At 41.9% G+C, this 72,089-nt stretch overlaps 1 long non-coding RNA gene across 1 annotated transcript; it reads right to left on the bottom strand.

The window, feature by feature from the left end:
- Positions 1-50,188: 50,188 nt before the first annotated feature.
- LOC138837175 (uncharacterized) lies at positions 50,189-60,618 on the bottom strand. The gene is made up of 3 exons (XR_011375215.1): positions 60,533-60,618; positions 59,357-59,441; positions 50,189-50,277 (listed from the first exon to the last, which is right to left on the bottom strand). It is a non-coding gene; the product is annotated as an uncharacterized lncRNA (long non-coding RNA).
- Between the last annotated feature and the right edge of the window lie 11,471 nt (positions 60,619-72,089).

Genomic DNA, 72,089 nt, shown 5'->3' on the forward strand with positions numbered 1-72,089 from the left:
GACAGGGAAGGACGATATATGTGCTGTACAATTGCGCTGAGAGGTGTCAGATTCTTAGTAGAGACTCTATGAGTCCCCAGAGAGGCCCCCTTTCCCAAAGCACCCAGCTTGGGCATAGTGCTTCCGTTTCCCGGTAAAGACTTTAGGCCTCATGGAAGAATAGCAGAGCCCAATTTTTCTCCTTGGGGAATCAAGAATGCTATCAGAGCCAAGTTTTAAATATTTGAACATCAAGAGGCCATTTTTGGAATCACAAAGTGTATGAATTAAAAGATATTCCCTTCCGTTCAGCTAGAGGTGGTCAAGGAACAGGAGACCTGAGGAATCATGGAGATAAACTGGGATCTGTGGAAGGACATAGCCTCGATGGACTTTGGTTGTATATGGACCACACCCGTGGATGGACCCTGCCTGGGATGACTGCCTTCCCACAAGAACAAAAATTCGGTAAGATTAGATATGAGCCTTCACACTAGAATATTTGTATTGGTTCACCCAGGGCATTAGAATTGCACACAGAGGCAGTGTTGAGGATTCATGCTGCCTTTGGGTGACAAGTGTATGATGGGGAGGAGATGGGCAAATCTGGCCGTTTCTCTGTGTACACTGGGTCAGGCGGCTGAACCTGCAGAGTAGACTGATGAGAATAGCAGCAAGAGGAGGGCTGGGGCTCCTGGTGGGTCAGTGGTACTGCTCAGGGGTATTTGAGGAGCAATGCTATTCTCAAACAATGAGATGGATTTGTGGCGAGAGAAGCAATAAGGGTCCAAATAGGCAAAGGATGCATAACTGGTTTAAGACAGGGTTGATACTGATGCTGAAAGAGAGCTGAGGAGGAATGTAAGGAATGCTGAACTCCTCATGGAACAATGTACAGTGGAGAGGGTGGGTGGGGAGGGAAGTACTATTAATTTCCATGATTTCTCAATGCTTTTTAATTGTCTTTTTGTTGGTTGTGTGCATGCATTTGGGAATGTGCTGGCTTGAACTCTGTTCTTTTCTTATTCTCAGTCTCCTTTTCCCTCTGTGGCCTTTCCTTGGGCCCTCCTCCCCTCTACTGTCTCTAATCTCTCCTTTCTTACACCCTCATTCTTCTTCTCCTCTTCTCCTCCCTCTAATCATTCTCTTCTCCCTATCTCATTCCTTCTCATTCAATCCTTTCTCTTGAATTTGTCTCTTTGTCTCTCTGTGTTTAGGTATGTATGCATGTCCCTCTCTTTTTCTCTCTGTCTGTTTTCCTTCTCCCCCTCAGGCCCCCTCTTTCCCTTTTTCTCTTGAGTGTGGGCGTGTTTCTGGCTGATGTTTTACCAGTGGAGTCACTCTTCTAGGACTGATTTTCTACTGAGTTGGACATGGAGTCTGCTCAGGCTGGCTTTATCTACAGTCTTCTCAGTGTCAGTGTGTACAGTAGTTAGGATTATACAGGTGAGCCTCCAGCACCTAGACTTTGTGAATCTGGTACAGCACAGATTGGTTTCTCTGTTATTACAAAAGGAATTTGTGTACTTGTATGAGGGACAACTTAGAAAATTTTGGGAAAGGAAAGGGTGTTGGGTGGGGCTGCATGTGGAGAATGGAGAGGTAGAGAATTACGTTTCCACAGTACAAGGGTTTCAGCACTGAGAGATGTCAGATTCTTAGGAGAGACACTTTGAGTCGCCAAAGATGCTTCCAGTTGACACCCCCTTCCCCAGAGCACCAGGCTTTGGGCATGGTGCTTCCTTTTCCCTGGCAGTTCCCAGGGGAAGCCTCTAGGTCTCATGGAAGAAGAGTAGGGCCTGATTATTGTCCTAGGGCACATGGTGTGTAGGAAGCTGAATTTCAAATATTGCCACACTATAAACCTCCAGAGCCCATTTTTTGAACCAAAAAATGTAGGAATTACAATATTTTCCTTCCTATCAACTAGAGGTGGAGAAACTTTTGAATGAGTAAAAGACCTAAGAAAGCATGAAAATATAGGAATATGTGGATGGAGATGAGTACAAGCGGACATGAGCAGAAATTTAGTAAGATTGGATATGAACCTCCACCAATGTGATATTCATTCAGAAGGGCATTAGATTAGTGTACTTCACTGAGGAAGTACACTCAAGCATGGAGAATGAGAATACTCAAACTTACAAAAGTAGTACATAGTATATATGAAAAGGAAGATTAAGGCAGAAAGAATCAGGATGAGTGTTGGAAATAATCTGTGTTTTTTTGTGTGTTTGCAGATGTGTGTTGTGTGTACATGTGCACAAAGTTGTATTTTTGAGTATCAGAGTAGACCTCTTTGGCAAGGGGGTTTTGGGGAAGGATAGGGGACTGAGCAGCTGGGTGTGGGGAAAAGCATTCTAGGCAGTTGGAATAGCAGTGGCCCCCAGCTGGCACAGTGCAAATGCCAGTGTGGTTGCAGCAAGGAAGCCTGTCCTCTGTGGGGAGAGACAGGATCAGAGAAGGCACAGGAGCCTCTTGGCAGCACAGGCTCTGCACTACACCAAAGGAAGCTGTGAGCAGAGTGGTGACCCACCATGCTTCAACATTGTCCTGTGGTTCTCCTGTCTACTCTAAAGCCACATTTCTTAGTCTTCAAATATGAAAGGGTGTGTGTGATATTGGTGTTTCTCATGAAATTGAGTGTCCTCCAGTTCCATCCATAGTCTCTGAGTATTGGTTTCTTTTTTTTTTTTTTTTTTTGGTTCCTTTCTGGTGCTTGAATTAGGGCCAGTAAAAGGTCCCTGAGCATTTAGCTCAAGGCTGGAGCTTTACCAGTTTGAGGCACAGCTCCATTTCTGGTTTTCTGAGGGATATTTGAAGTAAGAGTCTCATGGACTTTCCTGCCTGGGCTGGCTTTGAATGATGATTCTTAGATTTCAGCTTTCTGAGTAGCTAGGATTACAGGCGTGAGCCACCGATGCCTGGCTCATGATATAGTTTTGATAGTGAAAATATCCTATCCAGAAGTCAAGATTGCCTGCTCTGGTTCTGGCTCTGCAGTCTTCTTCAATCTTGAAAATTTTTCAAGATTTTTATTGACTGTTTTCAAGATTATATGCCACTTCCACTTAGTCTTGTCTGAAGTTTTATCATGATTTGACTTGGGTCTTGCAGGACTATCGTGAAGTGACACTGTGTGCCTCCCACTGCATCCCACCAGGTGGCTGGGGACATCAGTTTGTCTTGGGAGTGTAGTAGGTAATTTTGATCACTTGAAGATGGCCAAATTTGCCCGTTTTTCTACTGAAAAAATTCTCCTCTCCCTTTGTAACTGAGTGATGTGTGGGAAAACACATAAGGCTGTGGAAATATCCCATTCCTCACATCATTGACAGTTTGCTTATGTATTTACATATGTATTCACGTTTGAACTTGCTAAGGGATTCCTATTGAATGCATTGGGTTGTAATTCCACTCCTGTCATGGTTTTGATGGTTCCAGACTTGGCCAGTGCGAGCCCCTTCTAACAGACTTTTATTAGTGCTTTTATTTCATTTTAATTTTATTTTTTTGCCAATCCTGGGGCTTGAACTCAGGGCCTGGTCACTGTCCCTGAGCTTATTTGCTTAAGGCTAGCACTTTACCTCTTGAGCCACAGTGCCACTTCCAGCTTTTTCTCTTTATGTGGCACTGCAGAACCCAGGGCTTCATGGATGCTAGGCAAGCACTCTACCCCTAAGCCCTCATTAGTGCTTTTGTTCTTCACTCATACACAAGATCAATGTTTATTTAGTACCTTCCATGCTCTAGTCTTTGAATCAACTATTATCCAGGAGCTGTGGCTGGATGGCATTTAGAAACCAACATCTGAGTATTAGGTATGTTCTTTGCTTTTGAGATATTATTGTTCCTAGGCCCTTTTGGAGAAGAGAACTGGAAAATACATAAAACGAATATACAAAATACATGTATTCATGTATATTGGTGTGCATTGATATATACAAGCCCATACATGTATATTTACACATATACACATTTAAATTTATATTAATTTCTTTTAGTAGTAAAGAAATGTAAAATCAGAACCTCTTGCTTGCTTTGCTTGGGTCCTAGTAATTGAGCCCCCCTTTAAGCCCTGCTTTTTGCTGGTTAGTTTGGAGGTGAAATCTAATAAACTTTCCTGCCTGGACTAGTCTCAAACTTCAGTGTTCAAGCTCTTAGCCTCCTGAGTGTCTCAACTTCTGATTTGTACACCAATCTATGTATATATATCCATTTATATATACTCAAAATCATGAGTTCACACTGACACCTCCAACTGCAATCTCACCCCAAATATTCTTCCAGTTTTTTTTCCTTTTCCATATTTGTAACTACCAAGAAACCTATTACCCTTGATAGGATGACTTACTGAGTAATTCATTCTGTTTGTAAACAATCTCCTGTGATTGCCTGTGATGTAAATGTATTTGGCCTTTTTCTATGGTTCCTGACATAGAAATCCAAAAACACTCATGCTTTCCTGAGTAACAGGGGTGGTAGTAGGTCTTTTGCTCTACTATTTGGTCATTGACCCTGGTTCCTCAATCAGAGCTCCTAAGACCTTAGTAATTTCCTGAGTTATAGTAGCATCTGACCCAGAACTATGAAATCCTTTGGAATTTCCTGTCACAAGAGCATGTTCTAAGAGGTGCAACCCTTGATGTACACCTGGATAGCCTCAGGATGGAAGATGATCTTTTTATGATGGACTGGTAGTGCAAACATGTAATCCCAGTATTTAGAAGGCAAATGCAGAAGGCTCTTGAGTTCAAGGCAAGCCTGGGCTACAGTCAAACCATCTTTTAAAAAACAAGCTTTTATAGGTACATTATTTGGGGATTAGCTCTTAACTTTGTTTTTTGGTTTCATGAAATTTTGTCATGTCTGTAAAATTTATACTTGCCAAGAGATTCAAACTGCCTGATCAACCCATTCTCTCTATTGCTCTGTATCTGTCTGTCTCTGTCTCTGTCTCTCTGTCTCTGTGTCTGACTGTCTGTCTGTCTCTCCCCTTCTCTCCCTGTCTCTGGTCGATGTCCTCATGGTTACCACATGGTTGCCAAGGTAGCAGTAGCAGCATCCTCCCATGTGCCCAGTGGCCTTGGCAATGGTCCGCTAGGCTACATGGAAGAGTAGTAGTCCCCCAAGCTCTCACAGAGACTTGATTCTTGTGACTATTTACCAGTCCTTTACACACTAGTTCACTCATTTCAGGAGGCATGACTAGTGCTATGAGCCCAGCATGCCTGGCATAGTCCCCGTGTAGCACACTCAGGCCAAGTGCCTGGTGCTACAGGATTCTGCAGCCGAGCTTCTGGTCAAAGTACATCTGACACTGAGCTGGCCTTCCCAGGCTGAAAGGAAAATGGAAAAGTAGCCTGAAGGTGTCTTTACCTTCAGAGGTGGTAGGGGTTGCAGCTTGATCATATGGTGACTTCACCTGACAACAATTCACCTTTGTCCTTGAGGTGGTTTTGTTCCAAATGCTACAGCAGGTAATCACCTTACCTTTCATGTAGGTTTCCTGTATGTTTATATACTTATTTGTTGTATTTACATTTGAGCTGAAGCCCATAGATCTGAGGGTCAGGAGGCATCCTGGACTCTGCTCCTCCTACTGTGGCCTCTAGATGACTGGGTCCAACTCCTGAGCACACCAGTTACACTGGCTGGGTTGGAGCATAAGGGCAAGTCTTCATTGGGAAAGAAATGAGACCTGTCTCCATGTACCATGACAGTGGTTTCTGCTCCACTTTCCTCCATTTCAATGCAGTTTCTTCTGTGTGTGTTTTCTCTATAATCCTTTACTCATCACTATCCCAACATAAAGCCATCATCCAGGAGAACCCGATTTCTCATTTATTTGCTCACATTGGTAAAAGATAAAACACATATTTGAAAGACCCTAATGCATACACCCTGAAGTCGTAATTGCAACTTCCTCTGTTAGCCCAATTTTTCTCCTCAGGTAAACAGAGTGTTGTGAGTGCTGAGTTTCACATATGAGACCACTGTGAACATGTAGAGCCTATTTTTGGAATCACAAAGTATATTAATTAAAATATGTTCTCTTCCTTTCAGTGAGAGCTGGAGAAACCTCTGAAGGAGCAGGAGACCTGAGAGAACACGGAGGTATAGTGGTGCCTGTGGATGGACCTGGCCTCTGTGGACTTGATCTGAGGATGGACCCTGCCTGGGATGACTACTTCTGGACATGAGTGGAGATTCAGTAAGATTGGATGTGACTCTCCACCACTGTCTTATTTGCGTTGGTTCATCCAGGAAGTGCTGAAGGCTGATGCTGTCTTGGGTGACAAGTGTGTGATGGGGAGGAGTTGGGCACAGCTGGACTTTGCTCTGTATACATTGGGGTTAGGAGGCTGAGCCTGCAGAGCTAACTGATGAGATTTGTAGCAAGAGGAGGACTGGGTCTCCTGGTGGACAAGTGCAGTTCAGGGTTATTTGGGGAGCAGATCTCCCCTCAAAGAATGAGGTGGGATTATGGTGATAGAAGCAGTGAGGGCTAAAGAGGGTAAAGGATAGGCACCTGGTGAATGACAGGGTTGACACTAATGCTGAAGGAGAACTGAGAGGTGGAATGTCATGAAGGGAGCTGAGAAATCCTGAATTCCTCGTGGTCCAGTGTTCAGTGAAGAGGGTACGTGGGGAGGGAAGTACTGTTAAATTCCATGATGTTTCCATGCCTTTTATTTTTTTCCTTTTGTTTATTTGTTGTGTGTATATGTTTGTGAGTGTTTGCTCGTACCAAGTCTTTATCTCTGTGCTTTTTTTCTTAATTCTCTCTCTGCTTCCTTTTCCATCACTTTCCTCTTTCACCTTTCCCTGTCTTTCCCCCTCTCTACTATCTCTTCCCTCCTCTTCTTCTACCTCATACAGTCTCTTAGTCTACTTTTCCTTCCCCTCATCTTCTTCCTCTCATCTCCCTTTTCTCTTACCTCTCTCTCTCTCTTCCTGTTCTTGAATCTGTCTCTAACTCTGTCCATTTCTCTGTCTTTCATCTCTCTGTCTCAGTCTTTCTTTTTCTTTCTCTCCTTCTTTCAATTTGCATGTTCATGCCTGGTGCTCTACCACACCTCCAGGTCTGCATTTTTCTAGTTAATTGATGATGGAGTCTTCCTTGACTGGCTGTCGCTGCAATCCAGGTAGCTTCTAGGATAGTTAGGATTACATAGCCTCCAGCATCAGGCAGTGCACTTGACTTTGCTAATCTCTTGTGGCACAGGTTTGTTTCTCTGTTGTTATGAAAGGTATTTGTGTACTTATCTGAAGGACAGCTGTGTCAGTGACACATTAAAATGGGTGTGGAAGGAAGGTGGTGTTAGTCTGCTGTGCAGAATGGACATGGAGAGAAGGACATGTATAGTGCAAGTGTATCAAGACCCTTAGAATATCAGAACATGTGCACACTCAAGGACATGTGCACTCCCATTTCCTAGTGAAAGAGCAAGCAGGTCCCTTTGCATGATTGATTAACAGCTTCCTTCTCTCTTTACCAAGATGTCTCAGAAGCACACAAGCAGATGGCTGCTCAGGAATTCCTCTGGGAATCAGCCTCCTTCAAACCCAACCTGATGTGCACGTCGAGACGGAATTAGGAAGGAAAATGTGCTCTTTTCTTCCTTCAAGTTCAGCTCTCAATGCAGAGCTAGATGTGTCAAATGATCTCCTCAGAGTGAGGCAGAGACTGCCAGGAGACAAGGCCTTGCTGCCCCAAAAGCTGCAGTTGAGGCTCAGAGTGAGGGAGTGGGCTTCAATTCACATCTGTGGGTTTGGCTTAAGAGGTTAGTGTCTTGTAGTCCTAGTGCAGTAGAGAGTGTGCCTCTTCGCTGCTGTGATTTCAGTGTTGAGTTGCATTGTGGAGATGGGGGAGAGGGGCAGTATGCCAAGGAGGAGGCAAGTCATTTTATGATTCCATGCCAGTCTTGTCTTAAGGGGCAAGATGAGCTCACTGTCCAAAACTCAGGTCTACCTTTGACTTTTCAATGGATAGTCTGATGCACACGCATGCTAGAACACTCCTAAACCTTTGTGGAACAGTTGGAGTGCATTTGGCTCAGTAGGTGAAGGAGATAGGACCAAAAGTTGCCCCAGAGAATGAGGCTCCCACAGCTTAGCTAGAATATCACACAGATCATTACATAGGCTTCTAACCAGCATGATGGGACCAGGGCTGGAGGAAAGACTTGGAAGAACTGAAGAGGGAGGAGCCAGTGTGGGATGGAAAAGCTTCCCAGAGGAGGAGCAGGTGAGCTGGTGTGTGCACACCATCTCCATGTGTGAGATTGAGGTGCACAAGGCGTCAGGCAAAGGGCATGGAAACACAGGTGAGGAGACCACAAGGCAAGGGTGAGAAGGGCTGTGGAAGGGAGTCATAAGAAAGCAGTGGGAAAGAGCTTTGACCATGTGCAACAGGACAATTGTCAAATAACTGTGTGAGGGAATGGGTAGGCCTTCATTCAATGGACATTTGCTGAGTGACCACAGGGTGAGAGACATCATGCTGAAGACTGACACAATGCTGAGAACAGCACAAAAATATCTCTCCTTGTGAGTTTACACTCAAGCATGGAGAAAGACTTTACCCAGATTTACATAAGTAATAAAGAGAATACATCAGAAGGAAGATGTAAGGCAGAAAGGATGAGTGGTGGGAATATTCTGTGTGTGTCTGCACCCATGTGTGTGTGTGCATGCATGTCCACAAGGTTGTATTTTTGAGCAGGGTATCATAGAGTAGATCTCTTTGGTGGGTGGGAGTGGGGGAGGATGGGGGATGAGCAGCTGGGTGTCTGGGGAAGAGCATTCCAGGCAGTAGAATAACAGTGGCCCCCAGCCTGGCACAGGTTATCCTGGGCTGCTGCAGAACAGTACAAATGCCAGTATGGCTGCAGCGAGGAAGCCTGTGCTCAGTGGTAAGAGACAGGATCAGAGAAGGCACAGGAGCCTCAGGCTCTGCCCTTCACTGAAGGAGGACTATGAGCAATGCTTCAGCAGTGTCCTATGGTTTTTCTGTCTGCTCTAAAGCCACATTTCTTAATCTTCAAATATAAAAGGGTGTGTCTGATATTGGTGTTTCTGTACCTGCATTATTTTTTTTTCTTTTTTTATTGTCAGTTGTGGGGCTTGAACTCTGAGCCTGGTCACTGTCCTTGCACTCTTCAGCTCATGGCAAGCACTCTACTGCTTGAACTACAATGCCACTTATTGTTTTATAGTAGTTTATTGGAGATAAGAGTCTCAAGGGCTTTCCTGCCTGGCTGGCTTTGAACCGTGATCCTCAGATCTCAGCCTCCTAAGTAGCTAGGATTATAGGTGTGAGCTACCAGCACCCGGCTTTGCATTATTTCTTGAAGTTTAGTGTTCTACTGTGCAATTTATATTGTTGAAATTGTTTTCTTTTTATTTGTTTGAACATGGGTCTAGGGCACTGTCTCACTATCACTCTACCATTTTGAACCATAGATCTGCTTCTGGTTTTCTGGAGGTTAATTGGAGAAAAGAATCTCATGGACATTTCTTCCCAGGCTGACTTTGAACTTTGATCTTCAGATCTCAGCTTCCTGAATTGATAGGATTACAGGTGTGAACCTGATTTTATTTTATTTATTTATTTATTTTTTACTTAAGGCTGAATAACATTCCACTGAATGTATACGCTTTCTTTTTATTGGTCCAATGATGTACACTTGATTGATTCCCTATCTTTATTGTGAGTGGTGCTACCATAAATGGAAGTACATGCAGACAAAAAGAAACAAATAACAACAACAACAAAAAAAAAAAGTATTCCTTCACTGGAGTCTGATGGCTCATGGAATCTTGCCTTGGTAGGAACTTTCATGAGAGTCTTTTCTCTAGTTAATGACCAAATACCTGGGAGTTGAGCTGTGGCTTAAAGTAGTTGAGCATTAACCTTGAGCTAAAGAGCTCAGGGACAGCATCATGGCCTCAAGTTCAAGCCCCACACCACCACCACCAAAATCACTAAAAATATATTTGTGAAACCGTCTGGGAAGGTGGCTCAGTGGTAGAGTGCTTGCTTGCATGCATGAGGCCCTGGGTTCAATTCCTCAGCACCACATAAGCAGGGGGAAAAAAAGGAAAAAAAAGAAAAATAAAGCCAGAAGTGGCACTGTGGCTCAAGTTGTAGAGCACTAGCCTTGAGCTGAAGAGCTGAGGGACAGTGCTGAGGCCCAGAGTTCAGGCCCACGACTGGAACCAACCCCCCCCTCCAAAAAAAAATTTGTGAAAATCAAACCTCACACAACTTACCCATTTTGTTGTTTGGTTTGGAAATAATATAAATGATTTCAGATTGACTACATTTAAATTCCAAAGCAAGTGACCAACCCTTCAACAGAAAGGCAGGGGTGGGGGCTGAGGGGTGGTCTTCACCCACCCTGACTCCAAAGACCCTAAAATGAGCCAAGACACGACTAGAAAGATCTACAGTCAAAGAAACGTACATGTGAGGGCTGGGAAGTTGGCTCAGTGGTAGAGCGCATGCCTGAGGCCCTGGGTTCGATTCCTCAGCACCACATAAGCAAAAAAAAAAAAAAAGAAAAAAAAAAAAAGAAATGTACATGTGTTGTCGGGAGAGAGGCCTAAGGACCTAGAAGAAAGTTCTAGCTGGGCACCTGTGACTCTAGTCTCCATTTTCTATTTGAAGCCTCTGGTACCTTCTATGTACAGATGATTTTGCCAATCTGAAAGTCATTTGTAAACTGACTTCCCACTACAGGTTGTTATGTCAGTGTCAGCCCTATTGAACTGAACCCAATTCTCAGCATCACTGTTTAAAGAAAGAACAAGAACACAACTTGTTTTCCATACAATACTTAGAAAGCAATCTTGTTCCCCAGTTATAAGCACCATAAAGATATCTCCAAGGAATAAGAGCACACAAAGTCTGTCAGATGACATTGTACAGACTGAACTCAGCCCTAGCTTGAGCGAGCATGCACTGCCCTCTGCTGGTCAGAGATAGGCAACAACTGACTCTTGGGAGACCTGAGACAGGGACTTTTGGTGAGCCCAGGGCTTTTGGTGTGAGTGATGGTGCTGCTTTATAAAGCTCTTTTCTCCCTGTTCACCCAGCAATTGCAGGGACTAGGTTTGCTCTGTTTGAGAAAGCAAAAATTTCAAAACTTACTTTCTTCCCTTTGAGACATCGGCAATCTCTCCTGTTCCCATCTATTTTATTTACTTATCCTAAGCACATACGTTTATTCAGCAAATATTTTCTGATTGCTACTAGTAATGTGCAAACTCTTTCTGGTTACTAGGAATGTCTGTAGGAAAGATAAACATAATCTTTGTTTTGGTGTTTATTTTAGGGGCCCAGCGAACATGAGTGTTAGTAATTATGGGCAAAGTTTACCAGTGGCAAGCAAGGGTGCCAGGTTCACATTTACTCCTCCTTGTAGAGCTGAAACATGAAAGAAGTGATATTTTTCCCACAAGGCCATTCTTGCATTTTGGGGGCTTTTTTGTTTGTTTTGTCGATCGTGGGGTTTGAATTCAGGGCCTGGGCATAGTCCCTGAGCCTTTTTTTTCAGGGTATCCCTCTACTACTTTGAGCTACATCCCTGCTTCCACTTTCCTTGTTCTTCTTTACAAATAAAGAGTCTCAGGAATTTCTGCCCAGGCAAGCTTTGAACCATGATCCTCAGAGATCAGCCCCCTGAGTAGCTAGGATTATAGAGATGAACTGCAACTCCAGGCTTCCCTTGTTATTTAAAATAGAATCTCCTAAATTGCAGAAGACTTTCAACTGAAGTTGATTCAAAGTCCACTAGATGGCAGGATTGCCTACTTTAATACCAAAGGCAAGCAGAGTCACAGATTCTTCTTTACAACTCAATACAGAGCCTCAGCTCTTCTGACAACTCTGGGATGTCCATTTGACTTTTTTTTAAAAAAGTCAATGATCAATCATTAAGAGTCAAGATACAGTGCTATCGAATTACATCTAAACTTACAAAGAAAAATTGCTGTGGAGGCAAAAAGTAGTAAGTAGGGAAATACAAGGTTAGTATTTCTATTTCTTTTTTTTTATTGTGAAAATACCGTACAGAGGGGTTACAATTACATGAGCAAGGTAAAGGTTAGTAGTTATAACCTTGTCTCTAATCCTCTATTTTCCATTCTTCATGGTTTTCTGGTGAATTCTGACGTGAATCACAAGTTTCTTCTCCTCACAATCCTTTATTTAGCTGGAGGACAGATTGCTAAGAGTGACAAGATGCAGGTGTAGAGGATTCCTTTGAGTTGGAAACAAAACTTAGTCTAAAGCTCTGGCTTGAAAAAGAACTGGGAGCCAATGGCTCATTCTGTAATCCTAGCTACTCACGAGGCTGAGATCTGAGAATCACTATTTGAAGCCAGCTCAGGCAGCAAAAATCCATGAGACTCTATTTCCAGCAAACCACCAGAGAAGTGGACCTATGGCTCAAAGTGGTAGAGAGCTGGCCTTGAGCAAAAGAGCTCTGGGACAGACTCCAGGTTCTGAGTTCAAGTTCATGACTAATAACAAACAAAAAGAAGGGGAGTGTGTTTTATCACCATGGTTGTATTGGTCAGCTTTGCTTTAATACAGTAACATACTTGAAGCAATTAGCTTATAACTGAAAAGTTTCCTTAGCTACCCACAGTTTGTGGGTTCTAGTCCAATGTCAAGTATTCTCTTGCTTTGAGCCTCTGGCAAAGATTGCATATCCTGATAGGAACATGTGTCAGAGAAGATGCTCAGATGACAGGCAGAATAGGGGAGCAGGAAGCTCTTGACCTGAAGACCTCCCCATAAAGACTCAACTCTTAAAGGGCCCCTAATATCTCCAGTACTGGTGTTTTAGAGATGAAATCCTTAGCACATTCAATACCCAAACTATAGCAGTGACTTTGTCAGGGTGAGACCTTGAGAATTTTAACATCTTTGAGACACAACATCTCCAAGGCAAAGTTATAAAACTAGGAGACTGTAATATCCAGTGATTATGAGAACTAAATAATATCATAATATCATAAGGAAATCCTGCTAAAATATAATTTGAGGCAGGCACTGGTGGATCACACCTGTAATTTTATACTTACTCAGGAGGCTGAAATCTAAGGATCCAGGTTCAAAGCCAGGCCGGGCACGAAAGTCCGAGAAACTCTTATCTCCATTGCACCACTAGAAAACCAGAAGTGGTGCTGTAGCTCAAGTGGTAGAGCACTAGCCTTGAGCTGAAGAGCTGAGGGACAGTGCTCAGGCCCAGAGTTCAAGCCCCATGACCAACAACAACAACAACAAAAGAATGGATCCGGGAGCCTTATCGCATCTCCATCCTGCCTGTACCTGTCCCTTATGTATAGGGTCTTAGCTTCTCCCTCTGAGGCATGGCCTGGTCCAGTTGGTGGGTATAGGGTTAGATAGGGTATAGGGAGTGCTGTAGGGAGTCTCCTTGGTTTCTCTGTCTCTATTGAGTCATTACTGCATTGTGAGATTTGCATGCATCATCTTGCTGGGTCATTCTCCTCAGGCATCTTGTTGAATCATCTCTCTCCCATATTGGAGCTGGTCCTTGCTGTTATCCTTTACCTAGCCAGGGAGGCCTAACTCCTTCATGAAGGAATATGGAGGGAAGCTCAGACACAAAGCTACCTAAGAGAAAAATCTCCTCTTAAGTAGCTACCATATTAGGAAACAAAGGGACAGAGAGAGAGGCAGATTTGCCACAACTCCCCAATGTCTCTTCAAACTAACAGCAGTAAACATTGGTGGAAAAATGAGTCTTCATCCCATCTTTCTACCTCTAAAATATGCATATTTCTTCATCAGTCTTTCTCTTACTCTCTCTTATTCTTATCTTCACTCCAACCTCCATTCGTCCATGGCCTTTTAGCCCCAATTGCCTCTACCATGCCTCTAATTTTCTTCTTTCCTTCCATCCATCCCTCAAGCTTGCTCGTGATTCCCAAAGGTAGGGCTTGGAGATATTCAAGACCTTGAGAAATAGAGAGGTTGATGACTCCTATGTTGAATGAGAAAGAGGGGGAGTAAATAAACCTAAATGCAGCCTTCAGCATTCAGAAACATGGGTCGTGTTTTCATTGGCCCCAGAATTGTTTTGGAAAGCAGGAGAATGTTCTCTCAACACTTTCAATTTATTTATTGTTGCAAAGGAGAAGTGTAGCCTTGGAGATTTGAAGCAAGTGAACTTCCAAGGCATAGTCCTATGTATCAATATCACTTCCATCCCATTTGCACAGTTGCCTAGTAACGTGTGAGTGAGCCCCATCCATCTCTGACCCACTTGCATGGTCTTGCAGCCTCTCTCCTGTGGGAGTAAGACTTGTGTTAGTACAGTGCCAATCCCATTATTAACTGTCTTCTTTGCAAGTGAAAACAATGTTTTAAAAAATGCTCACAGGTTTTAAAAAAATGCTCACAGGGCATAAGAGAGCAAGGCATGATTGGCTCTGAGAGATAAAGTGGGATGAAGCTGTATTACAAAACTGTTATTTAAACAGAGTTGGCAACTTCATCCATAGTAACTCTCTCTTCAGGATGGACACAAACACAAACTCCCAAAAACCAGTCTGGCAAAGAAAGCTACATGGACGTCCAATGATTCTGACCTTTTATTCTGTTTACAAGAGAGCTGAAGTCCTGGCAGGAAAGGGGACAGGTCCTATAGGGACAAAATCCAAGTGGTGGTGTCAATGCAGTGATAATGGTCCCTTGTCATTCTGGTGTCATCTCTCAGTCTGTCCAAATCCAGGTGTTGTGAACTCCCTGGGGAGTAGTCTATGAAGAGATAAAAGGGGAAATGCAGTTCTTTGATCAGTTTCTCAGGAAGTGCTGAGAATCATGTCAGGCAAAGTGACATTCTTTTTCTATTGCTGGAGTTTTCTTTTTTGGGGGGGTGGGTCCGGTTTGGGGGCCTGAAGTCTGGGCCTGGGTGCTGTCCCTCAGCTCTTCAGCTCAAGGCTAGCCCTCTACCACTTGAGCCACAGCGCCACTTCCGGCTTTTTTCTTTTTGCTTATGTGATGCTGAGGAATTGAACCCAGGGCCTCGAGCATGCAAGGCAAGCACTCTACCACAGAGCCACCTTCCCAGCCCCTCTATTGCTGGAGTTTTCTGAATTGTCAATATGACACCATGCCTAGTACATCTCCAAGTGTGTATCTATAGGGAAGAGCATCATTTTCTGTTTTACTTTGCAACACAACACTTCCTCTTGCATTCTTAAATAGCATCTTTTTGTACAGATCATCCATGAAATCTCTACTTTGGGACTTAGCTATATAATAGATATGTCTTACATTTATGGAGCTGACCAAGTCCATCTGCAGTTCCCCTTTGTCTTATTAGAAAGAATTTGCATGGATCCAGTGAAACCTTGTATGATGTGTTACTCAGGCAGTGGTAGGAAAGGACCTACAATTATGTGGCATCTCCATCCCTTCCATAAACTCCTTTCTCCAATCTTCCATCTTGTCTTGATTCCAGTAGGAATGGTAGGCATCTCTGAGGGAGGTATATTGGGCCAACATACAAGTCAGTAGCACTATATTTTCACAGAATACATTTCCCTGATGTGGTACAAACTCTGTGTGTATCTGTGAGGGAAGGAGTTGTTGAAGGGGAGGCTTGACCTGGGAGAACACCAATGAGGTTTTACTGGGATAATTCAGGAAGGATGTGATGCACTGCTGACACAGTAGCTACAGAAGAGAAGATGGACAGTGCTCCTTTTGTGTGTGTTTAAGGAAGAGATAGCAAGGCAATGGTGAGGGACCTGAGATGTGGTAACAAGGGTTAAAAATTTGATCTTTACTGAGTCCTCATCTATTCCGAATTAGCTAGTGTGAGGATGCTAATATTTGATCAAAATTTTTTAATGAAATGTCCCTCTACAGTCTAAAGAGTCATTTTACTTAAGTCAAATGATTGGGAAGCTATAAAGAAGCATGTAAGGCCAGGTGCCAGTAACTCATGCCTGTCATCCTAGCTACTGAGGAGGCTGAGATCTGAGGATAGCCATTTGAAGCTAGCCTGGGCAGAAAAGTCCCCATGAGATACTTATCTCCAATCAACCACTAAGAAACTGGAAGTGGCACTGTGGCCAAGTGGTAGAGGGCTCACCTTCAGTAAAAGAAGCTCAGAGATAGCACCCAGGCCCAAAGTTCAAGCCCCAAGACTGGCTAATTGTGTATATATACTACATATATATGTGTATATATGTATACACACATATATACATGTACATACATATATACATGTATATAGATATGTATATGTATAGAGAGAGAAACATAGACATATATACAAAAGCATATAGGAAGCTATGGGCTCATTAATAGGAATTATGTGGAGGAAGAGCTTTTTTGGACTATGGTTCCAATGTATACTAAACCAAGACTGTTGCTGGTGGCTCATGTCTGTAATCCTAGCTATTCAGGAGGCAGAGATTTGAGGGTAGAAGTTCAAAGTCAGACTGAGGAGGAAAAGCTATGAGAAATCTCAAATTAACCAGCAGAAGTCCTGAACGTGGAGCTGTGGTTCAACTGATAGAGCGCTAGACTTAAGGAAAAAAGCTCCGGGACAGTGCCCAGGCCTTGAGTTCAAGACCTAGTACTGGCATGAAAACCAAACCAAACCACACAGAATAATCATAGGGCTTCTATCACAGGCAGCTCACCTCTATACTCCATGAGCAGCCAGAAGAAATCTCCAAATTATCAAAGCCACCATATTGGATAATCTTTTTTCCTAAACAATTAACTTTTTTTTTTTTTGGGTCCGGTTGTGGGGCTTGAACTCTGGGCCTGGGCACTGTCCCTCAGCTCTTCAGCTCAAGGCTAGCACTCTACCACTTGCGCCACAGCGCCACTTCCGGCTTTTTTCTTATGTGGTGCTGAGGAATCGAACCCAGGGCCTTGAGCATGCAAGGCAAGTGCTCTACCACTGAGCCACCTTCCCAGCCCTAAACAATTAACTTTATGTAATCCAAGACTTCAGTCAAACAAGAATCTCACTTTAAGGCTCATTTAAAGTGAGATATATTCCCAACGTAATCAGAAGGTAAGCTAGCTAGAAAGGATTTCTCAGTAGTGGGAAGTTAAGAAAGAAGAAAAAGTGACACTCGGAGTTCTCTTACTAGTCTTCACAGATCATGATGTGTGAAAAGAATCACTTGAATTTATGTGTAACAAGGAAAGACAGTGTGGTTAATTTCCAGAAGGCCAATTAATGAGATTTCTGAACCAGGAGCTCAACCTGAAATCCTAGGTATTAAGGAGACTGAGATTAGAGGATTGTGATTCAAAGCCAGCCTAAGTAGGAAAATCTGTGAAAGTCTTATTTCCAATTAACCACTATAAAGCCAGTAGTGGATCTGTGGCTTAAGTAGTAGAGGGACAGCCTTGAGTAAAAAAACTAAGGGAGAGTATAAGGCCCTGAGTTGAAGCCATACTACTGACAAAAGAAGGGAAGAAGGGAATGAGGGAGAGGAAGTTAGGGAAGCAAAGGAAAGAAGGAAGGAGAGTAAAATTGAATCACTGATGATAATTACTCTTAGTGATTCAGGAGTTCTGGGTTGTAATGACTTTTCTGTCATTAGAGGGCAGTGTTGAGTTTCCTAATGCAGTAATTACCAGGGCAAAATTGTGAGATCCTATAGAGAGCTCCTCAGAACTAGATCCTAATTTTGGCTCCACTAATTGCTCATTGCTGCTTTGCATCATTTTGAACTAAGTCTTTCTATGTAAAATGTGGTTCATATTTATACATAGTTACAGGCAACAACAACAACAAAAGACCTATGAAAGTCTCAGAACCTAGATGGCCTTATTGAGTGCGGGATAATAAAGCAAGGTTTTGTTATTATCTAGGGAAATAGAGGACAAGCATGATTAAGATTGAGATTGTGTAATATGAATTCAGCTTCCATCAATGTCTAAGTGTGATCTTTCATGATAAAGGCTGGCTTATGTTCCTCTTCCGTATCACATGTTCCATGGTCATCATTCTCTCATCCTGACTGGGCAGGGATGTTTTCTTTGTTCCAAACCAAGTGAGAGTCAGTTCATTAACATGAACTCCTTACAATGACACAGATCTTGAATTTTTCTACCTTTCTATCATCAATATCTAATTCTAAAATAGAATGAGTATGTGGTGTTTTGCTTGTTTTTGTTTTTTAGTTTAGGCTGGACATCAGTGGCTCACACCTGTAATCCTAGCTATTCAGGAGGCTGAGATCTGAGGATCATAATTCAAAGCTAGCCAGGGCAGGAAAGTCCATGAGACTCTTATCTCAAAGTAGCCATCAGAAAATCCAGAAATGACTTTGCTTTTACTGTGGTTCAAGTGGTAGATCATTAACCTTGAGTAAGATAACTTAAGGACAGCACCCAGGCCCTGAGTTCTAGCCATAGGATTGGCACACACACAAAACAGTGTTCAATGTTTTCAGAAGTGGTGAAGTGTGACTCAAAGTAGTAGATAGCTAGCTAGTAGAAGCTCAGGGATAGCACCCAGTTCAACAACAAATATCACACATATACATTGAAGCCAGCTCAAGATTTTTGTCTTCAGCTTTATTAGTATATATGTCTCTTCTAGTGCATAGACAGTAAGATCTCTGCTTAGTGTCTTCAGCTTCACAGATGTTTTAGTCTGTGAACCCTGGGGCTTCCCACTGCGTGACATTCACATGCAGAGGGAAGGACTCCCTTTCCTGCAGCTTCCTGTATGTTATGTTCCAGCAGCTTCTGTCACCTTCTTGCAGCTCAGGCAGGCTCTCCCCCAACCCCCCCCCCCAACCCCTTGGTCCCCACCCCCTACTCCAGCCTTATCCTTTCAGTTCTCCTGCCTGGGACTCTCTGAATTATTTCCAGTCAGAGTCCTGCAGATTAAGTGATGCCTTGGGTAGGATTAAATCCAGAAAAGTTCCTTCTCCCATAGTCCAACTACTTCTCTCTTTAAAAAAATATCATTTTGGCCATTTCTAAGGTCTTCATAAGTCCTTTGTGGCTGAATTCTGGTGGCTCACACCTATAATCCCAGCTACTCAGAAGGCTGAGGTCTAAGGATCTTAATTCAAAGCCAACCCAGGAAGGAAAGTCTATGAGACTTTTCTCTCCAGTTGACCACCAAAAAGCTGGAAATGGAGCTGTGGTAGAGGACCAACCTTGAGTGAAAAAAGTGAAAAAATTAAGAGACAGTGCCCAGGTTCAAGCCCAGGTATGGGAACAAAAATTAAAATCTTTTTTTTTTCTTTTTGGTCCGGTCGTGGGGCCTGAACTCTGGGCCTGGGCGCTGTCCCTCAGCTCTTCAGCTCAAGGTTAGCGCTCTGCCACTTGAGCCACAGTGCCACTTCCGGCTTTTTTCTTTTTTTGCTTATATGGTGCTGAGGAATGGAACCCAGAGCCTCAGGCCTGCAAGGCAACCGCTCTACCTCTGAGCCATCTTCCCAGCCCCAAATTAAAATCTTTTATCCTCTATTTGGCTCAGTGTTTAAATACTGTCTGTGGGAAGGGTAAATGTGTTAGAATCTATATTATAAAGATTAGAACATCACTCAGTTGGTATTCCTAGGTTGTAAAATGAGCTGAACTAAACAGAAATAGTGGCTTAGAGATACCATGTCTCATTAGATTTTATCTAAACCTTCTAGCACCTTTTTGTAAATTTGAAAAGATACATAGAAAAATAATTTCAGTAGACTACTTTCTTCAACTCAACTGATTGCAAGTGTTACTATTTCTACAAATTACCAGTACAACATTAAGATGCTTTTCATTATTTTTATATTAAACCTGCAGTACGGATAATGGATTTTCAGCAGCCTAATTTAGGTGCTAAATCTTCAACAGTTTAAAAGAAATAATGTACTATGAAAACCAGAGCTAAGTTCAATAAAAATCTTTAGATTGGTTCTATTTTAGTTGGACTTCAACGCAGGGCCTAGGTACTGCCTCTTAGCTCTTTCACTCAAGGCTAATGTTCTACCACTTTTGACACACAGCTGTACTTCTGGTTTTCTGGTTGATTGGGGATAAGAGTTGTATGGACTTTCCTGTTCAGACTGGTTGTGAACCACAATCCTCAGATATAATCCTCCTGGGTAGCTAGGACTACTAATAGGCATGAGAAACTAGCTCCTGGCTTGTTTAAAACTTTTTTTGGGGGGGGTACAGTCGTGGGGCCTGAACTATGGGCCTAGGTGCTGTCCCTCAGCTCTTCAGCTCAAGGTTAGTGCTCTACCACTTGAGCCACAGTGCCACTTCCGGCTTTTTTTTCTTTTTGCTTATGTGGTGCTGAGGAATCGAACCCAGGGCCTCAAGCATGCAAGGCAAGCGCTCTACCACTGAGCCACCTTCCCAGCCCTTGTTTAAAACTTTTAAGGTAAATCAACAGAAAATAAAATAAAATTAAAGTCACATGTTAAATGTCCCCAGGTGCTTGTGACTATTGGCTACCATATTGGACAAACTAGGCTTGGATGACAAGAAAGGATTTTTTTTTATTTTTATTTTTGCTAAGCAAAGGAGCTTTTCTAGAAGACTTGAAGTATAATGTTACAGAAATTAACATCCAATATGCCTGTAATCACTTTTAGGAAATGCAAGAAATAAAATACGTCTTTAAATATTTTAATATCTATGGGGCAGAAAAAGTTCCCTATGTGGGAGGCTGAGTATGGGAGGATTGTGATTTGAGGACAACTTAGGCAGAAGCTGGATGTGGTGGCACACAGCTGATGATAGCTAAAAGTAGGCATATCTGTCTATGGATCATGCCAGGGTGGAAATTGAGACCCAATGCTTCACAGCAACCAGTCAGAAATCTGGGCAGGCAGGTTGGATAGTATCATGCCAGTCTAGGAAATACAAAGCCCTGAGTTCAAACTCTATTATGGAAAAAACAAATATTCCCCCATTTTACAAAAATCTTTTTCTAACACCAAAGCCAAATTAGTTTGCATAATGTACATCATTTGTGTGCAGAATATGTCAACAAATTACTGTTGTTTTAATACAACATATGTTCCTCCTTCTATGAATTTCCCTTTTGGGATTCACATTTAATAATATCCTGGCTATAAAAGCCCACTGTGAAAGTGTTACTTTTGTTATTGTTGACTGAATAATTAGAATGATGATGTTGACTGTTTAAAAAATGACCTTTTGGTATGGTGGTTATAATTGCCTTCAATCCTGAGACAGAAGAGTGCTTGAATTGGCTGAGGTGAAATTCCAGCTTAGTGAAATAACTCTAATAAATGGTATTTGACTGTGGGAACTAACATGTAGTTACAATTCAAATTTAAATAGATAAAATGTTTTCTTTTTCCAATTTGAAAAAGGACCATAGGGGAACTATCTGTTCCTGAATCAGAGTAGGAAACCCAAGGAGGACTTTCTGCTTTCTACCACCCAGGGAGTGTGGGAGGAATTCTTAGTAACTATAGCAGAGGAGGGGATCATGACTGGGAAGATTTTTTTTAGAGGAGAATCTGTGCATGTGTAAGATTGTTATCCCATAATGTAAGAATATGAATGAGATGCGACCTGTGTGCATGAGGCCCTAGTAGGACTTTATTGCCCAAAGGTCAAGCTAAAGGCACAAGGGGTTCCACTACACACATACCTCAATTTCCATTAGAACTGGCCTAGAATTGTAAGCACTCCCTGACCACAAAGGAAGTGGCATGGGAGGTACTGGGGAGGAGGAAGAGCTCAAGGTGTCAAGGCACCCATGACTAGGAGAGGGGTGTTGATCTGTGCATTCTTTCTCTGGGATGTGGAAGTATTAACATTTAGATTAATTTCTCAAGGCAGTTGTGCTATCGGATTTCTCTCTCTGGCCAGCTCACTTTAAATGGATGTAAAACGCCTAAGGTCTCCTGTGAACTTCAGAAGTAGAAATGATTGTGGAGAAGGGATTGAATCCATTCCGTCTTCCCTCAGCACCTATGCACAGACCTTCTCTGTGCTCAGAACGGCAATGCATTTGTAAAGGTGTAAGCCTTTACATTCCCAGGACCTTAAAAGGGTAGTTTCTTCAGGTCTCTGAATGGGGCAATTGCTTGGCCAGGTCAGAGATAGAACCTCCTCCCTCCTCCTCCTCTACCTCCTCCTCCTCTACCTATTCCTCCATTCCCTCCTCCTCCTTCTCTCCTTCTTCATCCTCCTCCTTCCTCCTCCTCCTCTTCCCTCCTCTTCCCTCCTCTTCCCTCCTCTTCCCTCCTCCTCCTCCTCCTCCTCCTCCTCCTCCTCCTCCTCCTCCTCCTCCTCCTCCTCCTCCTCCTCCTCCTCTTCTTCTTCTTCTTCTTCTTCTTCTTCTTCTTCTTCTTCTTCTTCTTCTTCTTCTTCTTCCTCTTTTTCTTCTTCTTCCTCTTTTTCTTCTTCTATTCTTCTATTCTTCTTCTCTCCTTTCCTCCTTCCCTTCCCTGAAAGTATTCCAGCCACCCCATATTTGGGAAGTAAGTCTAAATTTATTGATAATGCTAAGTTTGGTGTCTGTATATGCTTTGTAAAATAAAACAAAAAAAAAGTCTTATGCATTGCTTGTCCAAAAAGATGTGTTTTTTCTCTTTGAAAGACTTAACTCTGAGCTGTCCAAGGATAGCACAATTTCAGACGTCTATACTCCTGTGCATCTGTTGGTCTGCCGAGGTGACAATAAAGACTCCTATAATTTGGCTTATTAATTGTAGTATCTTTTGTTTTGTTACTGATTGGGTTACAACACTCAGAGCTCAGCCTCCTAAGTCGCTACGATTACAGGTGGGAGCCACTGCCTTTCTGTTCACATCAAATAAGCATGCAACTGTTTCAAGTCAAGTACACTGAAGGGAGAGATTGGGAGAAGAAATCTGGGGTTTGCAGGGTGGCTATCAGATGAATGATTCTAAATTACAGAGCGGAGACTGATTTATATGTAATCAATTTAAGTGTAATCTTTATATGTAATCTTTATATGTAATCTTTATATGTAATCTTTATATGTAATCTTTATATGTAATCTTTAAGTGTAAGAACCAGCCAGGCAGTTCATGTCTCTGCAACCAACTGAATTCAGTTCTGAGTCTCAATTTTCAAGTTGCCAAGTGTTGGCGTCTCCCTTTCCTTGTCTCAAGAGGTAACGCTGATCAAAACGTATTGTATTTACTTATTAAATGGAAGCTCCTATGCATAACTACCTAAAGATTATTCTTTAAAAAGAAAATTTTTTAAAAAGAGGAAAAAACTTTAACAATGTGGCTTAAGTAGTTAATGTAACAAAAAAGGAAAAATTTTAAAGCCATAAAAGCTGGCCAAAGCAGGAACTTGTAACAGGATGTAAATAATACAAGGACATAGGACTTAATTAAAATAGTTTTTTATTTCAAAGGTTATGCAAAGTTGTATGAGAGAAAGAAACCAAATTTTGACCAAAGATTGTAACTCTTTTTTTTGTCCTAGGACTTGAACTCAGGGCCTGGGCATTGTCCCTTCCTCAAGATTAGCATTCTAGTACTTTGAACCACAGGTCAATTCCTCATTTGGGGGTGGGTAATTGTACATAAAAGTCTCACAGACTTTCCTGCCAAGGCTGGTCTCAACCCTTGATCTTCAGATCTCAGCCTCCTGAATAGCCAGGATTACAGATATGAGGTACCAGAATATAGCTTGAAGACTGTACTTCATATACCCCCTTCCCCCAGTTATGTATTAAAAGCTACTGATCCTGTCTATATTTCTGAAGAAGGGCTGAAGTGCTGTCTTCCCCCCTGTCTACAAGGTAATAAATTTCCTTTCTCTCATCTTCACTGTGTGTCTTTATTTGGTTTATAGGGACAAGAGGCTGCAGCTGGTTTGTGGAATAGCTGGAAATTGGACCTAGGGTCTCCTATGCAGTAGTACACCAGCAATTCCTTCTACCATCAGGCTGTAACTTGAATGATATACCTGAGGGACAACCACATATGTCAAATGTCAGGTTTCTGAATGGAAGATTATTTTGAATTTTCTTTTGCAGGTTTTGTTTGTGGAGATGGCTGTAGTGGCATGCATGACCAGTTAAATTTCCTAGAGGACAAATGGGTAAGAGTGAATGGGGGAGGGGAGACAAGGAAGAGATGGAGGTCACTGGATTCAATTATATGGGAATAGTTTGCAAGATACAGAGAAGCCACATCTTGAGCGGTCAAATTGGGAATCTTTTTTTTTTCTTTTGGTCAGTTGTGGGGCTTGAACTCTGGACCTGAGCACTGTCCCTCAGCTCTTCAACTTAAGATGAGTGCTCTACCACTTGAGCCACAGTGAGAGTGTCACGGAATTTCCTGCCTGGGCTAGCTTTGAACTGTGATCTTCAGATCTCAGCCTCCTTAGTAGGTAAGATTATAGGTGTGAGCCATCAGCACTTGGCTGGGAGTCTTTAGTAAAATGTCGGTGACTACAGGTAGACTCCTGTCCCAAAGACCTGCAGCCCAGAACAGAGCTTGCACAAAGCTTTTAAAGGCAAAAACCATGTTGTGGGTGGGGACAAAGCTCACCACAAGCTAACCACATAGGATAACAATCAGGGGTGAGCATTCTCTATAGCAAAACTTTCCTGGGGCTAAACAGGATGACATATATGCAACCCAAAAAGTGGCCTGTCTCACCTCAAGGCTTTTCAAGAAGGTTCCCCTAACGAGTTCTCTTTTGGTTGTTGTTGTTTTTGTTGTTGTCAGTCATGGGTGCTGTCCCTTGAGCTTTTTTGCTCAAGGGTAGCCCTCTACCTCTTTTGGGTTTTTTTGGTCGGGTCATGCGGCCTGAACTCTGGGCCTGGGCGCTGTCCCTCAGCTCTTCAGCTCAAGGCTAGAACTCTACCACTTGAGCCACAACACCACTTCTGGCTTTTTTTTCTTTTTGCTTATATGGTGCTGAGGAATCGAACCCAGGGCCTCATGCATGCAAGGCAAGTGCTCTACCACTGAGCCACCTTCCCAGCCCCCACTCTACCTTTTTGATTCAGTTTTTCTGATTGTTAATTCGAGATGATATAAATCTCACAGACTTTCCTGTCCAGTCTGGTTTTGAACCACAGTTCCCAGATCTCAGCCTCTTGAGTAGCTACATTTGCAGGTGTGAGTCACCAGTGCCCAGCTTGTATCTAACTCTTGAGTGTTTTTTGTCATCTGCTTGTCACTGTATGCTCAAATCAACCATCAAAATTGAGAACAATAGCATTAGGTGTGCTCAGAAAAAGAGCCTGTTCTCCTCTGAGTGATTTCATGACTTCCCCCAGGGGTGGCCAGACCTGTACTCAGTCCACAGAGACACCATGGCCTTCTTCTGATGGACTCTAAAGCTTGAAGAGGGAGCCCCATCACCAGCTGCACTTTGTGGACATTATTGCCCATGCGTCCAGAGTCACATAGGATACCCTGCTCCCTGGGAAAGAAAGGGAGGGAAACTCCAACACTTGGCAACTAGAAAATTGAGACTCAGAACTGCATTTAGTTGGATATAGAGCAATGAACGGCTTGGCTATTTCTTACACTTAAAGATGGGGAACCAAATCCATATTGATTACACACAAACTAGTCTCTACTCTGTAGTTCAGAATCATTCATCGGATAGCCACACTGCAAGCCCCAAGATTTCTTCTCCCAATTCTCTCTTCAGAAGCCTTGATTGGAAACAGTTCCTTGCATATTTGATGTGAACAGAAAGGCAGTGGCTCCCACCTGTAATCCTAGCTACTCAGGAGGCTGAGGTCTAAGTATACTGGTTTGAAGCCAGCCCAGATAGAAAAATCTATGGGATTCTTATCTCCAACTAATGAGCAAAAAGCTAAAAGTAGAGTTTACTCAAGTGGTAAAATGCTAGCCTTGGGGAAAAAAAAACTAAAGGACAGCCAGACCTTGGAGTTCAGTCTCTGTACTGGAATAAAAAGAAAAGGAAGGAAGGACAGGGAGGAAGGAAGGAAGTAAAGAAGAGGGAGGAAGTAAAGATGAGGGAGGAAGGAAGAAGGAAAAAGAAAAAGGGTAGGAGGAAAGAAGAGGGGGTTAGAGGGAGAGAAGAACGGAAGGAAACCTAGTCTCATATGTATCACTATGGTTCTATCTCTAGCCAAGTAATTGCTTCGTTCAGAGACCTAGAGGAAGTTAATACTCTTTAAAGGTCCTGGGAATGTAAACGCTTACACCTTCACAAATGCAATTCCATTCTGCTGAAGAGAAAGGGTCTGTGCAGGAGCTCTGAGGGTAGATGGAATGGATGCAGTCCTTCTCTGCAAACATCATTTCTACTTTGAGGCTCACTGGAGACCTCAGTAGTTACAGCCATTTAAAGTGAGTTGGCAAAGAGAGAAATCCAATAATACAACTGGCATGAGAAAGTAATCTACATGTTAATACTTTCACATCCCAGACTCCTCTGGGCCCAGGGTTTGAAAGAACTGTAGCCGACTGCAATGTTAGCAGAGGGAATTGCTAGTCAAGGGCACCCTGAGAAGAGATGAAGATCTCGTTCCTGATAGGATGGAATTCAATTAGAAACTGGTCACACCCCACCCAAGTTTTTCAAAGCAAACCAGCCTATGGCCTTTCCCTGATGCCTATGCCCAACGTCCAACAGAGACAGACATGTAGCATTTTCTGTTTCTTTTTGGAGTCCCAGGTTGGGAAAAGCATGTACTCAGATAGGACAATGGGAGAACTGAGCATCTACATCAGGATACCACTAAAAAAATGTATACCAAAAACTAATGGACAACAAATCAAAAGAGCTGTTTTACTAGTACTCTGCTGCTGCTGCTGCTGTTCTGTTCTGTTCTGTTGCTCTAGCTACTGAGCCAGTATGGTGGAGTGGGGATTTTGCTGATTGGCTGTCTCCCATTTCATGGACCCTGTTGATGGGTTGTCTCTCTTACAGACCATGGTTGAAAAGTTGCATACATGGGGAATATCTTGGGAGCATCTTCCACTTAGTCCATTTCTTGCTCTTGGTGCACCTGGTCATTTTCTCCTGGCTATTGTGATTTCTCTGTCCACCACGTTTCCTTAAATGGGGTCTCCACACTGGCTTCCATCTGACAGCTATAGAAACACATGTTTCTCAATTGGGAATGTTTTCCTAAGTCTACCTGTCCATCAATGGGAACCAGTGAACCTGGTTAGCTCTGAAAGTGAGTCGAAGGAATCTGTACTCAAATACTCATGGCAATGAGAGGAGTTGTTACCATTTGGGAGTGAATTTCATACATGCAATTGCAAAACCCTGTTTTCCCTAACTTCAAGAAACATGTTTAAGCATGATTGCAAATGAGAAACAGTTGTAGTGAAAATCAAATTCAAGAACATATGTTGCTTTTTTTTAGTCAAATGTTATTTTATTTAAAGATATAAGTAAAGCAGGTGTTAGTACAATGTCAAGGACACTGAAGACACAGTAGTTTAAAAAGATCCCTTATGAACCCCACACTATGGTGAAAAGATGGATATTAATCAAATTGTACTAATGAAAGTGCACTGAGGGTTCTTCAAAAAATAACCATCTCATTCCTGTCATCCTAGCTAAACAGGAGGCTGAGATCTAAGGATCATGGTTCAAAGCCAGCTACAGCAGGGAAATCTATAATGTTCCTATCTCCAATCAACCAGGAAAGAGCTGGAAGTGGTTCAAGTGACAGAGTACTAGCCTTGAGTAAAAAATGCTAAGAGATAGCACCCGGCCCTGAGTTCAAATCTTAGTACCAGCAAAAAAGAAAAGAAAAGAAATGGAGAGAGGGATTGGAGAAAGGAGAAGGAGTGTGGGGAAAGAGGGACGGAGAAAAAAGAGAGAGCGGAGCTTTATTGTGTTTGAGTGATATGTGACCTAAAATGACACATGATAGGAAAGTAGCCCTGAAAAAGGAATGGAGGGAAAGGGGAGGGGTGTAATAAAGAGTTTTGCCGGACTGGGAAAGTGGCTCAGTGTTAGAGTGCTTGCCTTGCATGCATGAAACCCTGGGTTCAATTCCCCAGCACCACTTAAGCAAAAAGAAAAAGCCGGAAGTGGCACTGTGGCTCAAGTGGTAAAGTGCTAGCCTTGAGCTGAAGAGCTGAGGGACAGCACCCAGGCCCAGAGTTCAGGCCCCATGACCAGATCAAAAAAAAAAATAGTTTTGCTGTATTTGAGCCATGTAAATGACCTAGTAATGACCTGGTCAAGGGCCCTTGAAATGGGACAGGAAAAGCAAATGCTTTGTTCTCTGCAGCAGTTTCAGAGCTGATAAGCAGCTAGCTAGACCTAAAGCTATTCTATGAGGTCATAAAAGGACTATAGGCCAGGTGTTTGGTGGCTCATGCCTGTAATCCTACCTACTCTGAAGGCTGAGATCTAAGGATCAAAGCCAGCTTGCACAGAAAAATCCTTTAAGACTCTTATCTCCAATAAACTGCTCAGAAAAACCAGGATTTGTGCTGTGGCTCAAGTGGCAGAGCACTAGCCTTGAGCATAAAGAAGCTTAGGGTCAGGGCCCAGGTCCTGAGTTCAAGCCCTGGGACTGGAAAAAAAAAACTATACACAGTGAAAACTGTTCTCAAAGGGAGGCAATAACAGCCTAAACAACCTTGCCTGGAAACAGGGGATAGAACTGGGTGGGCCCAAGTGTATGTTTCTAGAAAATTCTGACACATGATAAACTCAAAGTAAGAGCAATTGCTATTTCAAGAGGGAAATATGCAAGGTACCATAAACATCAAGAAGTTCTCATAGAAGTTTTTTAACCTTAGACTTAAAGCTACAAGGCCAGTTCTAGCCACGTGAATATTGACAGCCTAGAACATTGACTTTTCTTACCTGCTGTTTCCTTCATAGCCAGAGAGGCCCAATTATGTCACCGCCTTCAGTCCAGCAACAAACCATGCCTGCTAATGCTTTCACCCCACCAGTGGCCACCACTAGAGCTGCAGCAGATCCTTATCTTGCTGTGTCACTGCCTGGAGAACTCAAGGAATGAAATCCACAGCAAGGAGTAAGTGTTAAAAGTTTTTAATTTATGCATGTGAGAATAGGAGAGAGAAAACATTCTTGCTGGGTGAGAGGGGCCATGATAGCGGTTTGCCAACTAACTGGTTTAATCTATGGTGGGTTCTTTTCTTTTAATCTATATAGGTGTCATTTAACTTTTATGCTAAAGATTTGCTGGAAGGTGACTTGCTCATTGGTCACGACCCATGATTTTTTTAATTGGTCATTCCCTTTTAGCTATTGGGACATGGAATTACCTAACGACATTTAAGACTATCCTACTTTCATTTTATCCAACCTATCTGGGTCAAAGGGAAGTTAGAATGCTTGGGAAGTTTTCTCAGATCATCCTCTTCTCTCTCTCTCTCTCTCTCTCTCTCTCTCTCTCTCTCTCTCTCTCTCTCTCTCTCTCTCTCTCTCTCTCTCTCTCTCTCTCTCTCTCTCTCTCTCTCTCTCTCTCTCTCTCTCTCTCTCTCTCTCTCTCTCTCTCTCTCTCTCTCTCTCTCTCTCTCTCTCTCCTTTTTATTTATTTTTTGATGGTTGTGGGGCCTAACTCTGGGCCTGGGTGCTATCCCTCAGCTCTTCAGCTCAAGAGTAGCACTCTAACACTTGAGCCACAGCACCACTTCTGGCCTTTTCTGCTTATGGGTGTTGAGGAATCAAACCCAGAATCTCATGCATGCAAGGAAAGCACTTTACCACTAAGCCACCTTCCCAGCCCTATTTTTCTTTTTTTTTTTTTAAGAGAAATCTTGCAGGCTTATTCCTGATTTCTTCTGCCTGACTAATCTACCTATTCAAGATATCTCTTTCTTTCTTTCTTTCTTTCTTTTTTCTTTTTTGTCAGTCCTGGGGCTTGAACTCAGGGCCTCAGGATTGTCCTTGAGCTCTTTTGCTCAATATGAGTGCTCTACCACTTGCAGCGACAGTGCCACTTCCAGTTTTCTGGTGGTTAAATGGAGATAAGCGTCTCACAGAACTGAGCTGGCTTTGAGCATTGATCCTTAGATCTCAATTTCCTGAGTAGCTACGATTACAGGCGTACCAGCTCCCAATACAACAGTTCTTTACATCCACAGCACTTTTGTGAGTGTAACATACTACATACAGTATAGTCTATGTGCTTTCTATTCCTGGGCATAAGACCTGCTAATGGATTTACTACCTTGGAAATGGCCTACGGTAGACTTTTGTGATTGAATGTTAGGCCCATTTCTCACAAATCCATTTTCTTCCCTTCTTTTTTCAAATATGTAAGCAACACCAAGTTTTTATTTTCTCACATGTTGCTCATCCAGTACGGGCTTTGTAGGTGCCTCCTCTAGTCACCTTCTCCTTTCCCCAGTACATCTGAACATCACCCCTGAAAGCTATAAGGTCTGGAAGGAGCAGCTGGCTGCTCCTTTATATTTGAGCTTAAGTGAATTAGAATGATTCCATCTCTGATCAGTCAATTCCAGGTGAGGCCTAATGTGGAAGAAAGAGCCTTCCTCCGGGTTTATTTATTTATCTATCTTTAAGTAGTTGTACAAAGAGGTTTCAATTCAACACATCAGTTTAGAAGCGCAGGGCATCTTTTGAAAAAAAAATTTGGTTTTTGGTTTGAACTCAGAGCCTAGTCGCTGTCCCTGAGCTCCTTTACCCAAGGCTAGCCCTCTGCCACTTTGAGCTACAGCTCCCGTGCTGGTTTTCTTGTAGTTATTTGGAGATAATCTCATGGAATTTCCTGCTCAGGCCAGTTTGGAACCTTTATCCTCAAATCTCAGCCTCCTGAGTAGCTAGGATTATGGGCAAGAGCCACCAGCTATCAGCTGTATAATGCATCTTGATCCACGCCATTCCTTCCATCATTCTTCCCATCTCTCAACCCCACCCAAGTTACCTAGTTCCATTTTCACAGATGTACATTGAATATGATGATTGCATTCTCCCACCCTTCCTCTCTCCATCCCTCCACATCGTACCACCTCATCCACCTACCCACCACCTCAAGTTCTAGCTTCCTGTTATCCATTTTGTTATAGTTTTTCAAAGAATTCTCCCCTGCATATACCACGTTATTTCCGTTAATGATATACCGTATACTTTAGTTAATTCTTTTGTAGTATGTATCTGTGTGTGTGTGTGTGTGTGTGTGTGTGTGTGTGTGTGTGTGTGTGTGTATGCACATGACCCAGTGTGTGCTTATATATATTTATAAATGAGGTCTGTCTTCCATCTATGAGAAAGAACATGTGATCTTTTGTCTTTCTGGACCAGAGTTACTTCCTTTAACATAATTTTTTAGCCTGACACCAGTGGCTTACACCTGTAATCCTAGCTACTTAGGAGGCTGAGATCTGAGGATCATGGCCCAAAGCCAGCCTAGGCAGGAGGGTCCATGAGACTCTTATCCTCAATGAACCACCAGAAAACTGGAAGTGTCACTATGGCTCAAAGGCTAGCCTTGAGCAGAAAAAGCTCAGGGACAGCACTCAGACCCCAAGTTCAAGCCCTCAATCCAACAGAAACAAAAACAACAATAATTTTCCCCAGGCCCATTCATTTGTAGAGAGCTTCCTTTTCTCCCTGTATAGGCATTTGCAATTGCTGGCTACAGAAAAAGCTATTTTAACTCAAAAAAGTCTGGTACCGCACAGGGCTAAGGGGAGGGGTGAAATGATATAGACAGATCTTTCATGATATTATTAAAATGCAGAATCCTGCTAGCCTTGAAATTCATTTAAATGCTATACTTGCCAGTTCTATGAGCCTATAAATCCCCTTTATTGTTTAAATCAATTTGAACTGTACTTTTTTCTTATTTGTAACTCTAATGCGCCCCAAATGCTATTGACCATTCCATTAAGGATAGCAATTTGACATGTTCAAAAGTCTTAAAAGTGTGTATTACCCTCCAAGTCAGTACTTCCTTAGCTCAGAATTTATCCTAGGTAAACAGTTGAGTGGCTATGAAGATATTTACATGCTTAAGCCCATACATAATATTTCTCAGAACAGCTAAATACTGAAAGTTATGTAAATTGAAATATAAAGACACTGCCAAACACTGTCCAGCTCATGGATTATGATAAATGAAATAACTACACATAGTTGACAGTGAAAGCTAGAACTCACTGATTAACTGGTTTTGATAATCTACTCTTATTTAAAAATATAGAACAACGATGATGTATTAAAAAAAAAACCTTTTAAGTATCAAGGTCATTACTTCAGAGCTTCTCATCCCTGTCTATATATTAATTATCTAGGAAAACCACTTAAAATTAGGCTCTCTGGGGAGATGCATTTGAGTGGTTCAAGTGTACAGTGAAAGGTAAAAAATATTATTTTTTTAACCAGTAACTGGGCTTGAATTTGCTGGTTATGGCTAGGTGCACTACTGTATGAACCATTTCTCCAGCCTTGCTTTTTGTTGGTTATTTTGGTGATGGATTTTTGCAGACATTTTTGCCCAGTCAGGCCTCAAACTACAATCCTCTCAGTCTTAGTCTCTTGAATAGCTAGGATTTCAGACACAAGCCATTAGTGCCCACCTTACTACTTCTTTAATCCTCAGTTTTGCAGTTTTGACAATTCTTCTAAATATTACTAGTGTCACCTGCCTTGTGAGGATGATCAGATCTCAGATAACTTGTTAGTGGCTTGTTAGGGTCTAGACTGTATGCAGAGAAATTTGATTTTAAAAGCCATCATGTTGACAGTAACATTGAATTGTCTTTTAGTGCATGAGGATCAACATGAGAGGAATTCTGGAGCAAAGAAAAACGACTGAAGCTAGGTATCAGTGTTCATGCCTGTAATCTTAGCTACTCAGGAGGCTGAGATTTGAAGATTGCAGTTCAAAACAGAAAAGTCAGAAAAGTTCAGAGCAGAAAAGTCCATGAGACTCTGATCTCCAATAAACTACTAAGAAATTGCCAGAAATGGTTCTGTAGCTCAAGAGGTAGAGCACTACCTTTCATCAGAAAAAGCTTTATTTATTCAAGGATGTGGGCTGAATATTGAGCTAGCCAGCAATAATTAGATTGGCTACAGAAGGAAAGTAAGGTAGTTCAGAACCATTAACGGTAGGAGGATCAACTAGCTTCTAGGTACGGTTACATTTAGAACTCGTGTTTCTTACTGGTCATTATATGGAAAACTGTAGAAAGTGTCAGACAGAAGGTGGTGTTCTGTCTTTGTGTGAAACCCTGAAGAGCCTCAGAAGGAGATGGAATACTTGTGTGTGTGTGTGTGTGTGTGTGTGTGTGTGTGTGTGTGTGTGCGCATATGCGCATACATGAACAGACCTAGGGTTTGAACTCTCGGCCTAGATGCAGTGTCTGAGCTTTTTTTTTTTTTTTGCTCAAGGCTGGCACTCTACCACTTGAGCCACAGCTCCATTTCTGCCTTTTTTTCTTGGTAGTTATTTGGAGATGAGAATCTCAGAGGCTTTCCTGCTTGGGCTGACTTTGAACCACAATCCTACCACTACTCAGCCTCCTGAGTAGCTTGGGTGACAGTTGTGAGCCGCTGGCAGCTGGCAAAGGATTGTTTTGAATAGTCTAGAACTTTGGTTGGGAGAGGGGAAATGGTGGTAATTATTGGCTGTAAATACTTGGAGAACTAAGATATGAAAATAGAATAGATACTTTTATGTGCAGCAGAGAAGATAAGACCAGAACCAGTGCAAAACTGGGAACTGGTGGCTCACACCTATAATCCCAGCTACTCAGTAGGCTGATATCTGAAGAGAGTGGTTTGTAGATAGCCCAGGTAGGAAAGTCTGTGAGACTCATCTCCAATTAACCGACAAAAAGCTAGAAGTAGTGCTGTGGCTCAAAGTGGTTGAGCACCAACATTGAGAAAAAAATTAAAAAAATCAAAAGCTAGGGGACAGTGTCCAGGCCCTGAGTTCTAGCATAATTCCAGTATGCATGTGCACGTGGTGTGTGTGTGTGTGTGTGTGCTGTGCTGTGCGTGTGCGTGCACACACACATGCATATAGACACATTTTTTTAAAAAAAGATCAATGCACAATTAAAGAAAAAAAGATCAAGAAACAGCTTTTAGCTTAATTTAGGTTGGTCCCAAATAGAACGCATACACTTGTATAGAAGGAGGTTGTCCAGTCCTGGGAATGTTCATGTTATTCTGTTTCATAGGCTAGAATGCTTTCTAAATGGATTATCTAATTTGATCTCCCTAGGGGGGAAAATACGTTTAGCCCCATTTCGTGGATGAGTGTCCAGACCTCAGGAATCCTAATTTCTCTGCCCAAAACAAAACAGTGGTGTATGGGTCACAGTCACACACACACTCCTTTTCCAGGTTTTTCATTCATCTTGTTGCTACAGAGATGGGGGATAGGTAGATTCCAGTTTCTTTCTGAGTTTTCTCTTTTCTGAGAGTCCAGGGTATAGCATCTCTGCTTTTCACTTCCAGCTTCTACACATGTAGTGCAGTGACTTACCGCCTGCTTCCTGCTGAGTCTTAGGTGGCTAATCTAAGTTTTTGAAAGGCCAATTATACAGTGTGTATACCTGGAAAATTTCAACTTTGTATTTCCTTCCAGTCTACGAGAATCTTCTCTTTCTCCTCCTCCTCCTCTTCCTTCTTTTGTACCAATCCTGGGGCTTAAACTTAGGGCCATGGTGCTGTTCTCGAGCTTTCTGGGGCAAGGCTAGTACTCTAAAACTTAAGCTGCACTTCTGACTTTTTTATTTAGTCGTTTATTGGAGATAAGAGTCTCATAGGCTTTCCTGTTCAGGCTGGTTTTGAACCTTGATCCTTAGATCTTAGCTCCTGAGTAGGTAGGATTATAAGAGTGAACTACTGGTGCCTGGTTTTATTATTCTCTTTATACACAGTTGTAGTCTGTCTCTCAAGGTGCAGCTCAAATCTCATCACCCCCTAGAGCCTTCTTAGGGAATGAAATTTGGGACTTCTTTGAGCACCTGTAGTATGTATCCTGTGTCCTGTTTGTCTCAAGTCATGGAAATTCTGCTCTCCATGCTTTACATATGCCAGCCATAGCTTCTTTCTTGTGCTGTGGAATCCTCTATGGTGTATTTTCTTCTCTTTTTCTGGGGAACTGCACACCACCCATGGCAAAGCTGGAGTTGACCCAAAAAAGTTAAGCAACTACTTGATGATTTTTTGTTTATCTCCGTGGTGTTTTGATCTTCTTATTAATAACATCTTACAATTGACTTGTGGCTCTGCTACTTTCTATAAATGTGATCTTTTTTTGTCAGTCATGGGGTTTTAACTGAGGCTCTGGGTCATGTCCCTGAGCTTTTTTGCTCAAGGGTAGCACTCTACCACTTTGAGTCACAGTTCCACTTCCTGTTTTTTGGGGGTATTCTCATGGGAGGTTGGCATAAGACAAAGAAGTGTACACCCTGGCTAGTTTCTTAGGACTGGGTCACCAGGGCATTTCATTTTCCTTAGAAGATACTGGAGCCTCAGCAGTTTGCTTACTGAGAGGCTAGGATTACAGGCATGAGCCAGTGGCACCTAACAACGACCCTCACCTAAGTGAGGCCCTATGAAATCACATTTCCCATTAATAAATAAGGGTTCAGTAGCCATCTTGCAGGCCTGTGAAGTAATGTAGGCAGAGGAAAGGCTGCAACTTGAACTTGAATTCAAGGCCTTAGTGATGTCCTTTTGATGTTCAGTGCTAGCACTCTACCCTTTGAGCCACAGGTCCAATTCTGTCCTTTTGCTGATTAATTGAAGATGAGTGGCTTTAGAGTTTACTGACTAGACTGGCTTCCAACTTTGATCCTCAGATATCAGACTCCTAATTAGCTAGGATTACCGGCATTTACTTTGGACAGATGCATACAAGCCTCTTCACAGAATTTTCACAGAATTGTAGAGACATATCTCATCAGTTTCTCCGTCACTTTTGTACTACCATGTAGGACTTAGCCAGTCCCATAGGTGTCCTCTTAGTTCAGAAAAGGAGAACCATAGAGTTGACTTCCTTCTCTCTTCCTATTGGTACAGCTCCCTTCACCATAACTGGGAAGAAGATGAACAAGTAAACCAGTAAGTGGATGTTGACACAAAAAGAAGTTCTGTTCCTGAAAATTGGGTATCTTTGAGGCTTCTGAACCAAAGTACAAGTTTGTTTGTCTACCACTTATGAGGGTTGAGGCTTGGCACTTCAGTGAATGCCAAATGACACAGTTGTGAATGTGGTTGCAATTGTGGATTCTAGTGGATGACAGGGAAAGCAGTGTGCAGAAAATCAGATCCTGTGCAGAAACAACATTCTCATTGCCTATCACAGGGTGAATTTTGGAGAATTGTCTTTCAGAAGCTCCTGGAAGTGTGTTGTGATGATCATTCTGCTCCCAGGAGTCTCCTTCCTTTCTCAACAGGCAAGTCTGCATATATGATGGACAGCCACAGCATGAGTCCTGGCAGAAAGGGGCTGTGGTAGAAGGCTCAGGATTGGGAGGTCAGGCTCTCACTTTCCTTGTCACCAATCTGCCCACAGCAGCATTTGTTTCATCTTCACTGTGTGGATGGACTTATACAATGATGAATTCTATGAGCGTAAGGACCATGACACCCTGAAAGAACTTACACAGTATGTCAAATTCAACTTGCCTTCTTCAGACTGGTCCTCCCCTTACATATTCTTCTTGACAAGCTGGAGGAGCGTGTGACCAGTGAGTCCAAGAAAAAGGGAAGAAGTCCTTGTTTAGATGCCTCAAAGCCTGTGAGTAGGGATGGAACCTGGGTGTCTAGGGATGGGCCTGAATGGCCAAGAGCCCCTAGTACTACCTGGCTTGGCAAAATGTTCTTTTATGGATATTCTCTGCCAGGTAATTTTTCTTTTTGAAAATACATGAACATAGCCACTCATCAGTGTTCAGTCCAAGTTCAAACTATACTGATCCCCCATTAGATCCTCATGGAAGTTTAGTTGCACCTTAACTTCTAGAGTCCACTTTAAAATCCTGTGCCTATTTCCATTCTCAGGTTAGCATTACTGTAGAGAAGCTTCTCTTGAACTCCAGATAAGGAATCTATTAGTGATGTTGGTGATGGTGACCAATGGAGATCTGGAGCCATCCCTGGACTCCAGAAAGCATGTGAACATAGAGGGGTTTGTTCCATTTGTAGCAAAGCCCAAACAGGTTTTGAGTCCTGTGCACATTCCAGTGCTTCTGAACTCCACATGTGATGCAGGTGTATCTGCATGAACCACCAAGGAAGAACATGATCCAGAATGACTTCCATTGATGTTTAGAATCCACCTAGATCGGCTCCAAACTAGTCAAATCAGCACTTGTTTTGTTGTGCAGGATAAAGTATTACCCATGGGGATAATGGAAAATGCCCCCAGTCTATGTTTAGGGGAATCAATAAGTGCCCAGCCAGTGATATTTGGAAAAATCTGAGCTTCTACAAAATCATATAACGAGGTCCTAGAAAAGTTTTGAAGCCTGACTTAAATGTGACAAGCAAAGAAATTTGACAGTTTAAGGCAATTTAATATCCTGGGTGGTATTTATTGTCATTTTGGGAGTAGAAATCAGACATTTATGACCTACTAAAGTAATGTTCAATTGTGCTATAGGCTCTGAGTCCAGAGATTCAAATTTCTTTTTTTTTAATTTATTGTGAAAATACTGTACAGAGGGGTTACAATTACATGGGCAAGATTTCTATAACATATTAGCTCTCCATCATCTATACCTCCATTTCCAAGGAACACAAAGTTTTACAGGACTTCTACATTTCTACTTCTGTTTCCACAACTGTTCCATTTATATAATTGTTGGTTTGTAAATCTGGTAGTAGAGCTGCATACTGATAATCAACCACAGCTTTTGAAAAGGCAAATCTGAATGCCATCCCAGGGCAAAAACTGAACACCTCGTCTGAAAATTAACTGAAAACCACCTGCCTAGGGCAGGGGTCAAGTAATAGAATACTTGCCTAGTCAACTTAAACTTCTGAGCTCTATGCCAGGACAGCTTATTATTTTTTTCTCTCTCTCAATGATTCCCAAATTGAGAACACAAAATTCCTTACATCATTGGATATTTTTTCCACAATGTTTTTGTCCAGGATCAAAACAATCTGAAGATAATTTCTCCTACATCAGAACAAATAATAAAAGTATTACACACCTCTAGCCTCTAGCTTCTTGGCTTCAGCATACCTGCTCACTTGGCTTAGTCTTCCAACTCTTCTAAAACTGAATCTTTCAAACTATTATTCCAGCCAGGTGCTTGTGGTTCACACCTGCAGTCTTAGATACCAGGATGAGCTCTGAAGATTACAATTGAAAGCCAGCCTGGGCAGAAATAATCTGCTCTAACCATCCAAAAAAAAAAGCTGGAAGTGGAGCTGTGGTTTAAGGACTAGAGTGCTTGTCTTGAGCAAAAAAGCTAATGGACGGCACACAGGCATTGAGTACAAGTCCTTGGTCAGAAGAAAACACAAAACCCCATTATTCATAAAAAATATCTTTTTCTTGTTCAAACTGCTATAATTTTGTTTAAATGTTAATTTCAGATTTTAGTCCTTTATTTTTGTATTATTTCCTTAGCTCCAGTTCTGTCTAAATTTTCCTAATTCAGTCTGTTTACCCTTGAGTCTGGATAAGCATCGTCTGGACTAAATACACATTACCAACTTAGGTTATTAATTGTCAGGACTATTTTGGTAATAGAAAATGGTTTTTGTAGATGTTGTTGCTCTGGTACTGGGATTAGAACTCAAGTCTTGGATGCTCACAAAATGCTCCCAACTCCATAATTGCAGAGGTCAGCATATATTGCTTTTCTGATAAGATTCTTCTTCGGTTTACAGTACTTTTTTTTTTTTTTTTACAATTTGGCTATTGCTCCATTTCCTGTTTTTTGACTGATTAAGTGAATATGATGGAGTTATACAGGCTTTTCTGTCCTGGCTGACTTTGAATCCTAGCATCCTCAGAACTTAGATTACAGGTGAGTCTCCAGCATACATTAAATTGATTTTTTGAAGTTGTCCCTCACTATCATTTCTAAAATAGTTACATTGCATGTCATATCTGTAAAATTTAGGAAAATGAATGATTGATATCAAGAGGTCCACCAGAAAAGCGGTTGGACAGACTCCAGATGGACAAAAGTAGGGAACTAACAGTGAATCAGAGGTAATGGCAGGTACAGGGCAGGGAGAGGATAGAAAGGGGGATTAAAATGGAAACATTCAATACAATTCACATTTTAAAGGATATGTATGCCTATGTACATATAGACAGACACATATGTACACACACCTACCCAATGGAACATATACATATATTTCTGCCCTTTTTCTTCCTTTCCATTTCTTTATTATGCTTCTGAGTAATGAACTAAGGGTCTTTTACATACTAAACACATCTGAGCTTCCCTTCTGTCATTAAAGAATGACAATCCAAATGTTTTCCTTCCATGTCAGTCTTGAGTAGCTAAGAGTACAGGTGTGAGCCACAAGTACCTACTCTGAACAAATTCTGGTATATCAAATTGTTAATGGAGAAGATTCATACACATGAATTTTTTTTTAAAAAAGGAGATTGATGATGAATACTTGCTTGTCTGACACAAGGCATGGATTGAGACTAGAATAGCTGAATTCTAAATTCGTGATTGTTTTCTGTTTGGGTAGTGCCTGTAAGTGTTGATTCCAATATATTAAGTCTCTAAAGATTTTGGGGAAAAAAGGCATGGGTTGTCGAGGTTTGGGTTGTGGAGGTTTTTTTCTTTCCACAAGCTCCCATTCTTCCTTTTTCTATTATTTTGTTTTTATCATCATCCTAGTTGTATATTTTAATTATTGAAACTTTGTAACTCACCAATGTGAATTTTGCAAGCCTTATTATAATAATGTATTTCCTGACAACAGTAAAATAGATTTAGATTTAGACAATTATCATTGTCTACATGGTTCCATAATTAATCAGGAAGGAAATCCATAATTAAATTAGTTATATGTAAATACATGTTATATTCTTTACACTATATTATATATAATATATTATATAAGATTGAATATGATTTTTTCAAACTATGAGAGCATTTAACATTTTTAGTCTCAAGGGTATTTTTTCACAAACTAGTGTAAAACATTATTGGGGAAAGTGGTGATATAACTTTGATTATAATTATATAAATATATATTTGTGTGTGTAGATATAACACTGTTTATAAACAGATGAATAAATACATGTGTATATACATTTGTGCATCTATCTATGAAGTGAATATAATTAAGTTGACCACATTATGTACCAAAAAAGGGCTATGAGTTGTATGTACAAGGTCCAGGCCTATAACCCTAGTTGTATAGGAAGGTGGGTTCTGAGTTTTAGCCTCTTTTACCATCATGACATTAGACTTTGAGAGGAAGTCTGGGCCCCTCCAGGATAGCAAACACAGGGATCACCCTCCCTGACCCCAGAGGAAAGTCAGTAGAAATTAGGACAAGCTTCTTATCCTATGACAATCTACTCAATTCCTGTACCAAGATGGCCACCTGTAGATGGAAAGCTAGCATTCCCTCCAAAAGGGTCTCAAAAGAGCCTTCTGAAGTATAGTCTCTGACTATGCTGAATTAAAGCTTATTTTTGTTCCCAAACTGCAAACACATATAAATATGCCAATGGCTCCAGAGATGAACAAAGTCTTACAAATACATAAAATTATATACTATGTTTCAATAATTCTGTGACAAATCATCAAAAGCATGTCTTGAATTTTTCTTTTCTTTTTTTTTTTAAAGAATGGAAACATACTGAGTGCATCAGGGGGTGAGGGATGGTTTGGTTGTTGAACTTTTGAATGTACTCCTGGGCATGGGAGATCCCTGTCTGGGTGACCTTTTATGGGGGTGGGTGTCCTCACAGCTTCACAAAACAATGGCCATAACTTCTATGACATCACAGATACATTTGCCATGGCAGCAGATAAATTTCAGGCACTGATCTGGCCCTGAGGTGGACTCAGCTACACAGAGAGGCACAAAGCATGAGAGGAAATGACTGCTAGACACCAGGCTACAGCTTGATGAGCTGTCCTGACTGGTAACTAGGATTACTTGAGCTGGGTCAGGCTCATTCCCATGCTAAGGCTCCTGAGCACTAAAGACCAGGCACTGTTGCAGGGGTTGGAGAAAAAGAAGTGAATGTGGCTGCCTCCATGCCTATTTCATGCTGAGAAGAAAACCAGAAATCGTAATCACAATTTCTATAAATCAGAGGCATGACATTGGTGGTATTGTGGGTACAACTTCACAGTGGGGATAGGAAGAGACATCCCTGAGGAGGGGACATTTGATCTGAAAGCAGGGCCATCATCCATGCAATTTTCTAGGAGCAGATGTTCCAGGTAGCAAGAACAGCAAGTACATCCCCAATGGTGGGAACGGACCTGACTTGTTTAAGAAAAGGAAGACAGCACTGACATGCTGAGGTTCATGGAACAAGGAAGGACTGGTACAATGAAGAAGAAAGAGATCAGAGATGAAGACAGGAATAAATTAGATATTGTGTGCTACTTGTTACAGGAAGAAAAGTTCTGATTTTATTCTAAATCTGACATGACCCACCGGAACCAATGTTCTCAAATTGTAACCAGACACACCAGAATAACCTAGAGAATACATTTAAAATGTGATTTTAGCCGGGTACTGGTGGCTCATACCTGGAATCCTAACTACCCCCAAGGCCAATATCTGAGGATGAGGTTTGAAGCAAGCCCAAAGAGGAAATTTGGTAATACTGACTTTCAATTAACCACCAAAAATCTGAAAGTGATGCTGTGGTTCAAGAGGTAGAACATTAGCCTAGAACAAAAAACACTAAGGGACAGTACCCAGGCTCAAAATTTAAATCTTCACAAGACAAACCAACAAACAAAATGTGCCCCGTTGTTCATCATTGGGCAATCTAGTTCAATATATTTGGTATGAGCCTTGGAAATTATATCCTTAACAAATGCTCTCCTCTGAAATTCTGCTTCATAGCCAGTTTTCAGAGCTCCAGCATCACCACTGTCTCCTCCCAGTTAGCACAGCAGCTTCCCACTGGAAATTTGAAGAAATCTTTTTAGTAATCATAAGAAATCTGATCATTTGTCCACATACATCAAATCAGTACTTGCCACATTCCATGTTCTGAATGTATTTAATCCCTTTTTGAGTTAATAAGCCTTAAGGATTAAAATCTATAGAATAATTACTAAATTAATTCAACAATCACCATTCTTCCACCCAATCTTATAAGTTTATAAAAGCAGAGACTGCCGGGCACTTGTGGCTCACTCCTGTAATCCTAGCTACTTAGGAGGCTGAGATCTGGGGATCATGGTTTAAAACCAGCCTGGGAAGGTAACTCCGTGAAACTCTTATCTCCAATAAACCATCAGAAAACTGGAAGTGGTGCTGTAGCTCAAGAGGTGGAGCACTAGCCTTGAGCTGAAGAGCTTAAGGAAAGCGCTTAGGCCCAGAGTTCAAGCCCCATGACTGACCTAAATAAATAAATCAATAAATCAATAAAAAAGCATAGACTATACTGAAGTATGTATATGATAATTTCTAACTATAATACTCTCATGAAATTGGGTTTTACAGAAACATCTTGATTGCTTTGCCAAAGCAAAGGATAAATGATTTAAATAAGCTACCTAACATCTCAGAAGGAAAATGGGTTTAGATCAACTTCATATACCCAGTACTGAGGAAATAATTTTCAGAAATGGCAGAGGCAAAGTATTATAAAAATCACTTTATCATGAGGTACAACCAGGCTGCCTACATCAACCTTGCAGGAAAAAAGGGATGAATGAAAAGCAACTAAGGCTTCTAAAATGAGCCAGTTGGTGGTGCTTTATGCTTGTAATCCTCAGAAGCCTGAAAGCAGAGGGTATGGATTCAAAGCCTGCCCTGGAAGAAAACCTCTTTCTCTGCAACCAGCAGATTGGAATCATCAGCTCTGTGCTCACAGCCCAGCTGGATGCCTTCTTCCCACAGAGCTTCAGACAACCAAGACCCCCCATCTGAAATATTGTCAAATATATTAAAATATTATCTCCTGTTTGGGAGATAATATTTGAAAGATATATCAAAAACATTTCACTGACTTCTAAAGAAAGAGTGAAAGAGGAAATATGTGCTCACTAAAGGATAAGTTACCTACCAAAATCATATTAATATGGCTAGATGCCCATTTGGAAACGTATCCACTCAGCCATCTTTCCTCACATCTTGTCAGTTAGCCTGAACTGTCAGATTTTTGGATGCAAGGGATGTGTATGAGTATGTAGGCTGTAAAAGTAATAATGAAAAGCTAGACACTGGAGGCTCAGGCCTGTAATCCTAGCTACTCAGAAGGCTGAGATCTTAGGATCCCAGTTCAAAGCCAACCCATGCAAAAAGACCCTTACCTCCAATTAACCAGCAAAAGACAGAAAGCTGAGCTGTGGTTCAAAAGGCAGACTACCAGCCTTGCAACAACAACAAAAGTTAAGGGACAACATCCAGGCCCTGAATCCAAGCCCCGGTAGTGGTGCTCACACACAAAAAATAACCATAATACCACCACAGGATGTGCATATCTTAGGGAAGGATGCAGATGGATGGGATGATGACTGTATTGTAACCCAGTCTGTGAAAAACCCTAGGTGAAATCTTTCCTCAATACATCTTCATTTCCCTCTACACATTTAAAATCACAAACACACACACACACACACACACACACACACACACAAACTTACATGGTTATATTTTTCTATATAATTATGTAAAATACATATCATACACACTTGCTTCAGAATTTTGTCCATCTTTTGGTTTTATAGGTACTACAATATATCCAGGGTTTGGCTCATACTTGTAATTTCAGCTGCTCATGAAGGTGGGATCTGGAGATCACAGTTTGATGCCAACCCAAGGAAACAAATCCTCAAGATTCTTATTTCAATTAAGTAGCAAAAAGCCAGAAGTGGAAATCTGACTTAAATGACACAGTGACTGCATTGAACAAAATAATCTAAGCAAGATACCAGACCTCCGTTCAAGCCTACATACTGGCCCACTAGCACTCCAAAAGCCAAAATCCCCAAAAGACCAAACCAAAAACATATCAAAATATTTTATAACTTTTGAAGAAAAATCCAACGTAGTTTGTTGAAGATTGGGTGGTAAAATGTTGAAAAACCCCAAATTCCACATGTGTTTAAATGATTCAACAGACAAGCAACCAAGTAAAAATTTCCCAATAATGTTCCTTAGTATTCACTGGGACCCTTGACACCAAGTCTAACCTCCACCACAGATGCTATTTTTTGTGTCATACTCTGACTATAGACACCCTTCTCCTGGCTGATGCATTGCATCAACCTAGATGGCTCTCATACTAGGCCACAAGGATAGGAAGCCAGGAAACACTAGCTTAGAAGCTGTTAAATCAGAGGAGCAAAAAGATATCATAGTTCATTCTGCTGTGATATTATTCTGACTTAAACAGCCTTGTCATCTATTACCGTAGCTTTGACATCACATTCTGAGTAGTGACTGGGTGTAAGCTGGTGTGTCAGAGCTGACTATAGTATTGTCCTGAGCCTGTGCAGACTGAAGAGACAAGCCAGTGCCAGTAGCACACACATTGGAATAACAAAGCAACCTATAGTTAGGCATTGCCATTCTTTGTTCTAGAGTAATGAATGAATGACTCTCTAATTTCTTGACAAGAAATTTCTGCAGACCCATATGCAGCTGCCTCATCAGAGCAAGTAAAGAGCCTGGTGCTGCCTGGAGGAAACACTGTGAGAAGCTGCCAGAAAGCATCTGTTTACTGGACTCATGGGGCTCCTCTGTCCTCTAGAATTAATGACAAATAAGGAGCAAACACCTCCCCCTCTAGGCAGACATACACAGGAAGAGCATTGCCACATCACAACAGGGGACTCCCAAGACATACACCTGATCTGTGCTGTCAGAACTGAGAGGTTTTTTTTCGGGGGGGGGAGGGTCCGGTTGTGGGGCCTGAACTCTGGGCCTGTGCCCTGTCCCTCAGCTCTTCAGCTCAAGGCTAGTGCTCTACCACTAGAGCCAGAGCGCCACTTCCGACTTATTCTATTTTGCTTATGTGGTGCTGAAGAATCGAACCCAGGGCCTCAGGCATGCAAGGCAAGCGCTCTAACACTGAGCCAACTTCCCAGCCCCAGAGCTGAGAGTTTTTAATGACACTTCATCCCACAGTGCTCCCTAAAACCCTCATCCCAACCCTGCTCATTTCATGTCCCTGACAATGTTTATAGGCATCCCACATCCAGACTGAAGATGTTCCTTCATGTTTGGAGTAAGTCTGATCAGACTTTATATGGATCCACTGGTCAGTCAGGACTCTCGATCCCTCCCATCCCCTTTTTGATACTGTGTGTCTCTTGACCTATTCCTGTCTTCTCTTTTCAAGATTCAGTCAGGGCCGGTACAGGTGGCTCACACCTGTAATCCTAGCTACTTAGAAGTCTGAGATCTGAGGATCGTGGTTCAAAGCCAGCCCAGGGTGGAAAGTCCGTGAGACTCCTATCTCCAATAAACCAGCAGAAAACCAGAAGTGGCTCTGTGGCTCAAGTCATAGAGTGCTAGCCTTGAGTTGAAAAGCTCAGGGACATCACCCAAGCCAAGCCCAGAGATCAAGGCCCATGACTCAAAATAAATAAATAAATAAATAAAAGAATGCAAAAACATATAAAGCTCAGAATGGCAAGCAGCTGAAAACAGGATGGAATAAACCAACATTATCTATGACAGTTTTCAGATTATGCAGAGAAATGCCTGCATTGTTGGAGCCCAAGCCCATCTGATAGCTGAGTTTTAGCTGGCTGGCATGCCCATGATGCCAGGTAATGGTATTCACAAGTTTTGTGATATTATTGGATGACACCAATAGGCTTCAAGTTGGGAACCTGAAATTTTTCTATTGATATAAGAGGAGAAATACATCAGGACAAGAAATGGGATTAACACAATGCCAAAAGCAAAAGGCCATCCAATCCAAGGAAGACAGAATAACTCTGTCTCTGAAAAGATGATTCTCTCAAAGGAATCCTGAGCTGAGCATGGTGGTCTATGTTTGCAATCTCTGAATTTAGGAGGCTGAGTCAGAAGTTAGGTTGAGACTAGCCTAAGTTCCATGCCAAGAGAAGAACACAAAACCAAACCTCATCTTACAAAATAAAAGAAGGACTGGGAATGTGGCTTAGTAATAGAGTACTGGCCTAGCACATACATGAAGTCCTGGGTTTGGTTCCTCAGTACCACATAAAGAGAAAAGGCTGGAAGTGGTACTGAGGCTTGAGTGGCAGAGTGCTAGTCTTGAGCAAAAGAAACTCAAAATGAATGGTGTTAGGAAAAATGTAAAATTAATGAAATAACATCTCTCTCCCTCCCCTATATCCCTTCCTGCTTTCCTCCCTCCCTCCTTTTCTCAGTACTAGGGTTTATACAAAGGATTTCATGCTTAGGCAGGTGTTTAACTCTTAATCCACACCACGGCCTTTTTGTACTTTAGTTTTTAAGTTAGGGCATCCTGTTTTCTTCCCATCCCAGGACCAGCCTCCCATCTAGCTGAGATTATTGGAATCAGCCCAGCTTGATGATTGTGATCAGATCTCACTTTTTGCCTGGGTTGGTCTTGGATTGCAGTCCTCTCAATCTATGCCTCCCAAGTAGATGGTACTACAGGAGTGATCTATCATGCTTAGCCTTTAAAATGATCACTTAGAGCTGGGCGCAAGTGGCTCCTGCATGTAATCCTAGCCACTCAGGAAGCTGAGATCTGGTTCAAAGCCAACCAGTGCAGGAAAGACCATGAGACTCTTATCTCCAATAAACCACCAAAAAACCTAAGTGGTCCTGTGGCTCAAGTGGTAGAGTGCTAGCTTTTAGCTGAAGAGCTAAGGGACAGCAGCACCCAGGCCCAGAGTTCAAGTCCCAAGACAGACAAAAAAAATCACTTAGGAAGATAAAAAAAAAAAAAAAAAAAAAAAAAAAAAAAAAAAAAAACAAACTCCTGAATTCTCACATTTATTTAAATAGCGTCTGCCAGTCATATTTTATAATGCACTTATGGGGCCCATGAAGTCTTTTATTTTTAAAATACAATAAAATAGTACTAGAGCAGTTGGGATATTGTTCTGCCAGTAACACTACTGTAAGAGCCTTGGAGGGAGCAAGCAAGCCGGCTACAGGCCAGCGCCGCCGCCGCTTCTTCTGAGCATCAGTGAGAAGCAGCAAGCAGCCATGGCTGGGGCACAGGCTCCTCAGGCCAGACCCTGCAGGCAGGGCAGCCCCTCCAAATCCCTCCAGCGGCTGACCTCAGGCCTCAAAGGCTCCAGCGCCGAGCTTCCTGGGCTCATCCCTAGGCTGGAGGTGCAGTGTGAAACAGCAAAGGAGCCAGCGAGACTCCTCCAGTGTCAGGGCAACCAGGCAGGAGTGGAGCCAAATGGCCAAACTTGCAGCAGCGACTGCAGCAGTTGTTGCTGCCTCGTGCAGCATGGGCCAGGGCTCCTGCAGCTGCTCAGGCACAGCCAGAGGCGGAGAAAAACTCCAGGACTGACACAGCCCCCTTCCACCCAATCGGCCTAAGATCTGGGAGCTGGATCTGGAGCAAAAGGAGAGGGGTTCAGATGGGTGTTGGAGGAATAGGCCTACAAAACCCCATCTGAGCACCTGTGTGCCCTGAGGGTGCATGCAGGCATGCATTCCTTCCTTCCAATTTATTTATTTTTGTTGGTCGTGGGGCTTGAACTCTGGGCCTGGGCGCTGTCCCTCAGCTTTTCAGCTGAAAGCAAGTGCCCTACCACCTGAGCCACAGGACCACTTCCAATTCTTCTCAGGGAGGAAGGGACACCCCTTCCTCCATGCTGGGCAAAGGTTCTGCCCCCGGTGCAAGACTCAGGTAATGGTTTGCTCAAAGTACCATTCCTGCTTCATCTACTTAACCACGTAGAACAATGCCTGGAGACTCCCCCTATGTGTAATCACCTGTGCTTTACCTACTTTTACAACCTTGATTAGTGGAACTGCTCCACATTTGTTGACAAGGATTAGCTTTTTCTGTTTAAACTCTCATTGCCTGTGCTCCCATAAAACTGTTTAACTCTCTGCCCCTGACTGAAGATTTACTTCTCCTGCTTGTGTGCTGTATATAAGCATGAGATGTTTCAATAAATTTTGTCTATACCCACATGGTGTAGTCCCTTCTTGCCTATACCACACATCGTGTTCCCAGATCCCACTGTGGAAACAGCAACAAATGGGGTTATGCCAGACGATGCCTCTGACATCTCCCCCCTTTTTTGTTTTTTAAGTACAACTGTAAGCAAGAGATCCTTTGCAGGAGGGATTTGCAGAAACTATTTTGGAATGTAGACAGCAATATCTTGACAAGACATAATGCAATCGATCTGTAGAAACACTATGTTTAAAACTGTGCCACCAGGTACGAGGGTCCAATTGGTTTAGCACAGATGCAATTCCCTCAGACAGACCTGCATATCCCACCCCAGGGAGTTGTGCCAAGAAAGTCTCAATGACTTCCTGCTGTAACTAGTGGATGTCCCAAGTCAAATTTCCTTGCAAGACTGGCAAGTGGTAGTGAAGTCCCTGCCAAGTAATGTTAGAAGTGTTGAATCAAGTAGGAGTGATGCACAGTTTATTGAGCTCTAATCACACTTGAAGGTTAGCTGTTTCTGCAGATCAATTATCTAGTCTCCCATCCACTGCACCGTGTGTTGCAGTGTGTTCAGACGGGAATCAATGTCCTGTTTAATATTGTGCTGATGAGTCCATAGCTGGTGACAGTCCAGCCACTTCTCTACAAAGTCCTTGGTTTGGATGGAGGAATGCAGGGCTACTCCAGCAGTCGCAGAAGTCATGGTGATAGCAATCATTTCAAGGATCACAGCTACACTCAGACCCAGGAATCTCCTAGTTCTCTTCAGCAGTTGCTGGAAGACTCCTTTCAACAAACCAACAGTGGGGCTCTCCTGCCAAGGTCGGGTGAGGTTAACAGGCACCCAGACCCCTAAGCGAGATCTTAATATCAGGAGAGACTGAGAAGGCATATTAAAAGAAATAGTATGATTTAAGCATGTAAAGAGTCCTGGCTGCGTGGGTTCTCATTGATTGACACTGTCCCTGTGGGCTAGTACATAGGAAAGTTTAATACAACCCTGTACAGTAGAAGAATGGTTCCTGTAAAATGTATAATTTGCCTCATGGGCCCTAGTAAAGTGACCAATCCAATTCTGAGTTGTATAAAATTGGGTGGCAAGTTTTATAAATGCCACTGCTCAGGCCCTAAGTGTCCCCTGAAATTTATATGTGGCCTACGAGGCACAAGGCCTCCATCATGTCAGGTGAGCAAGCCAATGGGTTCTACATGATTTATAACTCCATTGTATAGACGTCACCATCAGAAGAATTATTAGTATACCAATCACCAACATGCTTTTCAGAATAATTGGCAATGAAACATCCATGAGGACCTCAATCTATAAATGAGATGTTATCATTATGCTGTATAATCTTTCCTCTAGGGTTTTGACACTGAGACCACTGAATAGAAACATAAACCCAATTCAATAATTAATGTCCTGACATACTAGGTTAGGTGGTTGCCCAGTCTTATTTGTATAAGAATGATCCTGACCAATAAAATTTAAGGAACTTGTTCTGAATAGCCCCATATGATTGTTGATCGTATCATCAGGCAAGATGTATGCCCATACCTGTCTTCTGGTTGGTAAGCAAGGTGATGTCCCTAAACACAGTGGTAAAGACTCAAATCCTAAGGAAATAATATAAGGTATTCCTTCCTCACCTGCATGAGTAGGGTCTGCATGATCCCATGGTGGCGGAAAATACGTGCTGTCATTTGTATACGCCACCGGACCTTGGTCTAGCTAATCCACTAATTTTAACAATGGTGGGTGAGGGACATAGGCCCAATATGCATGTTCACTGCAGATGTATTCACAAGCAGTGCAATCACGGCCAAAACAGATATTCAGGTATTCTAGGGGTTTTTGTACTGACCAGGGTGGCTTTGGTCTTGTGTCAACACCTTATTCTGACCCCATGTTGGTGGGGTCAAGCTGGTTTTCTTAAGATAAGGATGATGGCTTCCTCGGGACTTAAAGCTTAGGTCTGCGAATCTGCGTACTAGATCTTCTTCCTCAGGGTTGTGTTGTGTTGTTTTTGCTTCTCTGGAGGTCGGATGAGTCAAAAAGGGACCCAGATGTTGCCAGTGGATCCATCTGGAATGATAGAAACACTGTTTTCCCTTATGGGGCATTAGTCTTAGTCTTCATTGATTAAATTTTTTAAACCATATGGGAATAGATAGTGAGGTGGTGCTAGAGGGATAAAATGCTTTTCAGCTTTAGTGAAAGGATCACTTTGAGTGAAATTTTAAAAATTTAAATAAGGTGAAGGCAAAAGTTTCCCTTGGGGATTCCCCTTTTTCGTTTTTTTTTTTTTTTTTATAATTGAAGCTTAAATGTTTTATGGGTGTGTAAACAGTTGGCATTAGTCTACACAGGTTGATTAAAGAAGTTTTCCTAGGGACTAACTTTAGTAAACTCCCTTAATATTTTTCTGGTTGTACACTGGCTTTTATAATATGGTGTGGGGTAGTTTGTCAAGGTGACAACTTTTTACTAATTACATTTTATTCCAAACTAGAGTTTAGGCATAATTTTTTAACTTTTAATAGCTGTATGGACCCTGTTGGGGGGCTATAGCAGCATAGCCTGTTTAGTACTTTGGTTTGTAAAAGATTTAAATAGTCTAGGATGTTTAAAGGTAAAATCCATAAGAAGTTCCACTTGTAGGTGTTCAGTGGCAGTTTTGTAATTGACAAACAAGTTATAAAAGCAGAACTAACAGTTAGTGATTACAAATTGCATTAAGGCAAATAGGGTGGTTAAGTCCAAACAACTGCCTGTAGACATCCTGGTATCTAGGCTGGAGATGGGGGCATTGCACCCAGCTTCAAGGCCTGGAGGTGGGACAACTCTTACCTTGAAATCCTAGGAAAACATTACCTCCCCAAATGGGCGAAAGCATTGTTTAGCTCCTCAAATAGCCTAGGTGGGACAGGCCATCATTTGGCATACAGATGTTTAGTGTAGCTCCTGGTGCTTAACTCTCTACTTAAGCCCTTATCTTTGAAAATTTAACATTTGGTCTAAATCCTGATATAAATGATCTTTTTAGTAATTATCAGACCACAATTTTGTTTTATTTTGGTGTTTATACCAATGTTTCTCTGCTTACCTGGGACTTATTTGTCTCAGTTAAATTTGAATTTTCTCCTTCCTTGTTCTAATTAATACCCTATCTGTTTACTTTTGATCTGGCCCTAACAATTTCATATTTTATTCTTAAACAAATTTATTTGGTTAGTGTCAGCCTAGAATTTACTGCCAATTAGGGTCTTAAGCACATACAGAGCAGTTTGGATTGAAGCTATTCCCCACATTTCACAACCTCAGCCTTTTACAGCCAACTATTACAAATGGTTGACAAGTTCTTGCCCAGTTATGCATGCTTATAAACTAGCTTGCCATGACCTCCAGCTCTGATCAATTTTAGAAGAGCCAAACATTATTGCCAAAGTCCCAGCAGTGCCTCTTTCTATGTTAGGGTAAATGCAACCTTGACATTTCCCTTGGTCACTGGACTTGAACTTAGTGCCTGAGTGCTGTTTTTCAGCTTTCCAGTGCAAGGATTGCGCTTTGCCACTTCGGACTCCAAAGCAACTCTGCCCACTTTTTTGGCACTCTGCTGGCTAGTTAGAGATGATAATCTTTCTCTGCCTGGACTGGCTTTGAACTGCAGTTTGTAGATTGCTCACCTTTGGTCCTCAGCTCCACCAACATCTGGGCCCCCTCTCATTTCTGGAGTTCCCTCCATACAACTGGCCTCTCCCTCTCTCCACCCAGACCCACCAGAACTCCTATCTACCTCACTTCCTTTTCTCTCAGATACTTCTGCTACCAGGATGGTGATGGAGGTCATGTGCTCCCTCTTGGGGGAAATATGGCTCCTCTAATAAACCTTGTAATAATCTTTCTCCTTTGCCTGCCTGCCTCTGCATGGTCCCATAGGATGGATGTGTCTGATCCTCTTTCATTGGTGGCTCCATACTGGGATAGGTTCCCCAGTGCATTTGCTCCCCCTGCACCTCAGAAGGGATTTCCACCAGCTTCCCTGGGACCTATTCTGAGATCCTTCACTCCAGTCACCAGAGGACCATCAAGGTAACTTCCTCCTGACTGAGCGCTCTACCAGCCCATCCAGCCCCACTAATTAATTCCCACTCCAGGGTAAGTGACAAGTTTGTCCGAGGTCGGGGTTTCTGATTCCAATATCAGTGGTAAGGCCACCTGAGCCTTTCTGGGCTAACTGAGCCCCACCCTCACCATCTGACCAAAAACTTGGCCAAGTGCTAGAATTAGCCACTAGGGGCCTACCATGGCCCAAGGACCCACCTTGGACCAACATAAGGACAGTCTCCACTGGTGGGGCCACCACCTATTCAGGAGCCAACCTGCACTGTAGAGGACACTCTACTGTAGGCAAATGGCTTCAGGTCACTTACCATGGGAAGCACACTAAATTTCTTTACATTAAGGCCACCTGGCCTTGGAGGGCTGTTGGTTCCCAATCAGTTAAATTTGGCCCCAGATTTAAAACTCCACTTCTGAGAGTGCTTGAGCAAGTAGCTCTCTCTCTCTCTCCCCCTCCCCTTAAACTCTCCCTCTTGCCAAAATTACCTGCTTGTAACCTCTTTCACAAGTATTTCATATGCTAAACGCGTTGGTTAAGCCCTGGAAGAATGTAACCAGTAATTGCTTGTTTCTACTCATTAGATAGAAAATGGGTGAGTTTAAGTCTAAACTCACCGAAATAAAGGCCAACAAGTTTGGATATTACCAAAAGTGTATTAATCTTCTCTCTAGCATTGAGCAAGTAGTGGATGTGCCAAATTGGCATCTTGGTACTTCAGCTTGGTACTACCCCTTCCCCCTCCCCTGTCCTGTGGTGCCATTATGCTAGGCCAAGTGTATGTTCCTATTGCCTCCTGTTCACTAGGTTTCTTGTTGGCAAAGTTTTGTATTTTAAACTGACCACATGGTTCCTTCATAATTAGAAAAGTAGTTCCACTAAAATTTCAAAACTTTAGAAGTCTATTTTAAAATCTAAGCATGCTCTATAATCTGTGCACAAACATGTCTGTCTGTGTCTTATTTGACTATATGTAAGTGATTATGGTTTCAAGGTTACTCTGCCTACTAAAAATCTTTGTCAATGGAAGCTGTGAATTAATCTAAATTGCTTTAAAACTTTGTGACCTGATTAAGCCAAAGAAAAAACAGGCAGTTTTAAAAGACCTTGGAAAAGGACTTAAAAAAGACAATGTCCTTTACAAAGTAAATGAAATTGGTAACTAAGTTGGCTGTGAATTATGTCATTCCTATGTCCATCTATGCTGAGTTAACTATTGTACACTGACCATGGCTAGTAAACTAAAGCTAAGGGTTTCATTCTCTGTTTTCTCCCCTGTGTGCCGATCAACTTCAATTAAGATCAAGGGAGCAGAGTGACTATGCCCAGGCACAGCTGCCTAAACCAGTGGCACCAGCCTGCAAAAGCCAATGTAAACCAGGTCTCTAACCAGTATATGTAGAAATATTGCAGGTTACCAACAGGAGGTGCAACAGTCCATACATGCTGGGAGATGCCACAGTCTCTCTCAGACTCTGGCCTTGCTTCATCTCACATGACCAAAAGCCTGTTAATTAAGGGTAAAACACAAGCCACATTAGATATTTGGTTCTGTAAATGTTAATCGCCAGAAGTTAGACCATACAGGGTGTATGAGCAAAGGATAGAAATTGATTTCTATACTATTTTACAATTGGAGGTAAATTCCTAAAGGTAACTCAGACTGCAGAAAAAAAATATGACCACTCTTTCTATTCACTGCCCACAGGACAGCCTACAGGCAAAGAATATACAGCCCAGTGTTTCAATGATGCATTTAAATGCAAATTAACATAACTTCACAAAAAGGATTTAAAATGACATCCCCCTTGTAAAAATTTGAGAAGTTGTGGGGAGTGGCTGGCCTCCCAGACAAGTTTAAAAGATAAAATTTTCCTAAAGGTTTATTTCAAAGTAAAAAAAAAAAAAAAAAAAAAAAAGGATTATTCAGGTTTGCCCCTAAAGTTTTTTGTAACAGTTGCCGGAAGGCCCACAGTAAAAGATAGGACAAGTTTGTCAAATGTAATTTAATAAGTAAAACCATGCTTATAAAACTACTTCCAATGACCATCTTTGTTGCTTTTAATTGGAGTAAAAGTGACTGTTTGTAAAAAAAAAAAAAAAAACAAAACTCATTGATCTGTCGTTTGAAGCCAGTCCAGGCACAGGCAGACTAAAGTCCCTGTGAGATTGTCATCTCTAATCTGCCAACAGAGTGCTCAAAGCTGAGTTGTTTTGGAGTTTAAAGTGGCCAAGTGCTAGTCCTGAGCTGGAGAGCTGAGGGACAGCACTCAAACCCTGAGTTCAAGTCCAGCGACTGACCAAGGAAAGTGCCAAAGATGTATTTATCCCAACATAAGAAAGGCACTCCAGGGACCCTGACAATGTTAAAACATTCAGAGGCAATTACAAACAAATGTTTGGATGACAAAAGTGGTATCAGGTCCTGAGTTACTTGAGCTTTGTCTTCCAAAAAATTGATCAAGCCAGAAGGTCATGGAAAGATAAGTTTTTAAACATTCCTATCACCCATGTTGGTGTAACTGGGCAAAACTTTCCAGAGATCTGTGATAGTGGGTAGTAAAAGCTAAGATTGTAGAATGTAAATCCCAAAACCCCTGTATCTGCTCAAAGTCCTAATTGGCAGTAACTTTTGAGCTGGTTAAATTCATCTGTTGAAAAGCTTGTAAAGCTGAGATTATGTTCCTATTGAGATCTGTCTAAAGGCCTACATAGGTAGGCATTCCTCTGCCAGACAGAAAATGCTTTTATAAACCAGGGTGTTAAACAGGCTATGCTGCTGTAGCCCAAGAAAAGGCCTGTACATTTGTTATAGGTTAAATGTTGTCTATAAGCCACTTTAAACAGGCTACCCAGAGGCAGTGGGCTGTACTTAGAGTGCCAATCAGTCTCAGGTTAAAAGCATCTACTGGGCTTTCTTTTAAAAATCTCTGACAAGTAATTGTTAGTCAATTGTTAACAAGTTATAGGTAACCTCCATCTCATTGATCTCCTTGTTGCTTTAACTGGAAATAAAAAGAGCTTTTGTAAGAAAGTTCAAAGCCATCTTGGGCACAAAAAAAATCCTTCTAAAACTCCATCTCCCTACTAATCAGCACAGAACCAGGACTATCCAGCCAAAGGCTGAAAGTGGCATTGTGACTCTAAGTAGTAGAGCATTAGCCTGGAACAGAAGGACTCAGGGACAGTGCCCAGGCCTTGAGTCCAAACCGTAAATGCCAACCGGGACAAGCTATCCCAGCAATGGATGTTGAGACAATGGCCAGGACAAAGTCAGTCCTGACCATGGAAAACCATGGAAAAGAATAAGAGATGATACCCTAAATGGAGTCACTTTATGCTTTATGCATTGTTTCTGGCAAAACTGGAGCTTCAGCTTCCACCCCCACTACAAAGGCAGAGGAGGGGTCCCGCAGAGCAGTGAGGACCTCATAGATGAAGTCCTTCAGGGGAGGGGGCCTCACAGAAGAGGCTGCAAAAGGGAGTATACCTCACTGGGAGGCCGCAGAAGTGAGGGTGCCTCGTGGGGAAGGGCACAGAAGTGAGGGTGCCTTGTGGGGGAGGCCGCAAAAGAGGGGAGGGTCTCACAGGGGAGACTGCAGAGGAGGGGAAACTGCAAAAGCAGTACACAGAGGAGGAGTTTAAACTTAAACTCATCCATACTTTTACCTTCAGTTGCAAGGGAGAGGGAAAGAGGGAGAGGGAAAGAGGGAGAGGTAGAGAGGAAGAGAGGGAGAGAGGGAGAGAGAGAGAGCCAGAGCTATCTGCCCAAGCACTCGCAGAAGTGGAGTTTTAAATTTGGGGCAAAATTTGATTGAAGGGGCTCAGAAGCCCTCCAAGGCCCAGGTGGCCTTAATGTAAAGAAATTTAGTGTCCTTCCCATGGTAACGGACCTGATGCCATGGGCCTATATTAGAGTGTTCTCCACAGTACAGGTTGGCTCCTAAAGGGGGTGGTGGCCCTGCCAGTGGAGAATGTCTTCATGTTTGTCCATTTGCATTCCTTGGGCCATGGAGGAGGGGTCCTTGGGCCAAGGTAGGCCCCTGGCACTTGGCCAAGGTTTGGCTCTGATGAGGGGAAGGGGGGCTCGGTAAGTCACAGAGGCCCAGGTACCCTTACCACTGAGATATCAGAATCAGAAACGCAGACCTCAGATAAACTTTTCACTTACCCTGAAGTGGGACTTAATTAGCAGTGTTGGATGGGCTGGTAGAGCGCTCAGTCAGGAGAAAGTTACCTTGGTGGTCCTCTGGTGACTGGCGTATAGGATCTCAGGATAGGTCCCAGGGAAGCTGGTTGAACCTCCTTCCGAAGTGGAGGGAGGATCAAACCCACTGGGGAGCCTATCCCCACAGGGGCGACCAATGTAAGAGGATTAGACAAAAATCCATGCAAGGGGACCATGCAGAAGCAGGAAGGCAAAGGAGAAAGATTATTACAAGGTTTATTAGAGAAGCGATATTTCCCCCAAGAGGGAGCACATGACCTCCATCACTATCCTGGTAGCAGGAGGATCTGAGGGAAAAGGAAGTGAGGTAGATGGGAGTCCAGGTGGGTCTGGGCAGAGAGAGGGAGGGGCCAGTTGTATGGAGGGAACTCCAGAAATGGGAGGGGACCCAGGTGTAGGTGCTCATACTTCGAGCTCATGACTCTACCTGATTCTGGGGCCTGGATGAGTTGCCTTGATCTCTTCTAAGTCACTTTACCGCATGAGGCTTTTCTGAACTCATACATCACTGCAAATTGCTAACATTCCTCCCTAGCACATCACTCAATATATTTTTTCCATCATATATTTAAACATATTTATGTGTATACATTCCCTACCCTCCCCCAACCCCACACACAAAGGCATAGACCTTCGAAACAAAGCTTTTCTTTTTTTCCTTGCTACAGTGTCTAGAACCTAATAAACTCAATAGATACAAAAGGGTGAGTTGGGTACTAGTGTCACACCTGTAATGCTAGCTATTCAGGAAACTGAGATCTAGAATCACTTTTTCCATTTATTTCCCATTTTCATTAAAATTTAAGCGTTAAAGGAACTTTTAAAGAGAATCAAGACTTCCTTTTTTCTGGAGGTTTCCTTCACTCCCTTTCACCTAGTCCAGCTCAACCTATGTCCCCCTGGGAGCTTTGGCATCCCAGAAAATCCACAGTCCCTCAGACCCCAGTTAAATTCAGACAGAATCCAGCATTGCCTTTAGTCATGTGGTGGGCAGAGCAGAAAGCATACACCACGTGTGCTACCCAACACCTCAAATCCACACCTGTGCCACTTCCATACTCCCAGCCACATGAGCAGAATTGTGTCACCATCGCTTGCACTGGCATAGGCTTCCATGGTCATCAGGACAGATGTCCTGAGAGTTATTTCATCTGCATAAGGTGACATTTCTTGGGTCCAGGTATATTGCTGATCTGGGAAATCACTGGCATTGGAGCAAGCCAGGGCTGCTGCAACCGCATTGTAGGATGCATCTCTCTGCAGCAAAACCTGAGGCCCTTCCTTCCTAGACACAATGGAGATCCTAGAAAATTCCCTGCTTGTCCCTAGATGAGTCCATGAATATATCCACAGCCCTCATCTGTCAGAAATGAACAAAGAGTACAGAATTGTTCAAGTCATTTTCCTTCTTCACAGAAGGGTGCACTATCATCCTGGCCCCCCAGAGCGAGGCAGCACACCAAATGGGGGGATCCACTTGGTTTTCATCCCAACCTAGGAATGATATTGTCCCTTCTCATGTTGCTAAGGTGTCAGGATCACATCTTTGTAAACAATCGGTTACCAGGGTAATAGGGTCATAGAAGGAAGACAAGTCATTCTAACCATCAGTGGACCATCCCTAGTCAGGAGGCAGTGTACTTTGGGAGGCTATTGCTCAAAAACAAACATCCTTTTTACCTGTTAATGAAACTGCAACTCCACTGCACCTCACCTTTGTCATTACAACAACAACAACAAAAAGAAAAAGAAAAGGGTGTTTTGGACTTTCTTGTCAGGACTGGCTTGAAACCACAATCCTCAGATTTCAACCTTCTGAGTAGTGCCAAGGTTTTTTATGAGACAATTCTCTCAAATTAACCACCAAGAAAGAAGCAAAAAGAAATAAAGAAAAGTCCAGGACTTGAGCTGAGGCTCAACTGGAAGATCATGGACAGCACCCATGCCCTGATTTCAAACCTATGACCAGCACATCATCATCATCATCATCATCATCATCATCATCATCATCATCATCATCATCATCATCATGTGAATAAAAAGACTGTAAGAGCCTATTAAGAATATTAAAATTGAGGGCTGGGAAGTTGGCTCAGTGGTAGAGCTCTTGCCTTGCATGCATGAGGCCCTGGGTTTGATTCCTCAGCACCATATAGCAAAAAAGACAAAAGCCGGAAGTAGCTCTGTGGCTCAAGTGGTCGAGCGCTAGCCTTGAACTGAAGAGCTGAGGGATAGAGCTCAGACCCAGAGTTCAAGCCCCATGACCAACCACAAAAAAAAAGAATATTAAAATTGAGTGAGCCAGGCACTTTTTGGTGGCTGACATGTAATCCCAGTTAGGAGCATGAAATCTCAGGATGGTGGTTAAAAGCCCACCTGGGCAGGAAATTCCATGAGGCTCTAATCTCCAACTAACCAGCAAAAATGCCAGAAGTAGAGCTGTGGTTCAAGTGGTAAAGCAACAGCCTTGAATGAAAAAGCAAAATAACTGTGACCAGGCCCAGATACATAGGGTAGGACTACTAATAATTAATCAATTAAATACAAAACACAAAAAAAAACAGAGTGGAAGATGAGCACAAAAGCCAAGAGAATTGGTGGTTTACACCTGGAGCTCAAGCTACACAAAAGACAGAATTTGAAGATCTGGGTTCCAAGGCATCCCAGGCAGAAAAGTCCCTTAGGAGTTTGTGAGTATGTATCAGGTAGGGGTCTTGAACCCAGGGCTGGAAATAGAAATTCTTTTTTCTTAAAGGTAGCATTCTACCACTTCCTTTCTTTGGGGGATGAAATGGAGATAAGTTTTACCGACTTACCTGCCCGGGCTTTCAACCCCAATCCTCAGATTTCAGTTGCTGATACAGTACTCTTATATTCTATGAGATTTTTATCTTCCATGAACTGCCAAAAAGTAAAAGAAGCCAGAAGTTGATCTGTGTGGCTCAAGCCACAGAGACTGCTTGCTTTGAGGGAAAACGAACAACAAAAACCCTCATACACAGTGGACCTGCCCTGGTTTCAAACCCAGGAAGTGACCAGGCCCTATGTTCAAGCCCTAGGACCACCACCACCAGCAACAAAAGAATGACTCAGGGACAGGGACTAGGCCCTGAATACAAAGCCTAGAAACAGCATTAAAAATAAAAGTAAAACAAATTCAGAGACTGTGGCTAGGCTCCAGAGTTCAAGGTCTAGAACCAGCACCAGGACACACACACACACACACACACACACACACACACACACACACACACACACACACACACACACGAAATGAACAATATAATAAGAAGGCAAAAGAAGAAGAGAGAAGTCAATGAAATATTTTTAAGTAGTGGCTCATGCCTATAATCCTAGCTACTTTGGAAGCTGAAATTTTAGGATTGTGGTTCATAGTCAACCTGGGCAGGAAGCTCCATGACACTAGGTTTTATGTGTGCTAGTCCTGGGGCCTGAACTTGTGCTGTTTTGCACAAGACTAGAACTATTCTACTTCCAAGCTCTTGGTGATTAATTGGAGATGAGAGTCTCAAAAACTTTCCTGCCCTGGCTGGCTTCGAATCACCATCCTCTGATTTTAGAACCTGGCTAATGTCCCTGTCTTCCCATGAGAATCTTTCTTTTTTTTTGGTTGGTCATGGGGCTTGAACTCGGTGTGCACACTGTCCCTAAGCTCTTCAGCTCAAGGCTAGTGCTCTACCACTTGAGCCACAGGGCCACTTCTGGTTTTCTGGTGATTTAGTGGAGATAATTGTCTCATGGACTTTCCTTCCCAGTCTGGCTTTGAACTGCAATCCTCAGATCTCACCCTCCTGAGTAGCTAGGATTACAGGTGTAAGCCACTGGCACTCAGCTTTTTTTTTCTTTTCTTTTTTCTTTTTTGTGGGTTGTGGGGCCTGAACTCCAGCTCTGGATGGTGTCCCTTAGCTCTTCAGCTCAAGGCAAGTACTTTACCACTGAGCCACTTCCCAGCTCCTCCATAAGAAACTTACCCCTTATGAATCACCAAATTTGTTTTACAAAGCCAGATGTTGAAATGTGGCTTAAGTTTTGGAGCCTGCCAGCCTTGCTCAGGACACGGGAGAGAGACTCCAGCACAGTGACCTTGCCCTGATTTCAGGTTTAGGAAGAGTCACAACTCCCTGTGTTCCAGCCCTAGGACCAGAACCAAATAAATAAATAACTCCCACATTTTCACTGTATTTGATGTTGGGGTAATTTGTGAAGGTGAAGGGAAAAAACAAATTGTTTAAATAGGGATACAGCTAGACCTATTGCAACAATGAGATGTACAAGAAATTATTTCAAAAAATGAACTTTACAACTTTTGCCTGGTGGGAGTGGTAGAGAACATTATATAAACAAAGCCATTCATGCAGCTGTTGCTCAAGCTGTTAAAGTATGCTAACCTTGAGAATAAACAATACAAAAAATGCTTCATTCACAATGGCCCTGCCCTGACTTCAAGCCTCAGGAGAGTGGCCATGTCGTGAGTTGAAGCCCTAGCAACAAAAATGAAAATAAATAAATAAATAAAGCCAGAACTTTATCTGTGGCTCAAGCCATAGAGACTGCTAGTCTTGAGAAAGAAAAGGGAAAAACCTCAGACACAGTGGCTCTGCCCTGATTTTATGACTAGCAAAATCTAAGGCCCTATGTTCAAGCCCTAGGACAAGCAATGAAGAAAAAAAAAATACAGCAACAACAAAAACTCAGCAAAAATGCCCAAGTCCTGAGTACAAACCATAAGAGCATCACCTAAAATAAATGCAGAAAGAAAGAAAAATACATAAAGAGCCACAATTTGAACTGTCTTGAGGTGGTAAGCCTACTAGTCTTGAGAAAAAATTAGGAATAATGACCAGGCCTGGAGTTCAAGTACTATAACAAGCTCAAAAAAAAAAAAATCTGTTGAGATCCAAAAGGAGTCTCTCAACATGAAGATAGGCTTGGCTATCTCACTGGAACATCTTGTGGCTGAGTTTACAGAACCACTCTCAGAAATCCGACCCTTTCATCCTGCCTTATGCAAACATCCTGCAACTGCTAATGACCACCCTTTCACCCTGCCCTATGCAAACATCCTGCAGCTGCTATGGCCAATGAAAAAGCTTCCTTAATGGCCAATTTAAAAGCTTCCTTATTCCAAGCATATAAATACCCCTGTGTGAAAAATAAAAATTTGCAGCTTGATCAGAATCCCTGTCTTGCTGTCATTCTTCATGTCTCTTGTCCCTTCATTCCTTCTCGCTTAGGTTCATCGCCCTCATTGACGTCCTGCAGGTTGGGACAAAAATCCACAAAAAAAACTTCAAAACAAAAACCTCAGAAACAGTGGCCAGCCCTAATAATAAGCTGGATGACCCAAACTTATGAAAAAGTGAAAAAGAATAATAAATTAATGAAAAGAAGGACAAAATATTAGAGCCAATTCAAGATTTTAAAAATATGGTTCACACCTATAATCCTACCTGCTCAAATAGCTGAAATCTGAGCATTTGTGGTTTGAATCCAGCCTGGGCAGGAAAGTAAATGAGAATTCTTTTCATTTATGCTACTCCTGGGCTAAAACTTGAGTTTTACTCAAGGGTAGAGCTCTACTGCTTCCTACCTGTTGCTGGTTAATTGGTGAAAAACGTCTCATTGATTTTCATGCCTAGAATGGCTTTGAACCTTGGCTCTCAACTTTCTTTTTTTTCCCTTATTTATTTATTTTATTTTATTTTTATTTTTTGTGAACACACTGTACAGAGGGGTTACAATTACATGGGCAGGTTAATGTGTACATTTCTTATCACGCATTGCAGCCTCCTCCTTTGTTTACCCTTCACATCCCTTCCCAGCCTCCCCCCCATCTGCCCACCCAATCCTCCCCGCTAGGCCCCCAACAACATTGTAAAGCTCGTTTTCGACATGACAATTTGTACTTCTCATTGTTGCAACAGGTCTACCTCTATCCTTAAATGACTTGTTTTTTCCCATCTCCTACACAAGTTATACTGACATCAAATATAGTAAAAGCAGGGTTATACTGTGGGGGAGGGACATACAAAGCTACAAAGAGATAATCTTATAAATGCGTTAGAAACAAATGCATGAAAGGAAAAAAAAACATTTGAATACATATCTAAGGATTCATTTTCCTAACATCACATTATCTGACCTTTTCCGCTTGACTCATACATATACTTGATATTGCAAATAAGGGAAACCATGGGACCTATGTTTCTTTGGGCCTGGCTTACTTCACTTAATATAATGTTTTCCACATTTTTCCATTTCCTAACAAATGGGGCAATGTCATTCTTTCTGATGGAGGCATAGAATTCCATTGTGTATATATATACCACATTTTCTTGATCCATTCATCTACTGAGGGGCATCTGGGTTGGTTCCATATCTTAGCTATGGTAAATAATGCTGCAATAAACATAGTTGTTCTAGTAGCTTTAGTGTGGTCTTGTTTGTAAACATTTGGATAAATGCCCAAAAATGGGATTGCTGGGTCATAGGGGAGCTCTATGTGAAGTCTTTTGAGGAACCTCCATACTGCTTTCCAAAGTGGTTGCACAAGTTTACATTCCCACCAACAATGAAGTAAGGTTTCCTTCTGTCCACATCCCCTCCAGCATCTGTTGTTGTTAGAGATCTTGATTTTAACCATTCTAACTAGAGTGAGGTTGTATCTCAATGTTGTTTTGATTTGCATTTCTTTTATGGCTAGGGAGGTTGAGCATTTCTTCATGTGTCTATTGGCCATCCTTCTTTCTTCTTCAGAGAAGTTTCTCTTTAAGTCTTTAGCCCACTTATTTATTGGGCAGTTGTTTCTTTGAGGATTTGTTGTTGGGGGATTTAATTTTTTGAGTTCCAAGTATATTTTAGATATGAGACCCTTGTCTGTTGTATGGCTAGTGAAGATCTTCTCCCAATCCGTGGGCTTTCTATTGATCTTGCTAGCTACGTCCTTTGCCATGCAGAAGCTCTGCAACTTCATGCAATCCCATTTGTCCCACCTTTCTTTGATTTGTTGTGTTTCCGGGTCTCTATTCAGAAAATTTTGGCCTGAGCCAAGGAGACCTAGGGTTTCTCCTATTCCATCCTGTAATGTTTTCAAAGTGTGTACTTTGACTTCGAGGTCTTGGTCCATTTGGAGTTGATTCTGGTGCAAGGTGATATATAAGGATCTAGCTTTAGTTTTCTACAAGTAGTTAACCAATTTTACCAGCACCATTTACTGAAGAGGCTGTCTTTCTTCCATTCTATTGTTTTAGCTCCCTTATCAAAGATTAGATTTCTATAGGTCTGTAGGTTCATTTCTGGGTTTTCAATTCTATTCCTTTGGTCCTGATGTCTGTTCTTATGCCAATACCAAGCTGTCTGGATAGTCATCTTGGCTTCCTGTAGTACTTTTTTCCTTTCTGTATTTTTTGACTGTTGTGGGGCTTGAACTCAGGACTTTTGTGCTGTCCCTGAGCCTCTTTGTACTCAAGCCTTGTGCTCTACCATTTGTGCCATAGCGCCACTTCTGGGTTTTGAGTGCTTAATTGGACATAAGAGTCTCACAAGGACTTTTCTGTCTGGGCTGGCTTCCAACTGAGGTCCTCAGATCTCAGCCTCCTGAGTCGTTAGAGCCATAGGACACTTACCTCACTTGTTAGGTTTTAAAAAAAGAGATAGCCGAGTAAGAACAGCACCATGCACGTGCTATTCAGGTAAGGGGTAGTTTTATTCAGTAGACCTGCTGGGACCAGGCAAGGTTGGCACTCCACATGGCTGGGAAAGGCCTTCGAATGAGAGAGAGCTGGGAAAGAGAGGAAAGAGAGAGGAAAGAGCTAGAAAAGAGCAGAGAGAGCAGAGAGAGAGCAGAGAGAGAGTGTCTGGGCCTGGGCTAGGCCTTACCTAGGGTACGTGCAGAGAAAGGTGTGGCCACATCAAATTCAGATATGACCTCAGTGGATGCAAATGTGACTTCTTCCCGGTGTCCCAGTTGCCTAGGTAATGCAGTTACTGGATAGAGACTTTGCTGTGAGGAGGGTGGAGTCTGCTCGCCATCCAGGAGCGGACCTTACAATATTAACCACCAAAAAAAAAAAAAAAAAAAAAGATGAGCTATGGCTCAACTTGTAAAACTTCCATCCTAGAGGGGGGAAAAAGCCCAACACCTCAAGAAGACTGGCAGGTCAAGCCCTAGGATCACCATAAAAAAATGAAAACCAGGGCTGGGAAGGTGGCTCAGTGGTAGAGGGCTTGCTTGCTTTGGATGCATGAGGCCCTGGTTCGATTTCTCAACATCACATAAGCAGAAAAAAAAAGCTGCAAGTGGTGTTGTGGCTCAAATGGTAGAGGACGTGGAGCTGAAATGCTGAGGGATAGCACCCAGGCCCAGAGTTCAAGCCCCATGACCAGCCAAATAAATAAATAAATAAAAGCCAAATACAAAGAAATAAAAACAACAACCAAAAATAAAAAGGAAGAGTTGTGCACTGGCTAAAGATGTAGTGCCTGCTAACTTGGGGGGGGGGGGGCGGAGGGGGAGAAAGCATGGAGACTGGAGACTGGCCAGGCCACTTTGAAGCCCTGGGATTAACACAAAGAATAAAAACATAAACAAAAAGGCAGAAAGTGAGCTTTGGCTCAAATAGACTATCAGCTTTAAATCAAAAACAAAAACTAAACAACACTGACCAGGCCATGTGTTCAAGCCCTAGGTCCAGAACCAAAACATAAGAAAAACCTAGCCAGGTGCCAAAGGGTCACACCAGTAATCCTAGCTACTCATACTCAGGAGGCTGAGTTCTGTGAATCACAGTTTGATGCAAGGAAGGAAAGTCCGAGAAACATAATAGACTACTCAGAAAAAGCTGGAAGTGCTGCTGTGTTTGAAGTGGTAGAGTGTTAGCCTTGAGCAAAAGAAGCTCAGGGACAGGGCCCAGGCAGAAGAGTTCAAGCCCCAAGGTCGGCAAAAAGGAACAAAGAAAAAAGAAAGTGAGTAATTAAGCTGTGGCTCAAGGTATGAAGCCTGCTAGCCTGGAGAAAAAAGGTTAAAAATGTAAACAAAAGTATTAAAAAATTATTCCCAGAACCACATGCTCCAGTGCACATTTCCCTACATCCTTAGTGTGCAGACAACCAGGCCAATGCCCCTGCTATACCCTGTATCTCTATGCCAAAAATTTCAATTATTTGAAAACTGCCTTCTGAGAATTGCCACATAGGGACCACATTGAGAATTATTGACCTCAAAAATATTTATTAACATGATTTCTTTTATTCTTGTGATTTTTCTATGTCCTCATCATTACTTCCCTAGCACCTAGCAAATTACCTAGTATAAAAATATAGAGACATATCTGCTTATTGAACATCTACATGTATATTTGGGATAATAAGCTAGTTTATATAGGGTCATCAACACTGAGCAATTTTTACAATGAGCCTCATACTTTGTAAAAAACAAAAACAAAAACAAATAACACAATTTAACCCTCAAGAACTCTACATTTGCTAGTCAGCAGTCACTCATACCTCTCATCCTAGCTACTAAATGGAAGCAGGTGCTTGTGTTGTTAAAAATAGTAATGTTATAAAGGAAAAGCAGAGAATTATTATAGACTATAGGAGATCAAGTATACACAACTATATATAATTCATGATCATGTACTGGTATTAGTACTGGAGAAAAAAATGAGAGGGCAGAATTGAGCCAATTGTCAAGACTGAAATATAGACAAAGATTAAGCAAAAGTATGGCATTGTGATTAATTTACTGAAGCCGGTAACTACTGTGGCTATGTAATAACGGGACATTTTTATCCTGAGGAGAGCAAGATTAAAATATGTAGGAATAGAGGACTATGATATATACAAGTTAATCTCAAATGTATGTCCACAAAGAGAACATACACACAAATAAGTGATTAAGCGAAAGAAGGAAAATGTTAACTATAGTGAATTTTCATAAAAAGCACACAAATACTGTTTATATTCTTTTTATGACTTTTCTTAAATTTGACCATTTTTAAACAATACTAGATTGAATAGAGAAGAGATGCACTTGAACTGCAGAAGATGAGTTCCCGAGGAGTGTTCTGAGAGGGTTTCATGGAGAAAGCAAACATTAAGGGATAAGAATAAAAGATCAAGTGTTACCATATGAAAAATTATGGAAATCCAAACATTCAGACTACAACAATAAAGTACCAAGAGTAAGAAAGTTCACAGACACAGAAAATAACTCAGGGCTACTGTGGGTTGAGGTAAGGCAAGAGGCATGAATGGTTTAATGGCCCAAAATTTCTGTCGAGGGTGATGGATATGTTTGGGATAAGATAAAGGTGATGGTTCTACAATACTGGAAATGTACTGAATGTCACTGAATTGTGGTTATAATAATAAATGTTATTACTATTTCCCTATAAAGAAAAAAATCATCCCATTTTAGAGGCTACTGTTTCCAGGAAACTCTCTGACATTATATACTCACAGGAAACTGTACTCTTTTTTTCTTACATTCAGTAGATTTTAAACATGTATTTCTTTATGTTTCTTTTTTCTTTTTGAGTTATAACCCTACTAGCACAGGCTGGCCTGGAACTTTCTGCTACTTTGTTGCTTGAGGAATGTCTTTCTTTTACCCAAGACATTCCATAACAAAATTTATTTTCTAATAACAACAACAACCAAAAAGATCAAGTATTAGGGTCCTTACCCTAGGACTTAGGAGCAAACAGGACATCCTGATTATATCAGTTCCCTCTGTCCAGAGAGCATTGTGTGCCTGGGGCGTACTGGTTTACAGAATGTCTCCTGAGCCTGGGAAAGATAGGGATAAAAGGAAAAAGCATCCCATGTCCTGTGCATGAGCAGGCAATGGAATATATGTTGTATTAAATATTTCTCTGGATATAGAACCTCCCTGCCCACTCTGACCTTGGATATGCACATAGCTCACAAGTCACCAACAAAGAGCAAGGCTTTCGCTCTTACTTCCATATCGTAAATGGTTACTATCTCAGTTTTTATTCACTGAAGTGTCACAAATGAATCACAATCACCAAGAAGTAATAACTTACCCTGGCCAGTTTGTCTGGTTTGCAGGAGATGTGTTGGTAAAAACATCTGTTATCTCTTCAGAAAAATCTTCATCCCATGAAAAAAAAATAAAGTTTTACATGAAAAACATTCCAGAAAAACTGCTGAGGATCACAAGAAAGGTGAGAAGGAAGAGGAGTGAATGCAGCAGAAGTATGCATAACAATTTAATGAGCATGGAATATGAGTGCTTATAGAATTTTTTCCTTTCCTTCTCAAGTTTTTATGATGCATTGTTATCATTATCCAGTCTTTTACTATTAAACTTAAATGTCCAATTAAGACAAACATTTCTGAGACTTTTCTTCCACCACTGGTTAAGCTGAAGCTACAGGCGTTAGGGATAATAATAATCACTCGGCCTTCTGAGATTTCTGGGCAGACTTTGTGGCCTTGCCAGCTCCAGCAGACTTCTTGTCCACAGCTTTGATGCCACACAGCAACTGTCTCCTATCACAAACAGCAAGATGACCCAAAGGAGGATAGTCAGAGAAGCTCTCCACATACACAAGGCTTGCTGGAACCATATGAACCATGACAGCATCACTAGACTTCAGGAATTTAGGACTAGCTTCCAACTTCTTACAAGATCTCTGTTCAAGTTTCTCTTTCCACTCAGTATACTTGCAAGCAATTTAAGCTGAATGACAATCCAGGACAGAGGCATAGTTAGCACTGATTTGGCCTGGATGGTTCAGGAAGGTCACCTGAGCAGTGAAGCTAAATGCTTCCTTGGGATCATTCTTGTTGTCATCACCCACGTTGCCACACCAAACATCTTTGGCTGACATGCTTATAGAATTGTTTTGTGTATAGTATGTCGATAGATGTTCTTAATGGGCTTATAAGAGAGGTGGGCATTATCACACGTTGGCAATAAAGATAATGAAGGCTGGAAGAGGTCAATAATTTCCACAAGATTTCTTAGCAAAGGTTAGGAGTTAAACCTTGGCCTCCACTCTCAATGCTCTTTGCGTCACATTACAGAAGAATGAATGGAGAGTATGAAGCAGATACTGTATAAAGTAAATGGAATTCAGGGCTGGGAATGTGGCTTAGTAGTAGAGCCTAGCATGCATGAAGCCCTGGGTTTGATTCCTCAGTACCACACAAACAGAAAGAGACAGAAGTGACCCTGTGGCACAAATGGTAGAGCACTAGCCTTCAGCACAAAGAGGCTCAGGAACAGAACCCAGGCCCTGAGTTCAAGCCCCAGGACCAGAAAAAAAAGAAAAGAAAAAGAATTTAAAAAATGGAATTCAAGTTATGGGAAGAGTTTCAGGCAGAGAAAATGAGTGCCAAGATTAGGGGGTGAAAGCAAGCATAGCAGGAAGTTTAGTATGATCACAGCATTTAATGTAAACAAAGGAAAAAAGCAACAAAGTAGGATCCAGCAAAGACTGGGCCTTTACACCCTAGTAAGATTTCAAAGATTCTAACGAAGAGATGAGGAACCACTGAATGATTTTTAGAACAGAGACAAGTATGATCAAATTTAAATCAAAGGAAGATAATTTTAGTGGCTGAGTAGAGAACTGATCAGCACTAATCTAGGAACAAAAAAGGAAGTAAAATTGAGGGAATAATCCATGATCCAAGTGAGCAAGGTGATGTTTAAATCAGCGGGAGAAAGGATTAATGTTGGAAGGGTGCTAAGGAAAATGTTATCTTGATGATGGGAAAACAGAACACCTCACTGAAGAAACATGCAAACATATGGGTAAGTCAAGAGCAAACTATAATCAAGACAGCCAAACATACTGTCAGGAAATATTCCTTCTCTCTTTACACAAATAAATCCTATCCATTCACTCACTTTGAGACCAGCCTAAGGTTTTAGCCTTTGGAATCTATATATTTTTTAATCAGCAGTCTATAGCTTAAAGGGCAAATTGTTACTGCTTTATCTGACCATTGTCCCCAAAATTTCCCGGGATTGGCGGGAAGAATGTATCATAGCTCATTTGTGCCTCTCCCTTGGCATTTAAGAGAAAGAATTAAAATGACTTAGCAATCCCAATTATAAGATGGATTGTGAAGCTGATCTCATTAATACCATCCTTACCAATGTAACTCATTTAAACAACATTTAACTATATCCTAATATGAATAAAAATCTAAAACCTGACTCGTAGGTTGTCATCCAACTAAATCCTACTGGGTGCAAGAAATTAATCTGAAAATATAATGACATACCTATATCACAAAATATTGACAAAATGATCCAATAGCATGCAGAATTTTTTTTCACTTATATTTATCTCATTCTGTTCTAAAAAATTATTTAGTGTGTACTTAGAATGTAAATAATATTCCAATATATACATTTAATTTACAATGTTCAGATATACAATGTATTATGTTTGAGTGTTAATAAACTTATTTTTTGGTAAGTGTTGTGAACAAAATGAGGCAGGTCACTGCTGTGGCTCATGCCTGTAAACCTAGCTATTTGAGAGGTTGAGAATGGAGGATTATAATTTGAGGTCAGCCTTGGCAGTACAGTTTGTGAGATCCCTTCTCAGCCATAGCCTGTTATATTAGTATGTGCTCATCCTCCTACACTAATGTGAGAGTCCAAAATTAAGAGGATCTCAGTTCCAGCCCAGCCTGGGCAGAAAATTTTAGGAGATTCCATCTCAACAGAGAGGCTGGACACAGTGGCAAGTGTCTGTGATCCTAACAATGACAGGAAGATGAAATCGGTAATTGTAGTTCAGGCATGCATCCAGGCAGGAAACCATACTCTCCCTGAAAATAGTCAAGGGAAAGCAGGGCCCAAGGCATGGCTTAGTGGTAGAGTGTCTGCTTACTAAGTTTGAGTGAGCTGAGCTCAAACCCCAGTACCATCATAACAAAGTAAAACAATGGTGGAAGATCACTACCAAATACTTTCCACACAATTAAGTATATATTGGGCAGGATTGTGGCCCAGTATTAGGCTAGGGGTGTAACTCCATGGTAGAGTACTTGCCTGAGGCTTTGCATTTGGTGACTGGCATTGAGATGAGAAGTTGCATCGAAAGTATATAGGATGGTGCTGGTGGCTCACGACTATAATCAGCTACTCAGGAGGCTGAGACCTGGAGGATGGACGTTTAAAGCCAGCCAGGCAGAAAATTCTGTTTAGATCTATCTCCACTTAGCAAGAAAAAGACAGACTAGTGTCGTGGTTCAGATTAGTAAGACATCAGCTGAGTTCAAGCTGTGGTCCTGGCACCAAAAACAACAATAATGAAATAAATAAATAAAGGAATAAAGTGTGGGCTTTGGAGGGACTTTGGAAAAAGGAAGGACTCTCCCAAAATCGGAAGACATATTCTTAGGCAAAGGGATGGCAAGGACCAAAAATGCTGATAGAAAAAGATGACCAACACTACCGCAACAGCAGGTTCCTACATTTATCCCCTGTCAGCTACATCCATTTTTTCAGTACTTCATTGAGATATCATTAAATGCCAACATCACTGCTGAATTCTCAACAAATATCACTGAGGAGGGCTGGCACAGAGTGAGAGGAGTTGGGCAGGAGTCACTTTTCAGAGTCATTTCTGGTGAATATATTAGACAAAAATCCAACTGTTTAGAAAATCCCTCAGAGTCCTCTGAATGGTATTTAAAGTTCAGGATTCCCATTCCTACACCAAACAGATGCTGATTACATGAACAAATGCAGTTAATTGCACAAAAAAGTTTATAAATAACACAACTGTCATATTGAGGACTAATTAGAAAGAATGCAACTATCTAAACACATCACAATGGCTTTATGTGTTTCCTAAGTTAAGACTTCTAAAAAGCAGATTTTTTAATCTATTATATCTTTGGAATCATTAAAATAATTACCATCCCTTGCTTATGACTATTATGCCACTTATTGAATACATTATTTCATTTTTGTTTTGTTTTGTTTTGTTTTTGCCAGTCTCGGGGTCTGAACTCTGGGCCTGGGCACTGTCCCTCAGCTCTTCAGCTCTTCAGCTCAAGGCTAGTGCTCTACCACTTGAGCCACAGTGCCACTTCTGGCTTTTTCTGCTTATGTGGTACTGAGGAATCGAACCCAAGGCCTCATGCATGCAAGGCAAGCACTCTACCACTGAGACACCTTCCCAGCCTCTGAATAAAGTATTTCATTTAGTACTTATTTTAACAACCTGTAAGGAATTAGATTGGGTTACCTTACAGATGAGAAAAGAGCTCAGTATCACAGGTCACATGGCTTTAGTAAAAGACAGATCTTTATTTTGACTCAGTGGATAATTCCAAAGCCCATCATAGTTAAATGCCACCTCAATACTTCAGAAGAACATTAAGAACTTATGTTCAAAAAATCTTTTTTTCTTTTTTTGTGCAAGTCCTAGGGCATGAACTCAGGGTGTGGGTGCTGTCCCTGAGCTTCTTCAGCTCAAATCTAACACTCTATCACTTGAGCTACAGCTCCACTTTGGGCTTTTGGTA

Source organism: Dipodomys merriami, unplaced genomic scaffold (genome assembly GCF_024711535.1).
Source record: "Dipodomys merriami isolate MVZ:Mamm:240054 unplaced genomic scaffold, mDipMer1.0.p SCAF_265, whole genome shotgun sequence".
NCBI lineage: Eukaryota > Metazoa > Chordata > Mammalia > Rodentia > Heteromyidae > Dipodomys > Dipodomys merriami.